The 72,089-nt window shown below is 40.7% G+C and overlaps 1 protein-coding gene across 1 annotated transcript; it reads right to left on the bottom strand.

The window, feature by feature from the left end:
- Positions 1-18,435: 18,435 nt before the first annotated feature.
- On the bottom strand, positions 18,436-57,378 carry LOC138353605 (processed variable antigen-like). The gene is made up of 2 exons (XM_069306803.1): positions 57,272-57,378; positions 18,436-19,036 (listed from the first exon to the last, which is right to left on the bottom strand). Exons 1-2 carry the CDS (start codon positions 57,376-57,378, stop codon positions 18,436-18,438), a joined length of 708 nt encoding a protein of 235 aa, XP_069162904.1.
- Positions 57,379-72,089: the final 14,711 nt, after the last annotated feature.

Here is a 72,089-nt window from a genome sequence, read left to right as displayed (position 1 = left end):
TACCACCATCTACTCGGACCACAATCCCCTATGCTTCCTGCAGCAAGCCCAATTCAACAATCAACGGCTTCTACGATGGGCTTTATATCTGCAGAATTTCAACCTGGAGATCTTTTACATCAAAGGTTCTGACAACATCATAGCAGACGCACTCTCCAGAGTTTATGAAGTAGAGACAATTCCACCTACTACTCTACCACCTGAAGACGTAACTTCACCCGTAAGTGCAGGCCTCAGGGAAGAGTTGTGACGATAATTTCTTTCAAGAGAGATTGAGCCTGCTCTTCTCTACATGAAGTTACGTATTTTACACAAGATTAAGATGCTACCTTCAAGATACGTCTCCCAGTAGCACAAAACGTTTTGACCAGGAGGCAAAACGTACCCAAAACTCACCCCCTACTCCACTCCCTCCATGCCGGCTCGTCATCAACCAGCCAACTACCCTTCCCAGCCTGCCTGCTCCTGATTGGTGACTCGCCGACTGCACACCTGCGCACTACACCTCAGCGCCCTCTACCTGAGTCGATGTCTGGCCTTGATCCAGCCATTGAGGTCAGAATATCCTTGTGCTCTCAAGCAGTGAACAACTAACTGATATATTCTGTATCAGCTAGATGTTTCTCAGCTAGCGCTAATATTCTCAGCACCTAATTATTTTTCACCTTTAACTTTATTACTATTGTAGAGTAACCTCATCCCTATTATTCATTTATGTTATATTGTTTTTGACTTGTTCTTTTGCACTGTACATTGCCAAGGGATTGTCTTTGTTTATAATTTATTTATTAAAGTTTCATTGTTCATATTTTGTGTTTTGCGTGTCTTCCCTTACTTTACCACAGACAGACAGATAAACAGTCAAGCAGTCTATCTTTTTTTTTGTAAGTGTGACAAGGCATTGACACCTGCCATTGGAGGACTGCCGAACATCTACACTCCAACACTTTCCCGTCACAATATATATATATATTTTGTGACGGGAAAGTTTACATATATTAGTATGTAGGGAGCCAGTCGGCCGAGCGGACAGCACACAGGACTTGTGATCCTGTGGTCCCGGGTTCAATCCCGGGCGCCGGCGAGAAACTATGGGCAGAGTTTCTTTCACCCTATGCCCCTGTTACCTAGCAGTAAATAGGTACCTGGGTGTTAGTCAGCTGTCACGGGCTGCTTCCTGGGGGTGGAGGCCTGGTCGAGGACCGGGCCGCGGGGACACTAAAGCCCCGAAATCATCTCAAGATAACCTCAAGAAGTATATATATAAATTATATATATATATATATATATATATATATATATAATATATATATATATATATATATATATATATTATTAAATATGACCGAAAAAGTAAGATTAATAATTCTAACACGAATTTTCTCAATCTTTCGTACATTTCTTTTCACTGTTGGAGGTAATTCAAAAATCAATTCTCCAAAATTCATTTATATTTCAAGTCTGACGCGACACTTGAGCGCGTTTCGTAAAACTTATTACATTTTCAAAGACTTTACACATACACAACTGAATAGAACTCGCATATCTCCGATTTGTTTATATCTACATTTGAGTGAGGTGGATGGGGTGAGGTGGTATTTAATAGGGTATTAATTTCATCAACACAAGACAGAACACGAAACAATGGGTATTGAATAGAAGTGATTGTAGAAAGCCTATTGGTCCATATTTCTTGATGCTTCTATATTGGAGCGGAGTCTTGAGGTGGGTAGAATATAGTTGTGCATTAATTGACTGTTGATTGCTGGTGTTGACTTCTTGATGTGTAATGCCTCGCAAACGTCAAGCCGCCTGCTATCGCTGTATCTATCGATGATTTCTGTGTTGTTTACTAGGATTTCTCTGGCGATGGTCTGGTTGTGGGAAGAGATTATATGTTCCTTAATGGAGCCCTGTTGCTTATGCATCGTTAAACGCCTAGAAAGAGATGTTGTTGTCTTGCCTATATACTGGGTTTTATGGAGCTTACAGTCCCCAATGTATAATGATTATATGTTCCATTAAGGAACATATAATCTCTTCCCACAACCAGACCATCGCCAGAGAAATGCGTTCTGGCTATATATGCGTTCATATATATATATATATATATATATATATATATATATATATATATATATATATATATATATATATATATATATATATATATATATATATATATATATATATATATATATATATATATATATATATATATAATATTAGTATATTTTGGTAGCAGTCTTTCCTGTAGACATATATTATTAAATATGACCGAAAAAGTAAGATTAATAATTCTAACACGAATTTTCTCAATCTTTCGTACATTACGCTTCACTGTTGGAGGTAAATCAAAAATCACTTCTCCAAAATTCATTTTTATTTCTAGTCTGACGCGACACGGGCGCGTTTCGTAAAACTTATTACATTTTCAAAGACTTCACAAATACACAACTGATTAGAACTTACGTCTCTCTGATATTATATCTACATTTGAGTGAGGTGGGAAGGGTGATGTGGCATTAACACAAGACAGAACAGGAGGGGATATTAATAGGGTATTAAAAGTATCAACACAAGACAGAACAGAAACAATGGGTATTGAATAGAAGTGTTTGTAGAAAGCCTATTGGTCCATATTTCTTGATGCTTCTATATTGGAGCGGAGTCTTGAGGTGGGTAGAATATAGTTGTGCAATAATTGGCTGTTGATTGCTGGTGTTGACTTCTTGATGTGTAGTGCCTCGCAAACGTCAAGCCGCCTGCTATCGCTGTATCTATCGATGATTTCTGTGTTGTTTACGAGGATTTCTCTGGCGATGGTTTGGTTATGGGAAGAGATTATATGTTCCTTAATGGAGCCCTGTTGCTTATGCATCGTTAAACGCCTAGAAAGAGATGTTGTTGTCTTGCCTATATACTGGGTTTTTTGGAGCTTACAGTCCCCAAGTGGGCATTTGAAGGCATAGACGACGTTAGTCTCTTTTAAAGCGTTCTGTTTTGTGTCTGGAGAGTTTCTCATGAGTAGGCTGGCCGTTTTTCTGGTTTTATAGTAAATCGTCAGTTGTATCCTCTGATTTTTGTCTGTAGGGATAACGTTTCTATTAACAATATCTTTCAGGACCCTTTCCTCCGTTTTATGAGCTGTGGAAAAGAAGTTCCTGTAAAATAGTCTAATAGGGGGTATAGGTGTTGTGTTAGTTGTCTCTTCAGAGGTTGCATGGCTTTTCACTTTCCTTCTTATGATGTCTTCGATGAAACCATTGGAGACGCCGTTATTGACTAGGACCTGCCTTACCCTACAGAGTTCTTCGTCGACTTGCTTCCATTCTGAGCTGTGACTGAGAGCACGGTCGACGTATGCGTTAACAACACTCCTCTTGTACCTGTCGGGGCAGTCGCTGTTGGCATTTAGGCACATTCCTATGTTTGTTTCCTTAGTGTAGACTGCAGTGTGGAAACCTCCGCCCTTTTCCATGACTGTTACATCTAGAAAAGGCAGCTTCCCATCCTTTTCCGTCTCGTAAGTGAAACGCAGCACGGAACTCTGCTCAAATGCCTCCTTCAGCTCCTGCAGATGTCTGACATCAGGTACCTGTGTAAAAATGTCGTCAACATACCTGCAGTATATGGCCGGTTTCAAGTTCATGTCGACTAAGACTTTTTGCTCGATGGTACCCATGTTGAAGTTTGCAAACAGGACACCTAGGGGAGAACCCATGGCGACCCCATCTACTTGCTTATACATGTGCCCATCCGGGCTCAAGAAGGGTGCCTCTTTAGTACAAGCTTGAAGTAGTTTCCTGAGAATACTTTCTGGCATGTCAAGAGGTCGACATATTCGACCTCGAGACACAAAAGAAGGTCACTACCAAAGATACCTTACAAGCAGAACTTATTGCAGAAGGAGGAAAGAATCGAGGCAACTACAGAAGCACCATACTGTCCCCCGAGCTTAAAGCGGCAGCTAAAAGCCTTCGTGAGAACAAGGAGATAGTTGTCAGGAGAGGTGACAAGTCGCCAATATATGTCATTCTTAAAAAAGACGAATATCTGGCGAAAATGAACATCATACTCTCTGACCAAACTAAGTTCCAAAGGGTAACGAAGGACACTACAGCCGAATTAAAAGCAAAGGTCAACAAACTGATCGAAACTGTGAACGCCAAGAAATCCGGACTCCACCTGCCAAAGATCATTGGGGAATATAAACCTGGATATGCGTATGGAAATGTCAAGACGCACAAGCCTGGAAACCCACTTCGGCCAATCATTAGCCAGATACCCACACCCACGTACAGACTGGCGAAGCGACTCAACGGCCTGCTGACTCCTTATGTTCCTTGCTCCTTCAGCCTGAAGTCTCCAAAGGAATTTGTGGACTTACTGCGGGGCACACGGGCCACAGGGATAAGAGCCTCGTTGGACGTAGAATCGCTGTTTACCAACGTACCTGTGGACGAGACAATCGGAATGATAGCCGACAGAGTGTATCGTGATCCAGCCTGTACTCCTCTTGACATGCCAGAAAGTATTCTGAGGAAACTACTCCAAGCTTGTACTAAAGAGGCACCCTTCTTGAGCCCGGATGGGCACATGTATAAGCAAGTAGATGGGGTCGCCATGGGTTCTCCCCTAGGTGTCCTGTTTGCAAACTTCTACATGGGTACCATCGAGCAAAAAGTCTTAGTCGACATGAACTTGAAACCGGCCATATACTGCAGGTATGTTGACGACATTTTTACACAGGTACCTGATGTCAGACATCTGCAGGAGCTGAAGGAGGCATTTGAGCAGAGTTCCGTGCTGCGTTTCACTTACGAGACGGAAAAGGATGGGAAGCTGCCTTTTCTAGATGTAACAGTCATGGAAAAGGGCGGAGGTTTCCACACTGCAGTCTACACTAAGGAAACAAACATAGGAATGTGCCTAAATGCCAACAGCGACTGCCCCGACAGGTACAAGAGGAGTGTTGTTAACGCATACGTCGACCGTGCTCTCAGCCACAGCTCAGAATGGAAGCAAGTCGACGAAGAACTCTGTAGGGTAAGGCAGGTCCTAGTCAATAACGGCTTCTCCAATGGTTTCATCGAAGACATCATAAGAAGGAAAGTGAAAAGCCATGCAACCTCTGAAGAGACAACTAACACAACACCTATACCCCCTATTAGACTATTTTACAGGAACTTCTTTTCCACAGCTCATAAAACGGAGGAAAGGGTCCTGAAAGATATTGTTAATAGAAACGTTATCCCTACAGACAAAAATCAGAGGATACAACTGACGATTTACTATAAAACCAGAAAAACGGCCAGCCTACTCATGAGAAACTCTCCAGACACAAAACAGAACGCTTTAAAAGAGACTAACGTCGTCTATGCCTTCAAATGCCCACTTGGGGACTGTAAGCTCCAAAAAACCCAGTATATAGGCAAGACAACAACATCTCTTTCTAGGCGTTTAACGATGCATAAGCAACAGGGCTCCATTAAGGAACATATAATCTCTTCCCATAACCAAACCATCGCCAGAGAAATCCTCGTAAACAACACAGAAATCATCGATAGATACAGCGATAGCAGGCGGCTTGACGTTTGCGAGGCACTACACATCAAGAAGTCAACACCAGCAATCAACAGCCAATTATTGCACAACTATATTCTACCCACCTCAAGACTCCGCTCCAATATAGAAGCATCAAGAAATATGGACCAATAGGCTTTCTACAAACACTTCTATTCAATACCCATTGTTTCTGTTCTGTCTTGTGTTGATACTTTTAATACCCTATTAATATCCCCTCCTGTTCTGTCTTGTGTTAATGCCACATCACCCTTCCCACCTCACTCAAATGTAGATATAATATCAGAGAGACGTAAGTTCTAATCAGTTGTGTATTTGTGAAGTCTTTGAAAATGTAATAAGTTTTACGAAACGCGCCCGTGTCGCGTCAGACTAGAAATAAAAATGAATTTTGGAGAAGTGATTTTTGATTTACCTCCAACAGTGAAGCGTAATGTACGAAAGATTGAGAAAATTCGTGTTAGAATTATTAATCTTACTTTTTCGGTCATATTTAATAATATATATATATATATATATATATATATATATATATATATATATATATATATATATATATATATATATATATATAATATATATGTATATATATATATATATATATATATATGTATATATATATATATATATATATATATATATATATATATATGTATATATATATATATATATATATATATATATATGTCGTACCTAATAGCCAGAACGCACTTCTCAGCCTACTATTCAAGGCCCGATTTGCCTAATAAGCCAAGTTTTCATGAATTAATGTTTTTTCGTCTACCTAACCCACCTAACCTAACCTAACCTAGCTTTTTTTGGCTACCTAACCTAACCTTACCTATAAATATAGGTTAGGTTAGGTTAGGTAGGGTTGGTTAGGTTCGGTCATATATCTACGTTAATTTTAACTCCAATAAAAAAAAATTGACCTCATACATAGAGAAAAGGGTTGCTTTATCATTTCATAAGAAAAAAATTATAGTAAATATATTAATTCAGGAAAACTTGGCTTATTAGGCAAATCGGGCCTTGAATAGTAGGCTGAGAAGTGAGTTCTGGCTACTAGGTACGACATATATATATATATATATATATATATATATATATATATATATGTCGTACTTAATAGCCAGAACGCACTTCTCGGCCTACTATGCAAGGCCCGATTTGCCTAATAAGCCAAGTTTTCTTGAATTAATATATTTTCTCAAATTTTTTTCTTATGAAATGATAAAGCTACCCATTTCATTATGTACGAGGTCATTTTTTTTTTATTGGAGTTAAAATTAACGTAGATATATGCCCGAACCTAACCAACCCTACCTAACCTAACCTAACCTATCTTTATAGGTTAGGTTAGGTTAGGTAGCCGAAAAAGTTAGGTTAGGTTAGGTTAGGTAGGTTAGGTAGTCGAAAAATAAATAATTCATGAAAACTTGGCTTATTAGGCAAATCGGGCCTTGCATATTACGCTGAGAAGTGCGTTCTGGCTACTAGGTACGACATATATATATATATATATATATATATATATATATATATATATATATATATATATATATATATATATATATATATATATATATATATATATATATATATTACACATGAGAGGATGTGCAGCGATTTAATATTTTTTTTATTTATTTATATACAAGAAGGTACATTGGGTTTGAGAGAATTCATAGCATAGTATTTACAAACTTGTAAAGCCACTAGTATGCGCAGCGTTTCGGGCAGGTCCTTAATCTAACAGATAATTTTCAGTTCGTAAATTCTAGCAGAATTAATAAAATGATAACAGATACATTGCAAGAAAAAAATAAGATGAGAGAGATTAGTAAGTATAGTAAAGCACATTGGTATATTAAAGCTCTGATTGACAACTTGATTGGTAATTTAAACAAGATTAATAGACACCATGCAGCAGATTGATAGCACATATAAGAAGACAGCTATAATCACAATGGTAAAGATGTTCAGATTGGGTACATAAGGATTGGGAGATTGAGTAGCAATAGATAGAGTGTAATTTTAAAGCAAAAAGTAAAAAACTATGAAGATGAAATTAGGTACTTTTTAGTTTTGTTTTATCAATGACGCAAAAGTTGGAAAGTTTTTCAATTCATTAGGGAGTGAGTTCCATAGGCGGGGTCCCTTTATTTGCATAGAGTGTTTACACAGATTAAGTTTGACTCTGGGGAAATCAAAGATATATTTATTTCTGGTGTGGTGATAATGGGTCCTATTGCATCTGCCGTGGGAGAGTTTCAGAGCAGGATTTGCATTTAAGAACAGGGTTTTGTAAATGTAATTGACACAAGAAAATTTGTGGAGTGAGATTATGTTTAGCATGTTTAGGGAGTTAAACAAGGGGGCTGAGTGTTGTCTGAAAGCAGAATTTGCTATTATTCTGATAGCAGATTTTTGCTGGGTGATGATGGACTTGAGGTGGTTTGCACTGGTTGAATCCCATGCACAGATACCATAATTAAGATAAGAATAGATTAGTGCATAATATAGAGATGAGAGCAGAGTTAGGTACATAATATCTGATTTTGGAGAGTATCCCAACTGTTTTAGAGACTTTCTTAGTTATGTGTTGTATGTGGGTGCTGAAGTTGAGTCTCTTGTCTAGGAATAGACCAAAAAACTTTCCATAATTTTTATTGCTAATATTTGCATTATCTATCTGAAGCTGAATTGCATTTGTAGATTTGCTTCCAAATAAGATGTAGCAGGTCTTTTTTATGTTAAGTGTTAGTTTGTTTTTTGACATCCATAAGTGGACTATTTTTATTTCATTATTAACAACATTATTTAGTGTATGTGGGTTGGGGTTAGAGTAGATGAGGGTAGTATCATCAGCAAACAAAATAGGTTTCAGAATGTTAGAGACATTAGGCAGATCTTTGATGTATACATCAAAGATGGAGATATAGGAGAGGTCCCAAGATGCTGCCCTGTGGCAATCCAACGGTTATTGGTAGAGAGGGAGAGGTTATATTATTGATGGTTACACATTGGTGTCTATCACTAAGATAGGATTGGATATAGTCCAGTGCATGGCCTCGTTTCCATAATGATGGAGTTTACGTAAGAGGTAATTGTGATTAACAGTATCAAAGGCCTTTCTCAGGTCAATGAAGAGTCCAATCGGAAACTCATTTTTGTCAAGGGCTGAGTAAATTATATCAAGGAGACCAATAATTGCATCGTTGGTACTCTTTTGGGAGCGGAAGCCAAATTGACGGGGGCTAAGAATGTCGAATTTTACGTGATAGTAGTAGAGCTGTTTGTAGATAATTTTTTCAAATATTTTTGATAGTATGGGTAGGTTCGATATTGGTCTAATTTTTTTAAGTCTGTCGGATTACCTCCTTTATGAACTGGCATTACTCTTGCTTTTTTAAGGATATCAGGGAAGGTATGACACTCAAGGGATTTGTTGAACAGCAGAGCTATAGGTGGCGCAAGGGCATGGAAGGCGCTCGTGTATACATGGATGGGATTTCACTGATGTTCCCAGCTTTGGTTTTTAGTGAGTGTATGATGGATACAACATCTGTCGGGCTGACTGGTGACAGAAGAAGAAAGTCTGGAAAGCAGCCTGAGAGATATGTGTTGATATGTGTCTAAGTCTGTGGGATTTTACTGGCAAGGTTAGCACCAACCGATGAAAAGAAGCTATTAATTTTATTTGCCATTTCTAAGTCAGATGACAGTGTAAGGCCATCCTTAGAGAGTGTTGTTTAGTTCCTAGGATATTAGAGATGGTATTCCATGTGCTTTTCATGTTGCCTTTTGCTTCTTTGAATCTAGTCTCATAATATGAAAGTTTAGCTTTTCTTATGATACTGGTAAGCACTGATGAGTACCTTTTAACTACTTCCTTTGTAACTAGGCCAATCCTAAATTTCTTTTCATATTCATGTTTTTTGTTGATTGCTTTGATTATGCCACTTGTGAGCTACGAATTGGTTTTTCATTTGTCAGTTACTTGTTTGGTAAGGAGGGGACAGTGAGTGTTGTAGACGCTTAGAGTTTTGGAGAGAAAGAGGTTAGTTAATGCGTTTATATCCTGTGTATTATTGAATTCAGATTCCCAGTTAATATTGTGAAGTGCATTAGAGAGAGATTGCCTAAAGCTGATTCACTGTGTAGCCTGAATGAGAGTTTCTTGCTTTCTGGTGGTGTTATGTCCATGTTTGCTATGAGGAAGGTAGGATACTGCTCAGTTGTTCTATCATAGATTATCCCAGATGTAAGGGGAGCTGTTATATTAGTCCATAAGTGATCCAAGGTAGTGGCAGATGTTTGAGTGACTCGGGTGGGCTTGGTGATTGTGGGGATTAGCATACAGGAATGCATGCTGTTACGGAAATAGTCAACTTGAGGGTTATTTTGAAGACCCAGGTCAATATTCAAATCACCTCCTAGAATGATGTGATTTGTGTTGAGATTGTTATTTATGATAAGATTCCTAACGTTGTCTGAGAATGAAGCTATGTTGGTATTAGAAAATCTATAGATGGCACCGATAGTCAGGGAGGATTTACGGGATTTACTGGAGAACTTGGCAAAGGTATATTCACAATAGTCGTCTCTATCACTAATGACACAATTGCAGATAAAGGAATCTTTGTAATATATTGCTGTGCCACCTCCTTTTTTATTAGGCCTGCAGTTATGAATGGCTTTATAACCAGCTAAGTTGTAGAGTTGGGTATAGTCTTTACTTAGCCAAGTTTCTGTTAAATGATGAATGATAATTTAGTACCTAGTGCTTGAGTAGTGCATTTATATCATCAAAATGTTTACCAAGTGACCTAACATTTTGGTTATAAACTGATAAGCAGGTGCTATTTAGGAGTTTGTTTTTTGCAATATATGCTGTGTAATACCTGCAATAATGACGATCAATGTGCTGATTTGTGTGGATATGGGACAGAAGATTTCGATTAGGATCAATATCAGTAAGCATAAAGATGCAATAATGTCACGATATAATAAGATAAGCAATTATAGGAACAGTTAAATAATAAATCTGCTGTATATATAAAGTAATTTTAGCAAAACACAGCAATAAATATAAGTACACGAAAAATAGAAACAATTTGAAGTAGAGTAAAGATCACCGCAGATAGCCAGGAAGGATACAGAAGTTAGGTCAAGAGAGAAGAAAAAATCAGTAGACTGACAGGAATAATATACAGCAAAAATAATGAGACAAATAATAATCGTAGAGTAAAAACAATCTTAAAAATAAATTACTTAATATAGCTTAGTTGTGAACCTATAATTAGCATGAACTTAAGAAAACAAAATGAGCTCAATAATTAATTACAATAAATGATGTATAAATCAAATTACAATTACATTTAAAAATAAAAAAAATAAAAATAACAGGGTAAGATTATATTTATGAGCAAGATTTTACTAAGACACTGAGGTAGATGCTTACATAAATACTAAGTCTGCTATAATTAAAGAATTATTATAGCAAAACTCAACAATAAATGCAAGTATACCAAAGAAATTAAACAATTAGAAGTAGAATAAAGAACACTAGATAGCCATGAAGGATACACAAGTTTGGTGGAGAAAACAAAAAATCAGTAGAGACTGTCAAGACGAATATATAACAAAAAAAATTAGACAAATGATAATTGTAAAGTAAAATAATTTTAAAGATAATTAATTTTATTTAGCTTAGTTTTTAACCTATAATTAATATGAACTTAATTAAGAAAACAAAATGAGATCAATAATTAATTTCAATAAATTACATAAATCAGTACAATTAAATTTAAAATTCAAAAAGAATAGGGTAAGATTAGATTTAAGAGTAAAATTTTACAATGATACTGAGGTAGATGCTTGCATAAGTGCATGGAGACTTGACTGATTACTTAGGAACTTATATGAATGAGAGAATATTAAGTAAATGGTAAAGCAGAGACAGCACCTTGGACAAGGTTAGATTAAGTTAGGTTAGCCTCAGACACTCATAGAGTTATTTTAAGTATTGGCATTGGTCGGGTTCAGGTTTTCAGATATACCACAATCACTAAAGAAGGCCAGTAGTTGTTGGTTACACTTTACTTCATATCTTTTTCCTGCACTTTCCTTCTTTACAATGATCGTTCCATTCCTAGTGTAGCATTGCTTGATAAGACCAGGGTTTTGTTTGCGAATTTTACGCAGCCTGAAGAGGAAGGATCCACGCTGCTTTGTAAGGCACTCATTTATATAGAGGTTGGTTTTTTACTTAGCAGCTGATTGTATGAGGTCAAACTTGACAGAGGGATTTGCAAGTTTGATGAGCATTCTCCTACTGCTACGGGAACTGTTTTTATCTATCCTGACAGCTAATTTGATATCAACATTGACTTTGATCTTTGAATTAATTAGGGTGTGGGCTATGTTACAGCAGTTCTCACCTTGTTGTTCATCAGGTAGATCAGTAGAGTATCGCTGATGCTATCGAGTATCTAACATATTCATATATCTAACATAATCAGAAATTTGAGTAGGTGTACCGAGTGATGTCTGTTCCCAGAGTTGGATATTGTCCTAATAGCAGCTTTATGTTGAGTAAGTAGAGGACGTAAATGATTTTGGGTAGTAGAACCCCAAACACAAATACCATAGTTGAAATAAGGATAGATGAGGGAGTAATATTGCGTCACCAGGGCAGGACGAGGTACATAATATCTGATCTTAGAAAGATCTAATTGTAATATCATAACATTCTAAGAAGGTTAGGTTAGGTTGTGGTTTTCTAGTCAGCTTTTCAAGGTAAACTCAAATATTCACAATAAATTAGTATGTCACATATGCACTTAGTCATAAGCAAGATATTGGCTATAAGAAGGTGCGAGAACGGGTTGCAACTAACTACCACTCACATGAGAAGCATGGGGTGCACAATAAACTACCTCTCACAGAAGGAGTATGGGGTGCACAATAAACTACCTCTCACAGGAGTATGGGGTGCACAATAAACTACCTCACACTAGAGTAGTAAGTGGAGCACAATAAACTACCTTTCACATGAGGAGTATTGGGTGCACAATAATCCTCGCCACTGTAGCATACATTTCACATCAGCAGTATGGGGTGCACAATAAACTACCTCACACTAGAAGATTATGGGGTGCATAATAAACTACCTCACACTAGAAGATTATGGGGTGCATAATAAACTAACTCTCACAGGAGTATTAGTTGTACAATAAACTACCTTTCACAGGAGGAGTATAGGTGCACAATAAACTGCTTCTCACAGGAGGAGTATGGGGTGCACAATAAACTACCTCTCACAGGAGGAGTATGGGGTGCACAATAAACTACCTCTCACAGGAGGAGTATGGGGTGGACAATAAACTACCTCTCACAGGAGGAGTATGGGGTGCACAATGAACTACATCATACTAGGGGTGTATAGGGTGCACAATAAACTACCTCAAACTAGAGTATGGGGTGCACCATAAACAACGTCACACTAGAGGAGTATGCGGTTATCTTGTGGTAATTTCAGGGCTTAGCGTCCTCGAGGCCCGGTCCTTGACCAAGCCTCCTTTTTGTTACCCCCTTCCCTCCCCCCCAGCAAACAGCTCGTAGCAGCTGTCTAACTACTATGTACCTATTTACTGCTAGGTAACAGGGGCATCAGGGTGAAATTCTGACTATTATTTCCACCTACACCATGGATCGAACCCGGTCCCTCAGGACTACGAATCTGAAGCGCTGTCCACTTAGCTGTTAAGGCACAATAAACTACCTCTCACATGAGGAGTATAGGGTGCACAATAAACTAGCCACTGTTAGCGGCAACAATTAATCATAAATATATCGATTTCGTGTTTGCCTTAATGCCTATTGACTTTCGATGGATTTGTTTAGGCCGCCACAGTAGCGTACTGACCAACTAGTAAAATTATTGTTTACACCGCAAATAAGGTTACATATAGCTGTTTCATAAAATTTAATGAAATAATGTGAAATTTGTTTAATTAACTAACGACTTATAATATTATTAGCCTAATGGCTTACAAAATTTGTGTGCTTACAAGCACAATGTCAACGCCTAGCATATGTAGAGTTAGAATCTAGATTAAAAATTTTATTCGATTTAAAAAGTTTAAAAATTTGTATATAATGTTTTTAAATTCTATTATTTTAAAAAGTAATTTGAAAATTATTTTTAAGTATCTTTAAAATATACAAAAAATGGCATACAAATGTCAATAATTTATAAAAAATAAATAATACTTTGTTATTAGTGTCAGGGTATTCTTGAGTACAGGAAGAACGAAAAAAAAAATTGTACTTCAACAATGGGGTAACTAAAATACCATCCAAAAAAATGTAAAATATTATTGATGACTTTGATTTTTTATATCACTCCGAATTAACTTTAACACACAAAAACAAATTACAAACAAAGTACTTAATATTTTGAGAACATTATTAATTACTGAATAATTAGTCTTTTCGAAGTATTGTTTATCGCTGATATAGAAAATGGGTTTTAAAAAGAGGATTGACTAATTTTTTTTTTTATTTTAACACGTTCAGGTTTCTGTGATTCAAAGTTAGCTCTTCAGGCCTTTTAAACCCCAACATGCAAAATAGACACTAGCAATGTTGTAACATCCATTACAAACAACATTATTAATGTAAAGTGTAGGAGTTTCAGAGTCTCATTTATATGGATACCATCTCACATAGGTGTTGTCCAGCAGGACGACACAGACAGGTCAGCTAAAACTGCATGTGATAAGTCTGAAATTGAGTTGGATATAGGCATTCCATTCTCTGCTGTAATAAACACAATATTTCAGGAAATTAGGGAAAATAGAAGAGCAGTCATTGACACACAAAGGCCAGACAGCACGAGTATAAGGAGCTATGACACACTATGACTTGTCACATTATACAGTGTGGCATTGCAATTGCCAGAATTAGGCTGGGATATCGATATCTATTGCAGGTAATGACTCCCTGTTACGACCCTGGGTTCTCCAGTGGAAACCAGAGGTCAAAATTGAGCTATTTAACTTCCTAGTAGTACAGTTGGCGCATTTCGAATGGCAATTGTTTGTATCTTCCCTGCCAGACGTAAGACTATTATTGTTTCTCAAAGGCATTTAAAGACTGAGCTGGGGGTTGATTATTAAATAATAACATAGGCACCAACTTTGCTTACTAATACTTTCTAATCATTCATAAAGTAACAATACGTTGCATAGGGGAAGATCTTTAATGTGCTTAGCTGCACGATCAATTAGGCTCCTTCCGGCACCACGACATGAGGGAGGCAGCTGGTGGCTAGCTCGCTCTTCTCTCTGGCTGTGTCGTGCGGATAAGACCTACTCTGTGGCTGCACCCCTACTCTCCTCCCTTCTCCTCTTACTTATTTCCCTTACCTGAAGTTCCTGTATCCTTAAGCTAAGTACGGGGCAGTAGTGAGTGTACCTACTCTGGTAGTAACTATTGGTGAGACCTGGGGTTAGTATTTGCCAGTGTTTTGTTTACCCTAAGTGTTGTGTTTTGTATTAGGGTACCACATGGTCTCACTACCCTAAGCTGCATCCAGCTTCAGTGCTTATCCAGTAGTACTTTACCCTAGCTTGTTATTAGTGTAAACCTTGTATCCTGTCTATGTGAACCAAGGCTTTTAACGTAAGATAGTGTGGTAAAGTTATTATTATTATTGTTATTGGTGTGAGTGTATATGGGGGGTTGTTAAGGGGTTAATAAATAAGTACATGAATTACAGAGTATCTCTTCTTCCAAGGTGGGAGCGCAGTGATCAACCCTTAGACTAACATATATGGTCTTGTAGCAAGTTATTACTACTGTGGATAGTTTATTTTGGGAGCCGGGCGTTTTAGCTCTCCCATATTTGATACTCTTGTCTTCTAACTACCTATACCCCTTAATAGTACCAGTACCCCATAGAAGCCCCACTTCCATTGTTGTAACACTCCCGTAATGGTGAACATTCCAACAGTAAGCTATGTGAACAAGAGCTAGGACATATTTTTGAACACCATATCTGTAATTGCCCTGGTATAAGTGACTTCTATTATCAATATAATAGAAGACGGCTCAAGAAGACGGCTCAAACGATTCTTCGCGGCAGGGGATCGTATTCCAGGGACCATAGGATTAAGGACTTGCCCGAAACGCTACGCTTACTAGTGGCTGTACAAGAATGTAACAACTCTTGTATATATCTCAAAAAAAAAAAAAATATGAGCTGTAATAAAGCTGCTAGGATTCAACAATGTATTGTCTGTTATTTAATGAATTACGAGAGTATGATGTATTATTGAATGTAAGGGTTTGTATCTTGTTAGTATATGTAGTTATGTGCAAGCGAGCATAAGTTTCTGTGTTTTGTTAAAGGTAACTAGTCTGTGTTGCCAGATCATTAGTGATCTGGTAGAAATCTTGAAATGGGTAGTATTCATTTGAGTGATTATACTGTGGAGTGTTTAACCTTTTACCTGCCTTGGCCCTAAATTTTGGACCGGTCACGTGCTTGATATTAAGTTTCTGTATGCTTGAGCATTAATTGCATGCCGTGTCTATCCTAATTATATTGATGAAAAATAGGATGACGCTGCATCATTCCACTTGTGCATTTGCTCCTCAGCTTTACCCTTGGGGGTCTTCGTGAACTGCAGACCGGGTTCAGCTCTTTTTAGCTATATGAATCTTTGCCCACACTTGTCATGCAGACGTTTCTCTTAAAATGGAGCTAGTGAAGTCAAGCCATTCTTTCCCGCTCTTTAATCTTCTCTTTCCTGCCTACTTGACACAGTTTTGATTCGCTTCGCCCAGTCGTGCGGCGCGGAACTCTGGGACAGCTCTCAATTTGGTTATTAAGGTCATCAACAAATTTAACAACGTCTTCAGGGATTTGGTAGTCAATTTTGAGCTTACAGAGTTGTATGTTCTTGTGTTACTGTGTGTATTAGTGCCAATGGTGTTGTATGCTCTGGTGTAACTGTGTATTCACCAAGTTGTTTCACCTAATTTTGCTTGAGGGGGTTGAGCTTTGCTCTTTCGGCCCGCCTCTCAACTAAATACTAGCTAAAAACAAAAATCACACACACGTCCGGACGTTAGAAAGAACTTTTTCAGTGTCAGAGTAGTTAACAGGAGGAATTATACAATACAATACAATTTTATTTAGGTAAGGTACATACATACAATAAATATTTACAAGGATTGTTTAACTTATAGGTATAGCTAGTACATACAATGCCTAAAGCCACTATTACGCAAAGCGTTTCGGGCATGATAAACTTAAATGACTAGCTTAATACTAATTGAACATAATGAGTAGAATGAAAACAAGAAATGAAAACATAGATGAAAAAGCAGCACAAATACAATTTTGTCGACAAACAGCGCTCTTTAAAGAAAAAAACAGACATTGGTTGACAATAGAAGGGTAAGGTAGGTTACAGGGAATTTTTAGGTATAGCTTCGCTTTTAACTTAAACTGGTTGAGAGAGGTACAGTCTTTAACATGGTTGGGAAGGTCATTCCACATTCTGGGCCCCTTGATTTGTAGAGCATTTCTAGTTTGATTAAGTCGTACTCTAGGAATATCAAAACTGTATTTATTTCTGGTGTGATGCTCATGGGTTCTGATACAACCTTCTATGAAGCTTTTGAGATCAGGATTGGCATTATAGTTTAGCGTTTTATATATGTATAATACACATGAGAGAATGTGCAGTGACTTAATGTCTAACATATTCAGAGATTTAAGTAGGGGTACCGAGTGATGTCTGGGGCCAGAATTGGATATTGTCCTAATAGCAGCTTTGTGTTGAGTAATTAGAGGACGTAAGTGATTTTGGGTAGTAGAGCCCCAAGCACAAATACCATAGTTGAGATATGGATAGATAAGGGAGTAATAGAGAGTCACCAGGGCAGGGCGTGGTACATAATATCTGATCTTAGAAAGAATGCCCACAGTTTTTGAAACTTTTTTTGATATGTTTAGAATGTGTCCCTGGAAATTAAGCTTGTGGTCAATGAGAATGCCAAGGAATTTGCCATCTAATTTGTTACAAATTTGGGTATTGTTTATTTTGAGATTTATTTGATTAGAGGATTTATTGCCAAACAGAATATAAAAGGTTTTGTCAATGTTAAGGGTGAGTTTGTTGGCAGTTAGCCACAGATGGACTTTATTTAGCTCAGTATTTACTGTGGCATTTAGAGCAAGGGGATCAGGACTGGAGTAAATGAAGGTTGTGTCGTCAGCAAATAGAATTGGTTTGAGGTGTTGGGAGGCATTTAGGTAGTGATGTGGTGGAGGCTGACTTCATACACAGTTTTAAATGTAGATATGATAGAACCCAGTAGGCTCAGGAATCTGTACACCAGTTGTTTGACGGTTGAGAGGCGGGACCAAAGAACCAAAGCTCAACCTCCGCAAACACAAATAGGTGAGAACAAATAGTTGAGAGCATACACACACACACACACCCTCAGGTGGGCAGCTCCGTAACAGCTGCCTAACTCCCAGGTACCTATTTACTGCTAAGAAACAAATTAAAGGCAACAGGGTGAAACAAACATTGCCCATTTGTTTCTGCCTGGTCCAGGAATCGAACCCGGGTCACAGAATTACGAGTCATGTGCGCTGTCCACTCAGCTACCTGACACCCTTGTATTGTATTGGTGCGAATAGTGTGGATTGGTGCCAGTGGTCAATGGTGGTGTATGCTCTTGTGTACTTTGTGTGTATTGGTGCCAGTCACTGCTGTTGGTGTGTTCAATGTTGTTTGAGTGTTCACTGTTGTTGGTGTGTTAACTGTTGTTGGTGTGTTCACTGTTGTCGGTGTGTTCACTGTTGTCGGTGTGTTCACTGTTGTCGGTGTGTTCACTGTTGTCGGTGTGTTCACTGTTGTTGGTGTGTTCAATGTTGTTGGTGTGTTCACTGTTGTTGGTGTGTTCACTGCTGTTGGTGTGTTCAATGTTGTTTGAGTGTTCACTGCTGTTGGTGTGTTCACTGCTGTTGGTGTGTTCAATGTTGTTTGAATGTTCACTGTTGTCGGTGTGTTCACTGTTGTTGGTGTGTTCAATGTTGTTGGTGTGTTCAATGTTGTTTGAATGTTCACTGTTGTTGGTGTGTTCACTGTTGTCGGTGTGTTCACTGTTGTTGGTGTGTTCACTGTTGTTGCTGTGTTCACTGCTGTTGGTGTGTTCACTGCTGTTGGTGTGTTCACTGCTGTTGGTGTGTTCACTGCTGTTTGAGTGTTCACTGCTGTTGGTGTGTTCACTGCTGTTGGTGTGTTCACTGCTGTTGGTGTGTTCACTGCTGTTGGTGTGTTCACTGTTGTTGGTGTGTTCACTGTTGTTGGTGTGTTCACTGCTGTTGGTGTGTTTACTGTTGTTGGTGTGTTCACTGCTGTTGGTGTGTTCAATGTTGTTTCAGTGTTCACTGCTGTTGGTGTGTTCACTGTTGTTGGTGTGTTCACTGCTGTTGGTGTGTTCACTGTTGTTGGTGTGTTCACTGCTGTTGGTGTGTTCACTGCTGTTGGTGTGTTCACTGTTGTTGGTGTGTTCACTGCTGTTGGTGTGTTCACTGTTGTTGGTGTGTTCACTGCTGTTGGTGTGTTCACTGCTGTTGGTGTGTTCACTGCTGTTGGTGTGTTCACTGCTGTTGGTGTGTTCACTGCTGTTGGTGTGTTCACTGTTGTTGGTGTGTTCACTGCTGTTGGTGTGTTCACTGCTGTTGGTGTGTTCAATGTTGTTTGAGTGTTCAGTGTTCACTGCTGTTGTCAGTGTGGTCACTGGTGATGGTGTGTTGCTGGTAGCAGCTGTCTAACTACTATGTACCTATTTACTGCTAGGTAACAGCTGGGCATCAGGGTGAAACTCTCCCCATTGTTTCCACCTACACCATGGATCGAACCCGGAACCTCAGGACCTCAAATCTGAAGCGCTGTCCACTCAGATTTTATGGCACACTAAACTACGTATCACATGAGGAGTATAGGGTGCACAATAAACTAGCTACTGCTAGCGGCAACAATTAATCATGAATATTTCGATTTGGTGTTTGCCTTAATGCCTATTGACTTTGGATGGATTTGTTTAGGCCACCTCTGTAGTGTTCTGAGCAACCAGCAAATAAGGTTACATATAGCTGTTTCATAAATTTTAATAAAATAATGTGGAATTTATGTTTAATTAACAAATGACTTATAATATTAGTAGCCTAATGGCTTACAAAATTTGTGTGCTTACAAGCACAATGTCAACGTCTACCGAATGTAGAGTTAGAATCTAAATTAAAAAAACTATTCGATTTAAATAGTATAAAAATTTGTATATAAATTTTTAAAATCTTTATATTTATATAAATAATTTGAAAATTATTTTAAGTATCTTTAAAACATACAAGAGATGACATACGACCATCAATAATTATGAGAAAATAATTATTACTTTGTTATTAGTGTCCTCAGGGTATTATTGAGTATAGAAAGAAAGAAAAAAATGTACTTCAACAATGGGGTAACTAAAATACCCTCCAAAAAAATGTAAAATATTATTCATGACTTTGAATTTTTATATCACTCCGAATTAACTTTAACACACAAAAAAGATGACAAATAAAGTACTTACTATTTTGAGAACATAATTAATTACTGAATAATTAGTCTTTTTAAGGTATTGTTTATCGCTAATATAGAAAATGGGTTTTAAAAAAGGATTTACTATTTTTTTTTTTTAGCAAATTAAGGTTTCGGTGATTCAACAGTCGTGTCATAGGCAGCGTAGGGGACGGACGTTTGAGGGTCCTCCCCTGCGTTTGCACTCGTTATCGTGGGTGTAATTGTACCTCCGACAGTTACGAAGCCTAATAACCAATCTGGGACACACACATATACACCAGATGTGTCTGAAACTTGGTTATCACCTGCACTGGTGAATTACAAGTGGCATTTGTAGCTGTGTTGCTGACGAGCGAGGGGAAGGTTGTTGATCAGGCCTCAGGCGTCCCCTCCTCACTCGCCTGTTGGGCCTAAACCACACGTGTATCAGGTACACGACAATAGCTCTTGCGTCATACTACCGCTGAGCCGTGTTTGCCTTGTTCTTCGATCGAAGACGTTAGTGACCACGAAACAATGCAGCCTCTGTTCAGTGAAGATACTTTGAGTCATGCCTTAACTCTCCCACTTCTACATTAGTTGATGTGAAATAGTGCTGTGACGATTGAGTGTGGTTAGAAACTTTAATTACAAAACTGTGTGAATATACAAAGTGTAAGGGCACTGCATGGTGTGGCACGCTCTGTTAGGCCTAGCATCTCGCCCGGCCACGGAATCTCAGTGGTGTAGTGGTAAGACACTCGCCTGGCGTTCCGTGAGCGCTATGTCATGGGTTCGTATCCTGGCCAGGGAGGATTTACTGGGCGCAATTCCTTAACTGTAGCCTCTGTTTAACGCAACAGTAAAATGTGTACTTGGATGAAAAAACGATTCTTCGCGGCAGGGGATCGTATTCCAGGGACCTGCCTGAAACGCTACGCGTACTAGTGGCTGTACAAGAATGTAACACCTCTTGTATATATCTCAAAAAAAAAAAAAAAAAAAAAAAAGAATGAGGATATTATGCCAGGAACGCCATCATGATCAACATGCTTCTTGCACATCTCTCTGCCAGCTCTTAAGTACTACGGTTTGTTGCCTGTGTATGTCAAGTTTTTGTCAAGTGTTAAGTATCTGTTAAGCAGATACTTATGCATGTACCACCAACTTCAAATTTTTCGGCGCCAACCTACAAGGTGCGCTGTGACCTTGAAAATAGTGGAGCCTCATATATGCAGGCTGGCCGATTTATTTCTGCTATTGTTGTTTGATGGTTGGCGGCCCCTTCCACCCTGTGAATAGGCCATTTGCTGATGTGCTGCTTTGTGGTTCACTGTGGAGCGAGTACGTGTACCATAATACTCTGCATATAGGTGTTGTGTCTTAACGCCATGGCAACTGCCCTGGATAAGGTGCCAGGCAGCACATCGCCGTTGCCAGATAGTGACTTTGTGGACCCATCGCACGCTCGTCAATTGTTTTCTAATGATGGTGCCACCTCCTCAGTGGTACCCCACGACACATCAGAAGGCGGTGCAGATGATGAGGGATTCACGGTGCAAATGAATAAAAGTCAGTGCCGTAAGCAGTTGAGAAGGGCACGATCAAACCCACCAAATTCGGCTGCTGCCAGACATGTGCGGCTAGATTTTCCTCTGGGAACCACAGTAGAGAGAAAAGTGAAGTGGTTTTATGAAGCCTCTGGTGCACATTACGATAAGGTCATTAAGTTACCTAGAGATGAAAGTGACTATGTCTTCGTTACAAACGACAGTGCGTAAATGTGTTGCTAAACACAGAGTATGCAGGCATTGAGATGAAAAATGCACCTAGGCGTCCAAAAGTAAGCATTGTCATATTCAATGTTAATAAACTCATTAAGCCTGAATATCTTTGTGATGAAAATATTGTAAACTCTAAACGTCTGAGAAATGGACTCATAGCTGCCACATGGAAAGGTGCCACGCCTATACTGGACAAAATTTACTCTAGAGCAGCTTTAGGTCGGCACTATAACATTGCCCTCTACAACCCTCCCCCTCGTAGGTGTTATAAGTGTCAACGATGCGGACGTCACGTAGCCAGGTACTGCACAAGCAAAAACTTTTTTTGTGCCGTGTGTGGTGAACCTCATAAATCTGAGGTGTGTTTTAAACTCATAAAGGAACTGCAGTCAGTAAGTGAAAAATGCATAAACTGTGGCAGGAGCGGTGTTCAAGTCTGGCACCTTGACTGTGTCAAGCGACCAGCTGCTTACGGCCAGGTGCCCGGCCCCGCCCACCCGGGAGGACAGCTGCCGGCTCTAATTCCTGTGCAGAGCCACCTGGACGTAGTGTTCGTAGCAGCTGGATACCAAATACTTCACCATCTGCCAAGCACCAAGTGCATCACGGGACCAGACGACAGGTGTCTGTTCAACCTGCGCCTGCCCGTCAGGTGCCAGGAACCTGCCTCCCGGAGGTGTTGACACAACACTCGCCATACCCTTCACACCACCATGAAGAGCAGTTGCCAAATGCTGCAATCAGTCCCACTCGCTGTTCAGAGCCATCTGGAGGTGATGTTCGCTCCAGCTGGCTGCCAAACTCACCACCTTTAAATTACGAAGTGCACAAGGGGACCGGTACCAGACCCAAGACTCGTGCCATCATCCCAGCTCCCCCACAAGAACGAGATGCTGCATCTTCTGCCAGTGGTGGGCCTTCCCCTGATGTAGAGTGGCCACTTCCTGGTTCTGGGTTAATGTCACCTACTGTGAGACCACCATCCACAGCTGGACCCCACAGTCAACTGGAAGTGGGGAATAAGGAACTGGATCAAAATGAGACAGATCGCAACCTCATCCTCCCTACCACCTCGCCCTTGGGTCGCTCCACTGTTCAAGCAGTGGTTGCCCTTCGTGACCGGTTGCAGGAACACCAGCAGCAGTCACAGCAGCAAACGGAGCGGCTGCGAGAGCAACTACAACATGAGAAAAAATCCACCAGCGATATTTCGATGATGCTCACGCGTATGAGGGGACTTGTAAGCAATGACTGCCAAACTTCCCCTTCCACCCCTGAACCCTCCAAACATGTGTTCGCTTGCCCATCAGGGGAAACTTCTAGTGATCTTGAAACCTTGTGTAGTGGAGCCCTTCCACGCAGGTTAACTGCCAAAGTTGTATGTTCAAAACGACTCTATAGCTGGAAATGACCGACAAATTGTACTAGACCATTGGAGACTAATGTGTGACATTGGTAATAAACTAAGAAATGTTCCTGGACTTATATCGTAGTACAATAGATAATATGTATATAGATAATAAATATTAAGTGAACTAATAATATCAATATATAATGCTGACTTTAAATGCACAATTAACTAAGTTATCCGTCCTAAGCTGGAACATTGCGTCCCTCAAAAAAAGGTTCTCAGATTTACATCACAAAGTAACAACTGAACACATCGATATTGTATGTCTCCAGGAGTGCAGAGTTCCCGCAAGATCCTCACCCCCGAAATTGCCCTCATTTGTTTCTTACAACCTCAGACCCAGTAACTCTTGCATTCTATACATCAAACAATCCCTACCCCATCAACTTCTGCCAGAAAAACAAACTGCCGGTCAACAGTATCATGGAGTGAGGATCTATGTGGGCAACTCTGTTCTCAATGTATTTAATCTATATGCTCCAGCAGGAAAGTTAAATTATATTGATCTTCCGGCCTGCGCTCAAGCAGAGCCAACCATCATTCTTGGTGACTACAATGCTAGACACAAGGACATTGGTGGCTCTCGCTTCAGTAACGGTAACGGGAATCAACTGCTGTCGCTACTAAATAGTCACCAAGATGTGCAGATTGTGGGTGACCTTGAACCCACGCATATTTGTGGAGGCATTCTAGACCTCTGTGTTGGTTTCAACGTCTCTCACGTCTGGTGCACATCATCTATTGTAACAGATTTGTTGTCAGATCATCACCCTAGATTGACTACTCTATGTATAGGAAATACCATCCTGCCCAGTGGGACTTTCAAACGCAAACGGCTCAGTGTTCCTCCTGCTCGACGTGAAGACTTTGTTGCTCATGTGTCAGAGTGGTACAGCACTTATGATCCCTCCACAGTCCAGACATTTAACGACGGTCTAGTACAGAGCATTCAGATGTTTGCTGACCCTTTAGGTCGGCCCCCTGCACCATCCAATAGTCGGAGCGATATGAAAGGTAATAAACGCCATGCTTATTACAATGACCCCAAACTGCGTACTTTGAAACGCACTGCCAGACGAGTTGGGCTTGCATATAGGGAAACACGTACACCAGCAATGCTCAAGCTCTTTCAGAAAGCCCTAGCCAAGGCGAGGGAGCGCATGACAGAGCTCAGGCAAGATAACTGGGAAACTTTTGTTAACAGTCTCAACTCTCACACCCCCCTCAGTCAGGCATGGACGGATATTAAAAGAATTAAAGGCGATAAGATCGGCCAAGTAGCACACCCTCACCCTCTACACAGAGCAAACGAGTTAGTCGATGCTTGGGCAACCACCTCTAGCTTCAATAATCTTCCCCCCAGACATACAGTTCAGATTAAATGCTGGTTATGGAGATCGAGAAAGGCTCGTTGACTTCATGCTCCACAAGGAAGATGAATGCAACGTGCCATTTACTGAGTCTGAATTACTCGCGGCCCTAAACAAAGGCAAAGCCACATCCCCCGGTGAAGATGGTATCACTTATGACATATTGCGTCTGCTCCCTTTAGTACCAGGGAATCCGCTGCTTGAGCTGTATAATATGAGCTATGTTACTGGGGAGCTTCCTAACTCTTGGACCAACAGTATAATCATTCCAATTCCCAAGCCAAATCAAGAGAATGCTTTCCGCCCAATTTCCCTTACTAGCTGCATTTGCAAAACATTCGAGAGAATGGTCCTAAACCGTCTCCTCCATAGAATAAGAACTATGCTATCCCCCCAGATATATTGCTTCATGCATGGAAAGAGTGTGCATCATTGCATCACCACCTTTCTTACCCTGCACACTGAAAAGTCATATACCACCTTCCAAGATCTTAAGTCTGCCTTTGATATTGCAAATAGACATGTTATCTTGAGTGAGCTTGCAAGAATAAATATTGGTGGTCGGCTTCTTTGTTGGATCAGGGTTACTTATCCAACAGTAAGTCATCTGTATTTTTCCAGGGTTATAGGAGTGTATCAAGAGACTTTGAACTAGGTACCCCGCAGGGTGGTGTCCTCAGTCCTACCTTATTTAATATCTTAATAAACACGCTGTTAAACTCTATACCGAGCAAACCCAACGTCCACATCATTAGCTATGCTGATGATATAATGATACACACCACTGGGTATGCTAACACGCAGAACACTCTTAACTCTGTATTAGACTCATGTCAGGACCTAGGTTTAATTATCTCAGCAGAGAAAACAAAGATACTAAATCAGCGCCCACCCAGGCAGGGAGGAGCTGTTCGCAAGATGCAACTGTCTGATGGCTCCCAGCTTGACTATGTAAACAGATTCAAATACCTTGGTCTTGAGGTGCCACTGTATGGTCCTGTTGTATTCAGACTCTGTCGTCAGTATAAAGAGAGGCTCCGAGCTCTCAAGGCTGTTGCAGGTTATCACTCAGGCTATGGTGCCAATGTCAGAATTGTCAAAATGATATACTTTGCATACATCAGATCTTTAGTGGATTATGCTGCACCTCTGCTTGTTTTGATGCCTGAAAGAAAGCTTGGAGGGCTTGAAAAATTGCAGAACGAAGCCTTGAGGATAATCCTTGGGTGCCCTCGTACCACAATGATACTTAATATGAGAAAGGAACTTAATATTCTGAGCGTTGTTGATCATGTTACTGAAATTAACTGTCAAATTGGTATAAAAATGCTTAGGCTAACTCATCCTAATCCTTGCACAGAAGCCCTCCAGAATTTCTTTATTGAAGATCAGCATTGTTCCAAATGGATAACAAAAACTGGAAGTAAACTCAGAATGTATGGGGTTCATGATTTGTACCAAGAGAAACAACAACGGCACTTTCCTGCACCGTGGGAGGTTACACCCTTTCCAGTTTTAATCCCTCCCTTTCCACCCAAGAAGCAAATTAGAGATCAGCCCAAGCTTCGTCTTGAGGCAAAGCTCAACGCCTTAAGCCATATTGATGCTCTGTTCACAGAGCATTCTCTCTCTCAAATTATATACACTGATGGTTCCCTACACCGCACCACGGGTGCAGCTGGAAGTGCAGTTGTCCTGACAATGGGCGATGGCCTATACTTTGAGTCGGGAGTCCGTATAAACAACTGGGCCTCTACCCTTCAGACTGAACTATTTGCCTTGATCCTTGCACTTAAATGTGTACAAGTCTCCAAACTTGATACATTAATTGTAAGTGACTCCTTATCATCCTTAAATGCTCTCAACTCTTTAAGACATAACTGTAACATGCTCGTGTCCGAAGCTAGACACAAATACAACAAAATTATTAAGGATGGTAACAGAGTCCATTTCATGTGGTCTCCATCTCATGTTGGCCTCCGAATGCATGATAGAGCTGATAAGTTAGCCAAAGAATCTGCCTTTAAAGGAGCCGTTGAGTGTAACCTTGGATTGTCAATGAGCAATCTGAGAGCAGCAGTACACCGAGAACTTCAACAAGATCTTGTAGATCTGAGGCAAAGTGAAATTGACACCAGTAATTCCATCTATCATCATACTATCATGCAAGAGGAGCCACACATCTATGGATCATCCAATAAAATCAGCAGATTTCTAGATGTTACTGCTGCTCGGCTTAGACTCGGTTACAAGTATCTCTGGGAATTCTCATTATTTGCTGATGTAGACCTGACCAAATGTAAACTGTGTCAACAAAATTATTCGCACACCCTCCGTCACTATGTGATGGAGTGCGAAAAGATACGTGAATTTAGAGACAATTCTATAACCAATGTTCCAGCGATGTGTCAATATTTCATTCAAAATGATCTGCTACCAGAAATTTTAGCCAAATATCCCCAGTTTGCTAACTGTAGGTAGTAACTAAGTGATTGTAACCTATCCACCGCTGCCCACTGGATGGGGGGCGGTGTGCAGGACAAACATAAATTTTGACACTAGCTCTCCACATATGTCAGTTGCTTAATTTAGAACCTGTACTTGAGGTCGATCTCGAACCCATTGTTGATGTTGTGGGACATTTGGGGCTTAACTCTAAATATTCATATATTAATATAGTAAAATCAATTACGAAGGACCACCCGCTTTTAAAGTAAAGAGGGAAACTAAGAAAATATGATCATTAGAAAATTCCTAGATGAACCAGTAACTATGGATAAAATACTAGAGAATATGATCATTGAAATAATTAATGGGCTGTATAATTAAATGAATCAAAGCCTCAAACACCTACATTGGGGGGGTATTACTGGAACTCAATACGTCCAGGAACTAGTGTGGTTCGTTCACCAGTCCAATGTATAATAATCTAATCCTATGAATATTTATAGAATCATTATCTTTATCTTCAAAGAGAACATAGACTACGAACATGAAATAATAAATATAATAAACACATGTTAATCCAATGAACAGAGTTCTGCATGTAAAGGAGTACAGATAATAATTAAGGAATACAAAAGGAATCTTAGCTTAATGACGATTCCCCAGAAGTTAGTTACGACTCATCTTCTGATTCTCCTGGACTCGTCATAGAACACTGGGAGTTGATTAACATGGGAAATGACAGCTCGGAGAATTCTTCACACACGCTGTAAATCAAATTGGTTTCAGTAGTAACAAATTAAACTACTAGAAATCTATATTCAAGAAAACGAGATTAAACATAAGAGAAAATAATGACCTGTAGTTTTTTATTGTCGCACAGCGTCACGACAAGCTACCCAGCTATAAACCCACCCCCTATATGATGCATCAAATAAGGATCAAGGTACTTAGCTAATATGGGCACTGTGTAAGTTAAGGCTTGCCGAAGGTCGCGTCCTAGGTTCCAGTCTAGCCTATCCTAGATACTGACGCGCTTCACTGGCCGGTCACGTGGTGTTACATAGAACCAAATTTAACAGGTTCTGGCCGAATATCAAATTAATCGCTTGACCATTCGACTTGTTATGTAAATGACACTGACACCAGTGAAGGTATTGTCTGCAAAGGTTCTTCACACCTCACAGTGGCGACTTTCTTCTAGAGATTTGATGGCGTCTACCCTGATGGTTGGGTAATGGCGTCTCCTTGTGAGCGCTTCACCACGTGAACACGTCTGCTCGTGAACGCTTCTACACGTGGACTGGCGTCTCTTCCGCCCCGCTCCGCGTCCCGCGTTTGTTACCCAAATTATTTATTATGGATATTATCATTTCTCGCAGTTGTGCTTGAAATGCTCGGGTTAGGACGGGTTTATTATTTGGAGGAGTTAAATATTATTATTTGCCCGTTTTATGATAGTAAACGAACAATGGAGAAGAATTAAAGTCTCTCCAGGGCATTCACGCGTGACGTCAATTTTATTACTAGATAACAGCTATAACTATAAACGCTCTATTTGGCTTTAGTTGGAAATCAGTTTATCTGTAATTAATTATCACACAGAACACCGTTGTTTATAGAGAATCAAATTCAATTCTCAGACACATTGGATATAAATGTGTTTATTACAATGGAATCTGACGCAATACTGGCGTCGGGTGACGTAAGAATTCTAGCCTTATTGTACAGATGTAATTATTAGTACATGTGAACTCTACGTTGGGTTAATTTTATCAATGCAATGATTAGTAGAATTAGTAATAATTAATGAGAATACAACAGTGTTGTATTCAGTGTTGGAAATTTCCAACATAACTCCGGGGGGAGGATTCTAGGGTCGTAGTGTAATGTGGAGTACTGACACCTATCCCGAAGTTGGTATTAACATTAGTATATTAGTATGTTAGTACACACATAACGAATGTCCCGTATTTGTCAAGGACATACAAGAAACTTAAGTCTTGCTAATTTCATGTCAAATGAAACATGTTATTATGAATTACCTAAAGCTAATAATTAAGAAAGCTTACAATAAATTTGAGATTGGTGTCGCTATGACATGTAATGTGTATGTTACAAATCTCTAAGTCTGCAAACTCTCAGGTACTCTAGATAAATAATGTTATTTATAGCCTACACAATAATTAAAGATTTTAAATCACACAATTTAAACAACAGAATCTACTGTGATGGGAATGTCCTGGGTCATAGTGACTTGTAATGGTTTGTTACTTGACATCACACCGCGGTATCATCATAGTTATCTAAATTGGGTGTAAAAGGAATTACTCTTGTTCAGAGTTGTAATAGGCTTGCAGATTCCGCCTACATTGTTGAGCAGCAGCTCTAGTGGGGCGGTTGCTCTGAGGATCAGAATTACTGTCCTCAGAAATTACTGGGGAAGCTGGACCTGGCTGATGCTCTCGCTCAGCCAATTCAAGAGGAACCAGCTTCTCTAAAGTTTTTAGAGTAGTGTTGCCTCGGCATAAAACTTTCACTACCCTCAGGACACCTTGATGATCTGGATGAATGGCAACAATATTGCCTATGGGCCACTCTGACCTTGGTCCATCACTGTCGACTAGTACTAGGTCCCCTGGTTTTAATTGCACTTTATTGTAAGGACTCGAAGCTCCGTAGTGGTACTCTCGTAGAGCTGTGAGGTACTCTCGAGTCCACACCTCATTCCACCTGTTAATAACTCTGGAGAGATGCTGGTAGCTTTCCACCAAGTCACCTCTGGTCACATGTGACGGGTCTACGGGGTCCTCTTCGGCTAAAGGGATGAGAGGGCTCAGTAGACCTCCATGGATCAAGTGTGAGGGACTCAGAGGTTCTCTCTGGGTGAAATCATCAGACAGGTAGGTTATTGGGCGGTTATTGACTCGCGCCTCGATTTCCACAACAATAGTTTGAAGTTCGGAGTAACTGACCTTTTGTCTGTGTAAAGTTTTCCTTAGACACTTCTTGACTGTGCCTACCATTCGCTCATAGAACCCACCTTGCCAAGGGGCTCTCGGTGTATGAATTTCCAGTGACATTGTCGTCTCTGTAGGACCGACTGTACTTCTGGATGGTTCCAGACTTCTCGCAAACAAGCTTCTCCTGCCACAAAATTGGAACCATTGTCCGATATCATTAATTTGGGACAAGATCTGCGAGCAGCAAATCTGCGGAAGGCTTGGATGAAGGCTTCAGCACTCATGTCTGAAGTGACTTCTAAATGTACGCCTCTGGTTGTAGCACACGTAAAGAGACAAATGTATGCTTTCACTGGAATCTTATCTGGGTTGCCAGTGAGAAGTAAGGCTCCAGTGTAATCAACACCAGTGGTTTCAAAGGGACGAAGATGAACCACTCTTTCTTCAGGGAGTGGTGGAGGTCCTGGGTAAGGACATACTCTAGCATCGTATCTTTTACAGATTACACAAGATTTAATAATTGACTTAACTGTCTGACGACCTTGAGGAAGCCAGTACTTTTGTCTAAGGTCGGTAAGAGTATCTAACACTCCACCATGTAAAGTACCATATTGATGGTGATGTAAAACAAGAAGTTTAGTGATGATGTGGTGGCGAGGTAGAAGAATTGGATTCTTTGTGTCCAAATCAATTTTTGCATGAAGCAAACGTCCTCCACATCTTAGTATATTATGAGTGTTGGCATCATACCAGATACCTAGAGACTTAGTTAATTTATCTGGAAGATTTTCATATTCACTTCCATATGTCTCTTGTTGCGCACGTTTGATCCAGTAGAGGATAGGATTGGGAAACTTATGTCGAATTCCTATCTTAGCAAGAAAATCAAACACAAGTGCAGTCACTCTTAATAGCTTGCTTAAGTTAGAATAATTGTAAGGATCAATGGCTAAGATTCGTTGAGGTTCTGGTTGAGTGGTGATATTGGTTACTATGACTTGTGGCTTTTGTTTGGGCCACTGACCACCAACAAGCCATGAAGGTCCATTGAACCACAGCGAAGACTTGATAAGTTGTTTTATCGTTAACCCTCGAGATAAATAATCTGCAGGATTGTCCTTAGTAGGAACATGTCTGAATTTATATCCAACAGATAACTCATGAATCTCCCTGACACGATTACTGACGTAGGGAGTCTTGTTGTTGTTGTTTCTTACCCATTGTAAGACTGCCTCGTTGTCTGACCACACTACAATCTCACCAAAGTGGATATTATTGAGTGTCTTTGCCAGGCAATGAGCCAATCTTACTCCCACCAGCAATGCAGTCAGCTCCATTTGAGGTAAAGATCTCTTCTTAATGGGAGCAACTCTTGCTTTAGATGTGAGCAAAATTGATTGTGCACTATTAACTAAGTAGGCTACTGCGCCGTATGCTTTGCCAGAAGCATCGCAGAAAACGTGCAAATTGGTGGGTAAGTTTGGTCCTGAAGCATTACGAGGAAATTTCAAAACACCTAACTGATTAAAATCCGTTGAGAGTATCTGCCATTTAGCTTGTAACTCACTTGGTAACGGATCATCCCATCCCATATGTTTCTGCCAGCACTCCTGCATTAGGAGTTTGCCCCATATTAATATAGGACTAAGTAGGCCTAAAGGGTCAAATGGTTGACTGACAAACGAGAGCAGTGTTCTCATGGTAAGGGTTGAGTTATCAGTTTGTACTGACTTGACATTCATCTCGTCAGTACTGGTGTTCCATTCCACACCTAGAACCTTTAATTGATTGGGTACCTGATAACCTGGAAATTCTTTCTCGATTACCTGGTTGAGTAATTCATTATTTGAGGCCCATGATTGTAGTGGCATATTGGCTCCTAATAGTTCACGGTTAGCCTCATGGTAGATTTCTACCAGATCAGTTTGATCATTAGTGGTTCCCTGGAAATTGTCGACATACAAGTTGTCGCTAATGTCTGCTTTATAGGGGCTGTTCGATTTCCTCAAATGTGTGTCTAATGTTGCTTGCAAAAGAAACGGTGAGGACGTAGCTCCAAATAATACTGAGGCAAAACGATATGTGATGACTTCACTGTTAGGATCCAGTGGATCCTTAATCCAGAGGAATTTTGTGTAGTTACGATCTTCCTCCTGCAAACCTACTCGGAGGAAAGCTTTGCTGATATCAGCAGTATAGGCGAAAATACCAGTGCGAAATCGTAACAGCACATCATGTAGCCTTTGTGTTAGGCTAGGTCCCGTTTGGAGACATTCATTTAAAGACACACTGCTTGGCTTTACTTTAGCACTACAGTTAAAGACAATACGAATAGGTGTTGTCAATGAGTCTTTCACCACAGCGTGATGAGGTAAATAATGACCTATCTTTCGGTCATCGTTATCAACAACTTCAATAAATTTACTGTTAAGTTGTTGTTGGATGAGTTGATACAGGTTCAGTTTGTCTGGCTGCTTCTGTAGTCGTGTTAATTGAGACTGCAATTGTGAGGCTGCCATAAAATAATTTACTGGAAGTTGTGGATGATCCAACTTCCATGGGAGTCTTACCCAGTATTGTTTATTTTCGTAGACAACTGTATCCAGGTATTGCTGGTAAGTCCACGTACCATCAGGACTTGGTTGTTCAGGGATAATACCTAAAGTGTCTAAATCCTACAAACGATGTATTGGTGGGTCAGACTCAATATCCTCAGATATTTCTCTGAAACGTAGGGGTGACTGTTCCAAGCCTAGTCACGCCACTATTATGTTATTAGATTGTTGGTTTGTGGACGCTGGATTTTGTCTGAAAAGCACCGGTCCCGTAAGCAATTTGCCTCCTGCAGACGACAACAAATTCATTCCGTGTTGTCTAGTGCATCCAGTTATAAACTTGTAATAATGATCCGCGCCTATAAGTATTCCAACATCGGTGAGGCAGTCAGAATTTATTTTATAATCTGCTAGCCTCATGCGGTTTCGTCTAAGATGTCTCGCAGTGCGAGCTAACCCAGTGACCTGCAGGTCTGTAGGAGGCTTATCTACTACTACCGCTTGTATTGGACTAGTAGAAGATCCGAGTCTCACTAATACCTTAACTACCTTGTAGTCACGAGTTCCACTATTCGACAAGAAACCAGAAATATTTAACCTCACACTTTTGGCAGGTTTTAAATTTAACTCATCTACCAACTGTTGTGTAATGAAGGTTTTCTGTGAACCTTGGTCAAAAAGACCTCTAGTGTTAATTCTAGATCTTCGGTTTATTAGTCTAAGTTGAGCTGTAGGCAGAGTAGTATTATTGCCTGACTCAGTAGCAAGTACATTTACTTCTTGATGCACTTTGCAATATTGCACTGCGGTAGAATTCGTGGAATTCTCCCCGGTGGTCATGGTTGGTGTAGAAGATTTTCTACATAAGGCGTAGTGGTGTACACCTTGGTTACATCTGTTGCAGGAACGTAGCTGCACTACACATTTTTTGGGATCATGAGAGCCCATGCACTTGGTGCACTTGTGTATTTCTTGCAACCTTTTAACCCTAACATTATAAGTAGGATAAACAGAGCATTGGTAGGTGGCATGTCCTTGATTGCAGAACAGACACCTTCTCTGGTTAATAGACTTGATCTCTTTAGTAGACAAGTCATTGGTTATCTCAGAAGGAGACACCGAATATGTACCTACATTTCCACTCCTTTTCCCAGTGGATGGAGTAGTTTGGGATTTATATTTATTAGACTTATTCAAAGTCTGTTTAGGTTTGACTGAAGTGTCAGTATTAGTTGGTTTAGACTCAGGTTTAATTTTATCATGAGTCTTCAATCTGTTAACCGTTATCCTCAATCTTTCGAATATTTGGTCAAGAGTGAGAAACTCGGTATTATAATGTGAGCAGAGCTCTGTTAAGATATTTCGAGGTAATTTCCTCTGCAATAGTAACTTGATAGACCATTCTGAAGCAGGTATATTAACTTTAGTACCTAAGGCCTTTACTAGAGACTCTACTTCTAGTCTGAAGCTTTGAAGTGACTCTGGTCTACTATTTGGTGCATTCAGATCTAGCAATTGATAATAGAGGGTAGCTATACTTAACTCTTTGTTGCAATAGTTCAACTTCAAGAGTTTTATAGCTTCCTCATAATTACTCTCATCAAGAGTGAGGTTATGTATGACCTTTTTAGCCTCTCCTTTGAGAAGACTAAGTAGGTATGAAAATTTAGAAACCTTGTCCAGAGACGGTTTCTTATGTATGTGAACTTCAAAGGAAGTCCAAAAATTGTCCCAATTTTCTGTATCTGATCCTGAAAATGTAGGTAAGTCTAAAGTAGGTAAACGAACCTCTGGTAGTTGGTTATTGAATTGAGACCCTGTGTTACTGGTATTAGATCCAGATTGTTTTGCTAGTTTAGATAGCCTGTAAATTATATCTTGAGTCTCATCTTCATACTGGGAGATGTCGTCTACAATTTGACTTACTTCCTCAGGATCAGTCTCTGTGGTATTCAGTAGATCAAGATAAGATCGACTGGTAGATTTGGCTTGATCAAATTTCAGATCAGCCACTCTAAGTGATCAGAGTCAATGGGAGTATCTTTAGATAAGCCCTCAGCCTTGTTAAATAATCTGGTCAAATGACCTTGAAGGCCAATGTAGGTTCTCCTTAATTGCTCAGGAGTAGCCATGTTGGGCTTGGGTCCAAACTTCATGGGATTAGTATATGTATTACTAATGAAGCTTGGGTACTTGTTCATTAGTGGACAAGTAACATTAAATATAGCCTAATTTAAGGTGGCTAATTTATACTCTACCTCACTTGAGGTTAAATGTACCTACCTAACAACAAGTAGCTAGATATTTTGTGCACTGTCCGAACTTCACCATTAGTTCTCGTCCGGTTAGCTCTTCTATATCACCATCAGAGTTAATGGGGATTATCCAGCAATACACAAAATAGATACACAAAATAATGAATACAAGAGAAATATTATGGAGACACTCCAATCAGAGTTGTCTCAAAGTTTAATCCCACCCTGTTTAGGGTCAGCACAAATAGTATAATACATACACTACCGACTAGCTTAATTCTAGTCGTGATAATTCCTAACTAAGAATTATAAATTTATTTAGTCTGGGCTTGTACCAAATTCAGCACAATCTCAGCCTAAATTCTACCTAATAAGATTGGTAAAGATTATTGTGGTGCAGTAAGGTGAATATAATTGTGCTGTATTTTTGGGTTTTTTGTTTTTATAAGAGTGTACTTGCACACACAGGTGAAAACAATTATGTACAGTTAAGTTTGGCTTGCTAGCCACAGCCGTTTGTGATAGTTGATGGTGTTGATTAACTTGTCAACCACATGCAACCTAGACTCACCTGACTAGTGTACACCGTCTCTGGTCAGGTTTTGTCTATAAGGTCTGGCTGTAAATTGGATATAAGTGGCATCCACTCTCACTCGTTTTTTCAGCCTGAAATTTATGTACTTAGCAGCTCTCTGGTAGTATTCTGGGGTTACTCCCCAACGATTATCTTGACTTGGTTGGCGAGGTTCCACTAATGTGAATACTACCGAATTACTGAAGAGCTTGAAAGAAGAAATTATCGCTTTAAGGTGTTTGATCACCTCAGCTGGATGACGAGTGGGATGGATGTCATTACCACCTAAGTATATAATGGTTAGATGGTGAGGCCACTCTAACGCAGGTGTTAGTGTGGAGTTGTTATAAAAGTTATGAGCTGTTGCTCCTGGTGACCTAAAGATTCTCACTTCTGTGTGAGGTATAGGTCTAAGTGTTGTGGGTAATTGGCTATGACCCACTAAAGCTACCTTATACATGAGGTGAAAGTAGCAATATGTTGGTGTGACTTAGACTAACTGATGTGTTACACTGTTGGTTGACACAATTAATTAAATAGTTAGTCTAGCTTACATCACACAAGGATTAGTTATTAATAATTAGTATTTGTAGTTATAAATTTAATGCCTATCCGGTTCGATAAGGACCATAATGTGGGACATTTGGGGCTTGACTCTAAATATTCATATATTAATATAGTAAAATCAATTACGAAGGACCACCCGCTTTTAAAGTAAAGAGGGAAACTAAGAAAATATGATCATTAGAAAATTCCTAGATGAACCAGTAACTATGGATAAAATACTAGAGAATATGATCATTGAAATAATTAATGGGCTGTATAATTAAATGAATCAAAGCCTCAAACACCTACATTGGGGGGGTATTACTGGAACTCAATACGTCCAGGAACTAGTGTGGTTCGTTCACCAGTCCAATGTATAATAATCTAATCCTATGAATATTTATAGAATCATTATCTTTATCTTCAAAGAGAACATATACTACGAACATGAAATAATAAATTTAATAAACACATGTTAATCCAATGAACAGAGTTCTGCATGTAAAGGAGTACAGATAATAATTAAGGAATACAAAAGGAATCTTAGCTTAATGACGATTCCCCAGAAGTTAGTTACGACTCATCTTCTGATTCTCCTGGACTCGTCATAGAACACTGGGAGTTGATTAAAATGGGAAATGACAGCTCGGAGAATTCTTCACACACGCTGTAAATCAAATTGGTTTCAGTAGTAACAAATTAAACTACTAGAAATCTATATTCAAGAAAACGAGATTAAACATAAGAGAAAATAATGACCTGTAGTTTTTTATTGTCGCACAGCGTCACGACAAGCTACCCAGCTATAAACCCACCCCCTATATGATGCATCAAATAAGGATCAAGGTACTTAGCTAATATGGGCACTGTGTAAGTTAAGGCTTGCCGAAGGTCGCGTCCTAGGTTCCAGTCTAGCCTATCCTAGATACTGACGCGCTTCACTGGCCGGTCACGTGGTGTTACATAGAACCAAATTTAACAGGTTCTGGCCGAATATCAAATTAATCTCTTGACCATTCGACTTGTTATGTAAATGACACTGACACCAGTGAAGGTATTGTCTGCAAAGGTTCTTCACACCTCACAGTGGCGACTTTCTTCTAGAGATTTGATGGCGTCTACCCTGATGGTTGGGTAATGGCGTCTCCTCGTGAGCGCTTCACCACGTGAACACGTCTGCTCGTGAACGCTTCTACACGTGGACTGGCGTCTCTTCCGCCCCGCTCCGCGTCCCGCGTTTGTTACCCAAATTATTTATTATGGATATTATCATTTCTCGCAGTTGTGCTTGAAATGCTCGGGTTAGGACGGGTTTATTATTTGGAGGAGTTAAATATTATTATTTGCCTGTTTTATGATAGTAAACGAACAATGGAGAAGAATTAAAGTCTCTCCAGGGCATTCACGCGTGACGTCAATTTTATTACTAGATAACAGCTATAACTATAAACGCTCTATTTGGCTTTAGTTGGAGATCAGTTTATCTGTAATTAATTATCACACAGAACACCGTTGTTTATAGAGAATCAAATTCAATTCTCAGACACATTGGATATAAATGTGTTTATTACAATGGAATCTGACGCAATACTGGCGTCGGGTGACGTAAGAATTCTAGCCTTATTGTACAGATGTAATTATTAGTACATGTGAACTCTACGTTGGGTTAATTTTATCACTACAATGATTAGTAGAATTAGTAATAATTAATGAGAATACAACAGTGTTGTATTCAGTGTTGGAAATTTCCAACAGATGTGACGACTTATATTGAATTTTCTAACTAGCTCATCAAGATTGTAACTTGCTTAGCTAAATGAATTGTGGGGTTCAGTCCCTGAGCCCATTATGTGCCTCTGTTACCCTTTCCACTACCGCCCACAAGATGGGTATGGGGTACATAATAAATGAACTAAACTAACGGTGATTCAATGTCAGCTCTTCAGGCCTTTTGAACCCCAACATGCAAAATAGACACTAGCAATGTTGTAACATCCATTACAAATAACATTAATAATGTAAAGTGCAAGAGTTTAAGAGTTTCATTTATATGGATACCATCTCACATAGGTGTTGTCCAGCAGGAAGACAGACAGGTCAGCTAAAACTGCATGTGACAAAGCTGAAATAGAGTTGGATATGGGCATTCTATTCTCTGCTGTAAAAAACACAATATTTCAGAAATTAGGGAAAAATTTGGTGACAGTGTGTTCACTATTGTTGTTGGTGTGTTCACTGTTGTTGGTGTGTTCACTGTTGTTGGTTGGTTCACTGCTGTTGGTGTGTTCTCTAGTGATAGTGTGTTCACTGTTGTTGGTGTGTTCACTGTTATTGGTGTGTTCAATTGTAATGGTGTGTTCACTAGTGTTGGTATGTTCACTGTTGTTGGTGTATTCACGATTGTTGGTGTATTTGTTCCGAACCATAATTCATAAAAAGTCTTAGTCGACATGAACTTGAAACCGGCCATATACTGCAGGTATGTTGACGACATTTTTACACAGGTACCTGATGTCAGACATCTGCAGGAGCTGAAGGAGGCATTTGAGCAGAATTCTGTGTTGCGTTTCACTTACGAGATGGAGAAGGATGGGAAGCTGCCCTTTCTAGATGTAACAGTCATGGAAAGGAGCAGAGGTTTCCACACTGCAGGCTACACTAAGGAAGCCAACATAGGAATGTGCCTAAATGCCAACAGTGACTGCCCAGACAGGTACAAGAGGAGTGTTGTTAACGCTTATGTTGACCGTGCTCTCAGCCACAGCTCAGGATGGAAGCAAGTCGACGAAGAACTCTGTAGGGTAAGGCAGGTCCTAATCAACAACGGCTTCTCCAATGGTTTCATTGAAGACATCATAAGAAGGAAAGTGAAACGCCATGCAACCTCTGAAGAGACAACTAACACAACACCTATACCCCCTATTAGACTATTTTACAGGAACTTCTTTTCCACAGCTCATAAAAAAGAGGAAAGGGTCCTGAAAGATATTGTTAATAGAAACGTTATCCCTACAGACAAAAATCAGAGGATACAACTGACGATTTACTATAAAACCAGAAAAACGGCCAGCCTACTCATGAGAAACTCTCCAGACACAAAACAGAACGCTTTAAAAGAGACCAACGTCGTCTAGTGAGGTAGTTTATTGTGCACACCATATTCCTCTAATGAGAGATAGTTTATTGTGCACCCCTTACTCCTCTTGTGAGGTAGTTTAATGAACACCCCAAACTCCTCTAATGAAAGGTAGTTTATTGTGCAACCCATACTCCCCTAATGAAAAGTAGTTTATTGTGCAACCCATACATCTCCTATGTGAGGTAGTTTATTGTGCACCTCATACTCCTCTACTATCAGGTAGTTTATTGTGCACCCCATACTCCTTCAGTGCGAGATAGTTTACTGTGCACCCCATACTCCTCCTGTGAAAAGTAGTTTATTGTACTTCCCATACTCATCCTGAGAGAGGTAGTTCATTGTGCACTCCATACTCATCCTGTGAGAAGTAGTTTATTTTGTACCACATACTCCACCTATGAGAGGTAGTTTATTGTGCACCACATACTCCACCTGTGAGAGGTAGTTTATTGAACACACTATACTCAACTTGTGATGGGTAGCTTATACTCCTCCTGTGAGAGGTAGTTTATTGTGAACCCCATACTCCTCTAGTGTGACGTAGTTTATTGTGCATACCATACACCTTTAGTGTGCGGTAGTTTATTGTGCACCCCTTACTCCTCCTGTGAGAGGTAGTTTATGAATGCACCCCATACTCTTCCTGTGAGAGGTAGTTTATTGTGCAAACTATACGCTTCCTGTGTGAGGTAGTTTATTGTGCACCCCATACTCACCCTGTGAGAAGTTGTTTATTGTGCACCCCCCATACTCATCCTGTGAGAGGTAGTTTATTGTGCACCCCATGCTCCTCTAGTGGGAGGTAGTTTATTGTGCACCCCCATACTCCTCTAGTGCGAGGTAGTTTATTTTGCACCCGATACTCCTCTAGTGTGAGGTAGTTTATTGTGCACCCCATACTCCTCAAGTGCGAGATAGTTTATTGTGCACTCCATACTCCTCTAGTGCGAGGTAGTTTATTGTGCACCCCATTCCCCTCTAGTGCGAGGTAGTTTATTGTGCACCCCATACTCCTCTAGTGTGAGATAGTTTATTGTACACCACATACTCTTTCTGTGTGAAGTAGATTATTGTGCACACCATACTCCTCTTGTGCGAGGTAGTTTATTGTAAACCTTATACTCCTCTACTGTCAGGTAGTTTATTGTGCACCCCATACTCCTTCAGTGCGAGATAGTTTATTGTGCACACCATACTCCTCCTGTGAAAAGTAGTTTATTGTACTTCCCATTCTCACCCTGAGAGTGGTAGTTTATTGTGCACTCCATACTCATCCTGTGAGAGGTAGTTTATTTTGCACCACATACTCCACCTATGAGAGGTAGTTTATTGTGTACCACATACTCCACCTATGAGAGGTAGTTTATTGTGCACCACATACTCCACTTGTGATGGGTAGCTTATTGTGCAACTCATACTACTCCTGTGAGAGGTAGTTTACTGTGCACCCCAAGCTCCTCTAGTGCGACGTAGTTTATTGTGCACCCTTACTCCTCCTGTGAGAGGTAGTTTATTGTGCACCCCATACTCCTCCTGTGAGAGGTAGTTTATTAACGCACCCCATACTCTTCCTGTGAGAGTTAGTTCATTGTGCACCCCCCATACTTATCCTGTGAGAGGTAGTTTTTTATGAACCCCATACTCATCCTTTGAGAAGTAGTTTATTGTGCACCCCATACCCCTCTAATATGAGGTAATTTATTGTGCACCCCATACCCCTCTAGTGTGAGGTAGTTTATTGTGCACCCCATACTCCTCTAGTGCGAGGTAGTTTATTGTGCACCCGATACTCCTCTAGTGTGAGGGAGTTTATTGTGCACCCCATACTCCTCTAGTGCGAGATAATTTATTGTGCATCCCATACTCCTCTAGTGCGAGATAGTTTATTGTGCACCCCATACTCCTCTAGTGCGAGGTAGTTTATTGTGCACCCCATACTCCTCTAGTGCGAGGTAGTTTATTGTGCACCCCATACTCCTCTAGTGTGAGGTAGTTTATTGTGCATCCCATACTCCTCTAGTGCGAGGTAGTTTATTGTGTACCCCATACTCCTCTAGTGCGAGGTAGTTTATTGTGCACCCCATACTCCTCTAGTGTGAGGTAGTTTATTGTGTACCCCATACTCCTCTAGTGCGAGGTAGTTTATTGTGCACCCCATACTCCTCTAGTGTGAGGTAGTTTATTGTGCACCCCATACTCCTCTAGTGCGAGGTCGTTTATTGTGCACCCCATACTCCTCTAGTGCGAGGTAGTTTATTGTGCACCCCATACTCCTCTAGTGTGAGGTAGTTTATTGTGCATCCCATACTCCTCTAGTGCGAGGTAGTTTCTTGTGCACCCCATACTCCTCTAGTGTGAGGTGGTTTATTGTGCACCCCATACTCCTCTAGTGCGAGGTCGTTTATTGTGCACCCCATACTCCTCTAGTGCGAGGTAGTTTATTGTGCACCCCATTCTCCTCTAGTGTGAGGTACTTTATTGTGCACCCCATACTCCTCTAGTGTGAGGTAGTTTATTGTGCACCACATACTCCTCTAGTGCGAGGTAGTTTATTGTGTACCCCATACTCCTCTAGTGTGAGGTACTTTATTGTGCACCCCATACTCCTCTAGTGTGAGGTAGTTTATTGTGCACCACATACTCCTCTAGTGCGAGGTAGTTTATTGTGTACCCCATACTCCTCTAGTGTGAGGTAGTTTATTGTGCACCCCATACTCCTCTAGTGCGAGGTACTTTATTGTGCACCCCATACTCCTCTAGTGCGAGGTCGTTTATTGTGCACCCCATACTCCTCTAGTGCGAGATAGTTTATTGTGCACCCCATACTCCTCTAGTGTGAGGTAGTTTATTGTGCACCACATACTCCTCTAGTGTGAGGTAGTTTATTGTGCACCCCATACTCCTCTAGTGCGAGGTCGTTTATTGTGCACCCCATACTCCTCTAGTGCGAGGTAGTTTATTGTGCACCCCATACTCCTCTAGTGCGAGGTACTTTATTGTGCACCCCATACTCCTTTAGTGCGAGGTCGTTTATTGTGCACCCCATACTCCTCTAGTGCGAGGTAGTTTATTGTGCACCCCATACTCCTCTAGTGCGAGGTACTATATTGTGCACCCCGTGGGCTGAAATTGTTTGTGGGAAGTCAAGGTACACTGTATTCACCTAGTTGTCCTTGTAGGGGTTGAGTTCTGCTCTTTCGACCTGCCTCTTAACTGTCAATCAATCAACTGTTACTAACTACTATTTTTTTCCACACACACACACACACATACCCACACACTCCCAGGAAGCAGCCCCTAACAGCTGTCTAACTCCCAGGCACCTAACTCCCAGGTACCTTTTTATTGCTAGGTGAACAGTGGCACCAGGGTGAAAGAAACTCTGCCCATTTGGTTTCTGCCATCACTGGGGATCGGGCCCGGACCCTATGATTACGAGATTAGAGCGCTGTCCACTCTGCTATTAGACCCCCACCTGATAGCTGTACCACAAACACTGTAACGTGTTTGTGGGGAGTCTAGGTACACCGTACCGTATTGGGAGTGCTTGTGGGGAGTCTAGGTACACCGTACCGTATTGGGAGTGCTTGTGGGGAGTCTAGGTACACCGTACCGTATTGGGAGTGCTTGTGGGGAGTCTAGGTACACCGTACCGTATTGGGAGTGCTTGTGGGGAGTCTAGGTACACTTTACAGTGTTTGTGGGGAGTCAAGGTACATAATGTACCGTGTTGGGTGATTTTGTGGAGAGTCTAGGTGTAATGTACCGTGTTGGGTGTGTTTGTGCCGAGTCTATGTACACTGTACCAAGTTGGGTACGTTTGTGGGGAGTCTAGGTACACTGACCGTTTCATTCCTCATTTCATTTCCCGTTTCACTTCCATCTTCACCCCATCTACACGCCATGGTAAAGTCATTACAATACAGCAGATTGATTAAGAAAGGTACCTTGGAGTCAAGATCCACCACTCATTAAAAGTTGCACAACAGGTGGGTGCAGCCATTAGAAAAGCTAACCAAACTCTTGGGATAATCAAGCATACATTTGACTACACGGAAAATAAAATAATGTTTCAACTGTATAAATCCCTGGTGTGCCCCTACTTGGATTACTGTATCCAGGCATGGAGACCTCATTTTCAGAAGGATTTAGCTGCTCTGGAGAAGGTGTAATACCGGGTAACAAAAGTTATTCCAGAGCTAAGTCATCTCTCATATCAGGAACGCTTGAAGGCCACAGGGCTAACAACGCCGCAAACCAGGCATGAAAGGACGGATCTCTGGACAGGACGGAAATACTGAACAAGTTTTGAGTGCAGCCATTTATTATTTCACCTTCCTAGGTACAAGGTTGCGAAGGGTAGCCCAAGAGCTAGTTCAGCTTTCAAAGGTTTACATCCTACGTGGACTGGACATCTAACTGGATTCGTCTTCTCAGTTGAGGTAGAAGTGGCATCCTTGCACAGCAGAGGGGGAGGGCAGTGTTTTCGTAATTAATATTATTGATTAAATTAGTCATCATGGAGGCCAGAGTGCAAGAACTGGCAAGTCCCCCTTTAAAACTTTAAAGCAAAAAAAAAAAAAATAATGGCAACTAGTCAACGAAATTTTACAGTTCACAGCTGGAACTCTTACCAAGTGATACAGAGGTATTAACACCCAGTCAAGCAGAGTGTACAGTTATGAGGGAGTTAGAACTGCAAGTGAGGTTAGCAGAATTAAGACTAGAGGAGCAAAATCTCAGGTATTAACTAGGAAATAACAGAATAATGATGGGGATTCAAACCCTATGCATAATAAGGAAAAAATACTTTGCCAGAATTTTCAGTCAGACCCTGAAAGGTTTTTTAACCACTTTCAAAGACTGGCCAGGTCCATGAACTAGCTAGAGGAGAGTTGGGTAAATACTTGCAGGGGCAGCCTAACGGTAAAGCCTGGGGAAACTTTTATTTATTTTGTATTTATTTATTTATTTATTTATTTATTTATTTGTTTATTTATCTATTTATTTATTTATTTATATACAAGAAGGTTCATTGGGAGGTTAAGGGAGAACATAGGAATGATGTTGATTGTACAATCTTGTAAAGTCACTAGTACGCATAGCGTTCCGGGCAAGTCCTAAAACTAAAAAGTACCTCTTACAGTACTTACAGATAACTTTATGTACATAATTTACAGTAGAATTGACAACAAATGATTATAGGTACTTTACAGCTTTACTTTACTGGTAGAGGTAAATTTAAGCAGAAAAGTTACAGTAAAATTGACAAAAAATGTTTACAGGTCAACAAAAGAGATAAAGATTAGAACAATACACAATAATAACAAACCACTATAATGAACAAGGATTTCAAGGTACATTATGATAAAATATCAGGGTTATACATTGGTTCACTGCAGCACAATATGAGGATCATTTCAAAGAATAATGCAGTAGAATATGCACTCAATATAAAAACCATGATATCAGATGATTTCAAATATTACAATGGTAGAGCAATATGGCTTAGGTACATATATTGAGGGATTCGGTACCACTAGATACAATGCGAGTTAAAGCACTAGGTAGGACACTATGAAGATGAAATTAGGTACTTTTTTTTAATAAAGCAAAAGTTGGGTAGTTTTTCAGTTCATTAGGGAGTGAGTTCCATAGACTAGGTCCCTTTATTTGCATTGAGTCTTTACACAGATTAAGTTTGACTCTGGGGATATCAAAGAGACATTTATGTCTGGCATGGTGAGAATGTGTTCTATTACAACTGTCCAGGAAGAGTTTCAGAACAGGGTTTGCACTTAGGAAAAGGATTTTATAAATGTAATTGACACAAGAGAATGTATGAGTGAATTTATGTTTAGCATGTTTGGGGATTTAAACAGGGGAGCTGTGTGTAGTATGAAAGCAGAGTTTGTTATTGTTCTGATAGCAGATTTTTGCTGGGTGATGATGGGCTTGAGGTAGTTTGCAGAGGTTCAACCCCAAGCACAGATACCATAAGTAAGATAGGGATAGATAAGTGCATAATAGAGTGAGAGGAGAGCAGAGTAGGGTACATAATATCTGATCTTAGAGAGTATACCAACTGTTTTAGAATTTTTTTTAGTTATGTGTTGTAGGTGGGTGCTGAAATTGAGTCTCTTGTCTAAGTATAGGCCAAGGAACTTTCCATCATTTGTATTGCTAATGATAACATTGTCTATCTGAAGCTGAATTGCATTTGCTGATTTGCTTCCAAATAAGATGTAGTAGGTCTTTTTTATGTTTAGTGTGAGTTTGTTGATTGACATCCACAAGTGGATTTTTTTTAATTCGTCGTTTACTACATTATTTAATACTAGCAGTACCCGGCCACGCGTTGCTGTGGCTCAGCAACGCGCGCGAGGCCGGATTGTCAACAATCCGCAACAACAACTTTCCCTGTCCCCCAGTCCTCCCTACCATTCCTCCCTCACCCGTCTCCTCGGTCTACCAACCATTCCACACTCCACTGTCCCTTCGTCCTCCCGACCATTCCCTCTTCCTTCCCACCATGCCTCACTTCCCTGTTACTTTGTCCTCCCCACCATTCTCCATTCCCCTCATCGCCTCGTCCCCACCATCCCAAACTCTTCCGTCCCCTCGTCCTTCCCCACCATTACCTCCTCCCTCGTCCCCTCGTCCTCCCCACCATCTCTCACTTACGTCCCCTCGTCATCTCCACCATTCCCCACTTCCTCGTCCGATGCCTTCCCAAATGGTCTGATGGGAACGTTCCCATAAAAAAATTGGGAACATCAAGTGATCTGATGTTCCCATCACTAAAATATAAGAAAAACAGTTAAAAAATGAAATGAAAATATGAAAAAAAATAAAAAATAAACTATACTCACGAAATGAACGGAATGGTAAACAACACAGCTCAATTCCAGCTCAATTCACAAAACATAATTAAATCAAAATGAAAAAAATAAAAATCTATGAAAATTCAATTTATCAATGCAATCAGAAACATTGAAATGGAATTGTAAAATATTTAATAAATATGTTACAAATATGTAACATATTTAGTATAGCATGTGTGTTGCTCTTACATACAACAGATGGTGCTATTTTTCAAGAAAAGCATAGTATTACCTGTCACAGGTGTGGCATCTATACTTATACTTACGAAATGAACGGTATGGTAAACAACACGGCTCAATTCCAACACAATGTCACACAAAATATTCCAATAAAAATAAAATAAATTGAAATCTATGAAAATAAAACTTATCAATGCAATTTTAAACACTGAAATGGAATTCGTGACAAATTTAGTAAAGCGTGCATGTTTCTATTATGTGCAACAGATAACGCTGTTCTTCAAAAACGCATGTTTTTACCTGTCAGAGGGGTGGCATCTATATAGTAGATATATAAAAAGACGCGCCTATTCGAATGCAACGTTGTGTCAAAATTTCAAAGCAATCAGTAAAGAACTTTCGGAGATTACAGCTTGTGTTGCTCTTACGTTCAACAGATGGTGTTGTTTAAAAAAAAACGTGTTTTTTTCCTGTCACAGGTGAGGCATGTATATAGTAGATATATAAAAAGACGCGCCTATTCGAATGCAACGTTGTGTCAAAATTTCAAAGAAATCGGTAATGAGATTTGGAAGATTTCCCTCACATGACAAATACATGAAAAACACAGTTTTTCCGGGAAAAAACATGTTTTTTTTACTGTCACAGACGTGACATCTATATATTATGTATATAAAAACCTACTTGGATGTGAATGGAACATTGTGCGAAAATGTCAAAGTAATCGGTGAAGAACTTTCGGAGATTAGCGGTTATGCACAAACGAACATTTCCATTTTTATTTATGTAGATGAGTGGGTTAGGGTCAGAGAAAATGAGGGTAGTATCATCAGCAAACAATATCGGCTTAAGCATGCTAGAGACATTAGGCAGATCATTGATGTATATCAGAAATAGGAGAGGTCCTAGGATGCTGCCCTGTGGCACCCCTACAGTTAATGGTAGAGTGGGAGAGGTTATATCATTGATGGCTACATATTGGTGTCTGTCACTAAGATAGGATCGGATATAGTTCAGCGCAAGGCTGCGGATTCCATAATGATGGAGTTTAAGTAAGAGGTAAGAGGTAGTTATAGTTAACAGTATCAAAAGCCTTACTCAGGTCAATGAAGAGCCCAATCGGAAACTCACTTATGTCAAGGGCTGAGTAAATTAAGTCAAGCAGCTAACAATTGCATCATTGGTACTCTTTTGGGAGCGGAACCCAAACTGGCAGGGACTTAGTGTATTGAATTTTACGAGATAGGAGTAGCGCTGTTTGTAAATAATTTTTTCAAATATTTTTGATAATATAGGTAGATTTCATATGGGTTTGTAATTATTTGTCTGCCGTGTTACCACCTTTATGAACTGGCGTTACTCTTGCTTTTTTTAATGATATCAGGGAAGGTATGACACTCTAGAGATTTATTGAACAGCAAAGCTATGGGTAATGCAAGGGCATGGGAGGCACTCTTGTATACCATCGATGGTATTTCACTAATGTCCCCAGCTTTGGTTTTTAGTGACTGAATGATGGACACAACATCTGTAGGGCTGATCGGTGAGAGGAGAAGAGAGTTTGGATAGCTGCCTGAAAGATATGCGGTAACATGTGTCTGGGTCTATGGGATTTTTCGGGCAAGGTTAGCACCAATCGATGAAAAGAAGCTATTAAATTCAGTGTGAAATTTTTTTCTATGCCTTCCTCCCTTAGGAGGTGGACCTCAAGTTTAAAGAACTGCACACAGTAGATAAGCATGAGTCCAATAAAAAAAGGAAAAGCGGGAGCAAACCGCCCAACTTCCACCACTAGGGTGAAAACCTGTCCACATAGACCGCTGGTTCCTTCTACTTAAACAAGACGTTAAAACTAATAAAGGGTAACCAACGGGTTCTCACAATCAAATATTTATATTTGTTGTGGTGCTATGAATTGGAATTCGAATTCCCAAGAACAGCCATCATTACAAAAGATCACATCAACATTCAGTCGTATAAAGCAGAACATGGGTGGAAAAGAATGGTTGAAGGGTTGACATCAAAGACCGTTTTCTATAAAATAAATCATTTATTTATAACAAGAGACTATAACTACTACAACATCGAGTTTACGTTACGTTAATGTCCATCCAGTGGCACTATAACAAACAGCTAAATAGCAACCCTTGCTGTGCGGCTGCACACTGATCTAACCTGAACACAGGTGTGCCTACTGACGACGCAATATTGCAAATCAAAAAAATTCACAGACTAAGTTACACCACAGCGAGTGATTCGTTACGTTATTGCCTATCAAGTGGCACTTGCAACACAGCTATTCAACAGCTCCTCGCACTGCGGGCTGATTACACGAATTAATTGAACAATGATGGATGCCCACTGATGATACAAGCTTGCAATCAATATTGTCACGGCTTCACGGTGACCAGATACTATAATCACAATCTTATGGGTCCTCCAACCTTACAGGAGAGACCCACGTAACTAGGCGGGTAGTCCAACAGTGAACAGTGACCCTCCCCCTATCACAACCTAATGTGAACACTCTTTGCAACTCCCTGCAAGAAGTTGCACTGTAAACAGTAAACAAAGCCAGCCAAGGTGGGGTTCTGAGACACAACTCCAGTAATCCCTAAGTTACTTTACTCTCGTCACCAGACGATAAACAAAAGAAATTGTCTTAATCAATTACAAAATTGATTATGTGATTAATTACGTTAATTGACTGATCACAGCAGTCAGCAACAAAGTATTACATTAATCACAAACACTTGTCTCTCTTAGACAACAACATGATGGTACGCTACGTTAATCATCAACACTTGTCTCCCTTAACACAAGTCATCTTGTTAACAATAACTCAAGTCTCTCTTACATTACATCACACTTGACTCCTTGCAAGTATTCAGTGAGTAATTCCTAATTAATGTCAAACGGACCATTAATTAAATCCCCATCGAATTACGTTAACTAAGCCTATCACAAACTTGGTAGCTTCTCAACAGTCTATGTCAAAATTTACTTTAATAAGTGTTAATTACCCTAATTAACCCCGAGCAATTAATTAACTGTCACCAGGACCGATAATTAATCATACATAAATACGTCTCACTCCGCACTGCCAAAGCAGGTCTCATCAAACACTGTGAATTCACGGGCGAGGAGTTAATTACTCCACTACTTAACATGAGTGCATCTTAATCCACTGTCATCAGACAGGATATGATTAATATAACGAGTTATGCTAGCTCCATGACCTCGCTTTACCGAGTCATCTGAGTCATCAAGACCCCCGACGTTAATTACTCCACTAATTAACATGAGCCACTAATTGCTATACCGCAGAAAGGTAATTAGTCTCGAGCAAATTACGTTAACACAAATACTGACAGACTCTGACAGTTCCTCTCCCACTATGTGAATTCATGATGAGAATGCTAATTACAAAATTAGCTAGAGTGGTCAATTAGTTGTCACACGGACAATTAATTGCACCGGAAACGTATCTCAACAAGCTCAACACTGTTCTCTAACAGCTCTCTCACTCATCAATAAATGTGCACCCATTATAAAGTTAATTCCCATTAATTAACTTACTGAATCCTTAAGTCCTCACCACAACTTAAAGAATACAAAGTAACCCCAGGTTACATAGGTCACCTTTACAGTGGCATGCATAACAACATAAATGCACAGCCCACATACGGTTGCAGCTTCTGCAACACGTTAATGACTGTACCCACACAGTAATGACACACGGTTAGGCAATAACAAAAGTATACCTACATTACTGCCCCCTCTAATCTTGCAACAGTTGCAAGGGACTACTGTGAGCAATCACTACTACTTCAGCAAGACAATTTACGTAAATATAAAACACCGTCGCTACATGGACAGCTGGCACTAATTCTTGTAATTAGGCAATTAACTAATCAATTCCTTGCTCTCATTAAGAACTGTGAATTCCCTTGAATAATCAAAGGGACCCCTTAAATCCTCAACACAGCTCCTAGGGGGCATTAATATTACATGCTATCTTCCTTATCTTGAGGTTATCTTGAGATGATTTCGGGGCTTTAGTGTCCCCGCGGCCCGGTCCTCGACCAGGCCTCCACCCCCAGGAAGCAGCCCGTGACAGCTGACTAACACCCAGGTACCTATTTTACTGCTAGGTAACAGGGGCATAGGGTGAAAGAAACTCTGCCCATTGTTTCTCGCCGGCGCCTGGGATCGAACCCAGGACCACAGAATCACAAGTCCAGCGTGCTGTCCGCTCGACCGACCGGCTCCCTGCTAATGACATCATTAGGCAATCAGTCATCAATCACATCTGCTGACTCACCACACAACACCGTACATCTACATACATGCAAATTAAACACATGGGAATGGCATTCATTTAATCAATGTAAATTATATCACTAGATCAATTATACATAGTTATACAGACCTCAGGGTATCCACTGACTACCCTGCAACACTGACCTGCCTACCTCTGCAATGATATAATTACCATGCGGCAATATGACATTAATCTAGACTGAACGATTATATAGAATCAACAGAACTGGATTACTTACATGGTAAATCTCTACACTGACCGGTTACATACTCGAGTCAGTCTACACACAACATATATCTATAAACATCTACATATGTGGTACAGTGTACAACATCCATCTCCAGGTACATCACAACCAGTCACCTGGACGTCAGTACAGGCAATGGTCTCTCAGCTGCTTCCCTCACCTGGCAGGCGCTATGGGACAACACAGCTGTTACCGGAACTAACAACAGTCCTGAGACACTGTAACAATTATTTTTGTATTCACGATTTCCACTCTCATTTCATTCATTTTCCCGGTCACTACCTCACTTGCTGAAAAACACCTAGCTCGCTCCACATGCGTCGACTAGGTGTGGCCCTAGGGTGTCCAAGGCATGTGGCCGCGGGGTGGCGTGGCGCGGGGCAGCGCGGGGTGGCCAGGGTGGCGCGGGGTGGCCAGGGTGGAGCGGGGTGGCCAGGGTGGCGCAGGGTGGCCAGGGTGGCCTGGGGGGCACGGCATGGCGTGCACATGGGGCTTACCTCAGGCTGGCTGGCTGGCGCCCACAGGCATACACAACGTGGATGGGAGAGCACCCTCACCCACAACATACCAGAGCATGCCTTGCTCGTACACCGGGGGTGATAATGCCCGGCGTCACCACATGGTGGACCCAGCAAGGTGGAATTCAAAGTTCAACAGGAGCCTGTAATATCACCATAATTACACTTGGAGGCCCTGCCCTTATTCCACCAATTGTCCATTAACATAGACAGGATACTCGAACCCAATGTGAGGAACCAACTGATACACCATGAGGCCTGCCAGCTGCCTCATGGGTGAACACTGTCTTTTATATTTTCACTTGTTCCTTCCATACTCCTTGGCCCCATTTCACGCAAATTGGGCCTTGACACAACCCATAATAGCAGGAGTGCCATGCACGATGAGTAATAAGGATTACACAGCGATTAACGGGGGTGGAGGTGGCAGCCGCCACCCCCACCCAGAGTCACCTCCTCCTCAGCTTGCCGCCCAGCTCAGACTGAAGATTTTGGAGGCATAGGGGAACTTAAATACCCATCTTCTCCCCTACCTTGTCTTGACCAATCAGCACAAAGCCGGCACAGCCCTATGGTGCCGCTTCCAATCACAGCCGTTCGCGCCTAAAACTCACCTCGAGGCTGAGGTGCCTAGACCAATCACAGACGCCCTCACCATGAGGCGTCCCGTGCCGTCACAAGGATGGGGGCGGCCTAGGACAGTGTCGCCATATCACATATGGTGGAGGAGGCAACGTTCACCAGTCTGTCCCCCCACCTCGAAAACTGTTAGCGACTCAAGTACCCTCTCATACCACACTCACTCTCTCTATAATCCCATTTCACAGAAACAGGATAAATTCTGTAACTCTCTCTACAGAGCAGTCACAAACCTCTGGCTAGTCTTAAACGATGGTCCTTAGCATAAGCTTTCATCCAACACCACACAAGTGCATGTAGATTGAAAACTTCTTGTCTAGAGTCCCTAGAGCGACTCTAGCCTAATCTAAAAAACTAGAAAAACTAGCCGAGGGAATTTTCATTTCCTCACATTCAGTTTGTTGTTTCAAGATCTGTTGCAGGTGTATAACCATCCTTGGAGATTTTTATCTGATTCTGTGAATAATGTTTATCTGCTAGGATGTTAGAGATGGCTCTCCATGTTGTCCTTTGCTTGTTTTAAATCTATTCTCGTAATAGGAACACTTTGCTCTCCTTATTATACTGGTAAGCTCTGACGAGTACCTCTTAACTACTTCCTTTGCAACTAGGCCAATCCTAAGTTTTTTTCATATTCATGTTTCTTGTCGATTGCTTTGAGTATGCCATTAGTGAGCCAGGGATTATTTAACCTTTTGCCAGTTATTTGTTTGGTGAGGAGAGGACAATAAGTATTATTACAATAAGATAATAATACAATTAAGACAATTAAAACAGTTAAGACAATAAGATAATTAGGTATTCAGATCACCATACAATCCTAGCTCCTTCAGGCAACAATAGGGGCCAGGTCGTAACACACCTTCCCAAGCAGGAGGAAAAATGTGGTTAATAGAATAGTAGTTAAATTGTTAATGAGAGTACAATAAACAGCCAACAAAAATAGCACATAGAAAAGAAAAGAATCACAAATAACAAATTGTAATCAATATAACAGGAGAACCTAAGTACTATAACTAAACCTTTGACAATGTGTCTGTGGTGTCCCGTGGCCCAGATGTAACAGGGATAGTGCATCAGCACACTTAGTCGGCCCATTAAGTGGTGCATGCTAAGGTTAAAATCTTGCAGAAATAAAGCCCACCTCAAGATCGTTTGTTTTTCAGCTTCATTTTATGGATGAACACTAGGGGGTTATGGTCCGTATACACTTCCACTACATTAGCCATGAGGCACGTCTCAATTCTTTCCTGGATGACTGTGGGATAACATCTGAATAACCAGAAAATAAATTATAGTCTCATCTAACTACCAAAGTGTACTATAGCTCTGCCTTTCCTTTCAAAAGTTTTTTTTTTTTTTTTAAATTGTCATCTTTGATATTCTCCTTTTTCTTGTTTTTTAACTCAATTTTATATATACTTTATACTCCCTTGCTCCATTGTACACTGGTTTTGCCTGTGTCCTCTAGTATAAACTTATCATTCTAGTATAAACTTTATCATTCAGTGTGCCTGAGTGTATCTCTAAGTAATCTACCTCATTTTCGTTTTAGTGTAACTTTAGTAATTAACTATAGTGTAATTATATTATTAAAGTAAGCTATTGTTTTATAGAATTATCAACTGTTATTTGCTATTACTGTCTCATTTCAGTGATCTTCATTTTATATTATTTGTTTCTATTATATATATATTTGTATACTTTTTCTTTTATTCTCTGTTTACCATAATTATTTTATATTTTTAGCAGATATAGTATTTTACTGTACTGTACTTGCTTTCCTTATTGTACCTTGACTCCATTGCATCCACATGCAAGCTGGTATTGATCTAGAACAAAATCTATTATCTCAAATATACAATAACCAACACACTGAGCATCACCACTGAAGGCACTACACAGCACACCAGGCAAAAAATAAGCTCCGAAATAACCTTTGCTTATCAGTTTTCAACCAAAATGTCAGATCACTTGAGAAACATTTTGATGATATAAATGCACTACTCTCAGCGCTAGATACTGAACTATCGTTCATTATATTAACAGAAACCTTGCTAAGTAAAGACCATACCCAACTTTTCAACTTAGCTGGTTATAGAGCCATTCACAACTGTAGGCCTAACAAAAAAGGAGGTGGCACAGCTATATACTACCAACATACCTTCATCTGCAACAGTGTCACTAGTGATAGAGATGACTACTGTGAATATACTTTGCTCAATTTTCAATTAAATCCCTTAAATCCTCCTTGACTATTGGAGCCATCTATAGATTACCCAATACTAACATTGCTGCATTCTCAGATAACTTGATGAATCTTATCATAAACAACAACCTCAACAAATATCACATAGTTCTGGGAGGTGACTTCAATATTGACCTAGGGCAACAAAATAGCCCTCAAGTCGACTATTTCCTTAACAGCATGAATTCCGGTATGCTCAGCCCCACAGTCACCAGGCTAACCCGATTCACTCAAACATCCGCTTCTACCCTGGATCACTTAGGGACCAACATAACAGCTCCCCTTACATTAGGTATAATCACAGATAGAACAACTGACCATTATCCTTGTAGCAAACATGGCCATAACACCACCTACTAACAAGAAAATTACCTTTAGGTTACACAGTGAAGCAGCAATAGGCAATCTCACAAATGCCCTCCACAATATAAACTGGGAATCTGAATTTAATAATACTCAGGATATAAATTTGTTAATTAGCCGCTTCCTTTCCAAAATTCTAAGCCTTTATAATACTTATTGTCCTCTCCTCACCAAGCAAGTAACTAGCAAAAAATTAAATAATCCATGGATCACTAATGTCATACTCAAAGCAATCGTCAAGAAACATGAATATGAAAAACTTAGGATTGCCCTAGTTGCAAAGGAAGTAGTTAAGAGGTACTCGGCAGTGCTTACCAGTATAATAAGGAGAGCAAAGCGTTGCTATTACGAGAATAGATTCAAAGAAGTAAAAGGTATTGTGAAAAGCACATGGAGAGCCATCTCTAACATCCTAGGAGCTAAACAACATTCACATAACTAGATAAAAATCTCCAAGGATGGTTATACACCTACAACAGATCTTGAAACAGCAACTGAATTTAATAGCTTCTCTTCATCGATTGGTGCTAACCTTGCCCGAAAAATCCCACAGACCCAGACACATGTTACCACATATCTTTCAGGCAGCTATCCAAACTCTCTTCTCCTCTCACCGATCAGCCCTACAGAGGTTGTGTCCATCATTCAGTCACTAAAATCCAAAGCTGGGGACATTAGTGAAATACCATCGATAGTATACAAGAGTGCCTCCCATGCCCTTGCACCACCTTGAGGTTGCCTTGAGGTACTTCTGAGGTTTAGTGTCCCCGCGGCCCGGTCGTCGACCTTCCATAGCTTTGCTGTTCAATAAATCTCTAATGTCATACCTTCCATGACATCCTTAAAAAAGCAAGAGTAATGCCAGGTAATAAAGAAGATAACACGGCAGATATAAATAATTACAGACCCATATCAAATCTACCTATATTATCAAAAATATTTTACAAAATTATTTACAAACAGCTCTATGCCTCTCTCATAAAATTCAATATACTAAGTCCCTGGCAGTTTGACTTCCGCTCCCAAAAGAGTACCAATGATGCAATTGTTAGTCTGCTTGATATAATCTACTCAGCCCTTGACAAAAGTGAGTTTCCGATTGGATTCTTCATTGACCTGAGAAAGGCTTTTGATACTGTTAACCATAACTACCTCTTACTTAAAATCCAACATTATGGAATCCGTTACCTTGCCCTGAACTATATCCGATCCTATCTTAGTGACAGACACCAATATGTAGCCATCAATGATCTAACCTCTCCTACACTACCACAAACCGTAGGGGTGCCACAGGGCAGCATCCTAGGACCCCTCCTATTTCTTATATACATCAATGATCTCCCTAATGTTTCTAACATGCTTAAACCTATATTGTTTGCTGATGATACTACTCTCATCTTCTCTGTACCCATCCCTCTCATATTAAATAATGTTGTAAACAATGAATTAAAAAAAGTCCATTTGTGGATGTCAACCAACAAACTCACACTAAACATAAAAAAGACCTACTACATCTTATTTGCAAGCAAATCACAAATGCAATTCAGCTTCAGATAGATAACGAGAACATTAGCAATAAAAATAATGGAAAGTTCCTTGGCCTATAATTAGACAAGTGACTCAACTTCAGCACCCACATACAACACATAACTAAAAAGGTTTCTAAAATAGTTGGTATACTCTCTAAGATCAAATATTACGTACCCTACTCTGCTCTCCTCTCACTCTATTATGCACTTGTCTATCCCTATCTTACTTGTGGTATCTATGCTTGGGGTTGAACCTCTGCAAACTACCTCAAGCCCATCATCACCCAGCAAAAATCTGCTATCAGGACAATAACAAACTCTGCTTTCAGACAACACACAGCTCCCCTGTTTAAATCCCTAAACATGCTAAACATAAATATACTCCAAACATTCTTTTGTGTCAATTACATTTATAGAACCCTTTTCTTAAGTTCAAACCCTGTTCTGAAACTCTCCCTCTGGACAGATGTAATAGAACACATATCACACCAGTCTCTTTGATATCCCAGAGTCAAACTTAATCTCTTTGATATCCCCAGAGTCAAACTTAATCTCTTTGATATCCCCAGAGTCAAACTTAATCTGTGTAAACACTCTATGCAAATAAAGGGACCTAGTCTATGGAACTCACTCCCTAATGAATTGAAAAGCTGGCCAACTTTTGTCTTATTCAAAATAAAACCAAAAAGTACCTAATTTCATATTCATAGTTTTCTTCCTAGTGCTTTATCTTTGCACTGTATCTAGTGCTACCCAATCCCCCAATATTTGTTTCTAAGTCATATTATTTTACGATTGTAATCTTAGAAAGATTTCCTGTAAAGTAATGCTGTAAAGTACTCGTAAAATTTTTTTGTAAATTTTACTGTTAATTATCTACAAATTATCTGTTAGCTTAAGGACTTGCCCGAAACGCTATGCGTGCTAGTGGCTTTACAAGAATGTAAATTCAACTTAATTTCTATGTTCTGTGTTAACACCCAATGTATCTTCTTGCATATAAATAATAAATAAATAAATAAATAAATAAATGAGATACAACTTAAACTTTTGACATGCCAACACTAACGCCAACGCTTCTTTTTCTACTACCGAATAGTTATGCTGTGTCTTGTCAAACTTAGCAGAGTAGTAGTATTCTGGATGGTCCACCTGAGCATCCTCAGTTTGCAACATCGGTGCACGAGCACCCAAGTCAGACACATTGATATGTATTTTAAATGGTATGTCGAACCGTGGCTAGCAAGCACTGAAGCAGAAGTCAAGATTGATTTCAAGCTTTAAAATGCTTCTGGACACTGTTGATCATTTGAATTTCACCGTTTATCGTATCAAGTTGATTAACGGTGTTGCCACACTGAAGAAATTCTTACAGAACCGGTGATAGTAAGCACACACATCTACAAAGCGCTGCACATCTTTTTGCACCTAAGTGCACCTAATCATTGGGGATTCTAGAATGGCACTGATTTTATTCTTAAGTGTTAGCACTTTTCCTTAGCCTATTTCATACTCTAGATATGTAACTGTTCCCAGGTCAAAACCACATATCATTAAATTTAGAGTTAAATTATCAGATTTCAATACAGTAAACAACTGGCTATGTTCTGACCAACTCTCATTATATAGCACAATGTCATCAATGTATGTCCAACAATTTGTGACATTCGCCTACATGTTTACACTGGCTTACTATCTCTCCGGGACCGCCGTGATCGCTACTGTCTTCGCTATCTGGTGCGGTCCTTGCAACATCCTTCCTCTCGCCTCTGTCGTGCTTGGACTTTTACCCCTCCTGTCGTTTCTGTTCCTCTTCACCACCTCCCTCCTTCTGTCCGGTTATCTCGCTTACAAGATTCTCTTTTGGTTAGTATTTCTAATATTTCACCTCCTATTGTTCCTTCCTTGCTTTCGTGGCGAGTCTCCCTTCCAAAATTTTGTTCTTCCTTGACCCGCATCACTAAAGCTTTTACGCCTCCTACGGTTCTGAAGCGCCTTTTCCTTGAGCACTTTTCTTCACACTCCTGCTTCGTTTCCATTTTCACCGATGGATCTATGTCTGCGGACCGTGTAGGCTACTTTGTTGTTTTTCCTGACTGCTCTTATATGTGTCGCCTACCTCCGGAGACTAGCATCTTCATAGCAGAACTTTATGCTATTCTCTATGCTCTTCGTCTCCTGCTTTCTCGTTGTCAAACTTCCATTGTGGTTGCCGTTGACTCTCGTACTGCCCTCTTGGCTCTCAGGTCCTTCAATCCGGTCCATCCAGTGGTTGTTGAGATTCAACATTGGCTGTTTCTTATTTTCAGCAAATTTAAGTCAGTTGAGTTTTGCTGTGTTCTCAGCCATATTGGTGTTTCTTTAAATGAGCATGCGGACGTTGCTGCTAAGGAAGCTGTCCACTCTTGTTCCATCTCACGTAAAGGTATTCCTTATTCCGGCTTTTACCCAGTTATTCATTCCTCCATCCTTACCCGTTGGCAGGGTTGTTGGTCTTCGGTTACTGGTAACAAATTGCGTACTCCTAAGGGTAGTGCGTCCTCATGACCTTCCTCCTACCACCGTAACTGGCGATGGGAAACGGCTCCTGCGTGGTTCTGTATTGGCCATACATGCTTAATTCATGGCCATTTAATGGAGCGCCACACTGCTTCTTATTGTCCAAATTATATTGTCCCTCTTACAATCGTGCATATCCTTGTCGAATGTCCTGACTTCCAGGACGAGCGTGTGTCTTGCTTTCCGACCGTCCCTCGTGGTCGCTTGTCCCTCGACAGAATTCTTGGTGAATCAGATACTTTTAATATTGTTCGCCTTATACGTTTCTGTTCTCGTATTGGCATCCTTGGTGATATTTAGCGCCTTCTGATTCTCCCGCATATTCGAAGGTGCTACATAGCCTTCCCGGTTTGGTGCCTTCTTTTGATAATTACTTACTTACTTGTGACATTCGCCAACATGAATTCCTTAGTAATGAACCGTTCCAGGGTTCCAGTAGACCCTGCTACAGTGCTCAAAGACACCATCGGGTGTTACAAACGCCGTTAGTTCCTTGTCATGTTCAGTGAAAGGGATTTGGTAGTACCCCCTCGAAAGGTCGAAATTTGACACACATGTGGCACTTCCGATCTCATCAATATATAGTCCTTGAAGCGGCAACGGGTTGGCATCCACTCTAGTCACCTTGTTTAGACGGCGGTAATCAGTGCATAGCATTCAGAAGCAGTCTGTTTTAGGAACCAAAAGATGGAGAGAATCAAGAGCCATAACTTGGCCGGATAAGGACATGCTGGAGCATGAAGTCGATCTCCTGTCTGACGATGATCCCCTTCTCCAGACTCATCCGGTAGGGTTGATGGGTGGATGAGGGTGTAATCAGCAAACTTGACATCATGGTAGATGGCATCATACTGTGTTGGGATCTCCCCAAACAAACTGGAGAACTCAACAAGCTGCTGCTGCACCGCCTCATGCTGGAACATCTGCAAATAGAACAGCCTCTCCTCCACAGCACCCTCAGAGCTAGAATGGTTCAAAGTAGGATTAGCTGTGTCCCATGAACAATTATCCCCTCTCTCACTGGAAAAATAAAAACAAGTTAGAGCAACGTACTGGCATGGGGCTCTGGAACCTATTCTGACGGTTCTGGTGCACAAGCATCATCTGTTTCGGCTTGTTCTTGTGCCTGACTTTGTACATGAGATCACAACCTTTCCTGTCACTATAAAATGACAGTACTTGTGGAACATATTGTTTCCCAATCGAGGATTTAACATGAGGACATAATCATCAATTAAAAACCTTCAGCTTGGCTTAAAAAATCGTGTCACTCCTTCGCGCTAGCTTGGACTTTTCTAAATGTTTTAAAGTGGCAGACTTACTGTCATGGAGCCTCTGGTGGTGTTGGACAAAATAATCTGAGCCTTCGAACACCTAACAATTTTTCCCTGCAACATTTTCAACGGTCCACGGACCTTATGACCATAGACTATATATCAAAAGATGAACAGCCTAGTGAACCCTGTACCCCCACCTGATCTGCAAACAAGACATACAGAAAGTTTTCATCCCAAATCCAGTTAGAACTTTCACTGAAAGTCTTTAGCATCTGATTTAAGGTCTGATGGAAACGTTCAGATACCTCTTGACTTTGAGGATGATATGGGCTTGAGAGTTATTCCCCTTACAAAATTCCTCAAAGGTATCAGACTTAAAATTACTGCCAATGACAGTTTGAACAACAGAAGGTAATCTAAAAATGGAAAAGAACCAACATACAAGCAATTACAGTTTTTGTTGACCAGACCACACACTAGAAAGTGAAGAGACGACGACGTTCCGGTCCGTCCTGGATCATTACCAAGTCGATAATAGTCCAGGACGGACCGAAACGTCATCGACTCTTCACTTTCTAGTATGTGGTTTGGTCAACATTTTTCAGTCACGTTAATGTAACTCCTCATCTGCAATAGTTTTTGTTCAGATGTTCCTTACAGCAAATGCCATTGAAAAATGCACGGGTTATGGTGAGCCCATAGTGGACTTAACAGGCAAGAATTAAGGGGCTCAAAAAGAGAGGCCTCCCAAAAAACATCTCAAACATTCTCGCAACCCCGCTTCACTCTAGCGAACAGGGCCAGCTAAAACTGCACCAGGACTCAAGAAAAAACAAGAGATTGTCTGCTAGCAAGGAAAACTCCAGACCTCATAATGCGCCCAATAGGGGAAAGAGGACTCGAACTCAAAAGAGACCGTGTCCATATGCAAAGCATAAGCATGCTCTACTTTCGCAATACTATGCGCTAATCTATCCATATCTTACATATGGTATTTGTGCTTAGGGTTCACGCTAATCTAGATCTATCCCTGTCTTACATATGGTATGTGAGCATGGGGTTCAACCACTGCAAACTACCTCAAGCCCATCATCACCCAGCAAAAATCTGCTATCAGAACAATAACAAACTCTGCTTTCAGACAACACTCAGCCCTCTTGTTTAAATCCCTCAACATGCTAAACATAAACTCACTCAACACATTCTCTTGTACCATTTACATTTACGTTCTTAAATGCAAAGCAAGTTCTGAAACTCTTCCTGGACTATTATGGGCAATATATCCCATAATCCCCACACCAGAAATAAATATCTCTGAAATCCCCCAGAGTCAAACTTAATCTGAGTAAACACTATCCGAATAAAGGGACCTAGTCTATGGAACTCACTCCCTAGCGAATTGAAATGCTGTCCAACTTTTGCCTTATTCAAAAATAAAACCAAAAAGTACCTAATTTCATTTTCATAATTTCCTACCTAGTGCTTTAAACTCGCACTGTATATAGTGCTACCGAATCCCCTAATATATGTACCTAAGCCATATAACTTTATCATTGTAATCATTGATAGCTCCTTATATCATGGTTGTTATATTGAACGCAAATTTTACTGCATTATGCCTTGAAATAATCCCCAAATTATGCTACAATGTACCTGTTGATAACCTTTAAATTTTACTTTAATGTACCCACTAATCTTTGTCAAGTGTTCTTACAATGTACCTGCAATTTTTTTTGTAAATTTTGGTAGAAATTATTTACTTAAAAGATCTGTTAGATTACGGACCTGCCCGAAACGCTATGCGTACTAGTGGCTTTACAAGAATGTAAAAATATCAATGCTATGTACTCTCATAAACTCAATGTACCTTCTTGTATAAATAAATAAATAAATAAATAAATAAATAAACAAATAAATAAATAAGCCGGATCACACAGCAGGTATGTAAAAAGCGCCTCATAAGTCTCCGAGGAGAGAACCCAAGAGGTAGGAATCCTCCTGAAAGATGCTCCCAGTGAGCCCAAAGGCACCCACAATGGAACCTTGTGGGTGCCTTCGCAGACAGTTGTCTGCAATAGGCCGCAGACAACTCCATCTCAAACAAGGAGGGTGGGTAACCCTATACTCTGCAATTGAAGAAATTCTGCAGAAGGTGTTTAGAACCACAAAGTGGGTCAGAGGGGACTCACGACCCCATTTCCGACTTTCTACAAGACCCAGAAACTTCAGTGGATGGTCCCGGGGCAGAGAATGAATTGATTAATTAAATACAGGTCATGATACCCCTTGAGGTGAGCGGAGCAAGTGGGGATAGTGGGAAGAGTTAGTGGGGGTGACAGGAAGGGTTTTTAGGATGACTTAAAGTGCTAGGACTAGACCCAACTTTATGGCGTTCAAGCGTTATGCCCAGACTAAGCAATGGCAGCAAGGAATGGGATTTTGTGACAACAAAAACCGATTCCCACTACCAATAACCGTTGGAGTGCCACAGGGCAGCATCTTGGGACCTCTCCTATTTCTTATATACATCAATGATCTGCCTAATGTCTCTAACATTCTGAAACTTATATTGTTTTCTGATGATACTACCCTCATCTACTCTAACCCCAACCCACATACACTAAATAATGTTGTTAATAATGAACTAAAAAAAGTCCACTTATGGATGTCAACCAACAAACTAACACTTAACTCTCTCACAGTGATAGTGGCTTAAGGCATTGTATGTACTAGCTCTATCTATAAATCCATCAACGTTTGTATCTTACCTTGTATTTATGTACTTTACCTGAATAAATATTTGTATTTGTATTTGTTGTAATTATTTTACAGAATTCAGTAATTTAGAGAAATTAAAATCTTCATTCACATTGTATTCAATAGTATTCCTGTTTAAAGTATCAAGAGTTTCCTCAATTGTCGGAATACTGAGTAAGTCACCATCAGTTACGTTACTAACCAAGGATTAGCCTCGGACGCAGAGCAATTGTGACGACCCGGGGTCACAGGTCACCAAAGCCTTCCACATTTAGTAATTCTCCAAGGTCAAATAGCCATTTTGTAATTGGAAATAGCCTTGCCCTAAGATGCCTGTGCAATTACCTTCATTTTAAAAGAATTAAACCATCTGGGTTGTTCAGTACAACAGAGATTAGTTGTTCAACTTAAAATCCTGCTAGTAAAGTTAGTGAACCTGGCGTAGGAATACGCTCTAGTCTCGTGGTGAGGAGGGCTAGTCAGTCAGTGTGGGCCGGTCAACGACTTGGGGAGGTCATCCATTCTCACCCTCTCCCTAGATAGATCAGTAGAACAAAAACTGTTCGTAGTACAAAGTATAGTTTGCTACAGTTTTGTATAGGAAAATAGTTCATCTCATGCCTCGTAGGGAGTGTTAAGTATAGGGAGTGATTTTATTTAGTTTTTTGTTTAGATTTTGCAGTAATAAATATTTAGTTGTAATTTGCATTTTATTATTTCCATTTCATATTTCTTATGTCCTTGTCACGTGGTCTGCACGAGTCTGAGTTTAGTTGGGCCACAAACCTAACAAAAAGTAAGAGTTCAGTTATCCCTTTGTTTGCTATAATTTCCCACACTTAACGTAGATTCTTCCCTCCTTTTCCAAGTAATTGGGGGATCAAGCCCCAAGGTGTTAATGAGTGATTAATCAGTCCAGACCCCGGTTAATTAATGCTTCTAGTTAATAGTCTGGTGGTGGCAGCAGAAGGAGACTCTTGAGTTTGCTTGGAGTTTAGTACCACATCGTGAGGCTGTAGAATCATAGCCGGTCAAAACGGCTAAGACCACGTGGCGTGGGATTCGGCTAGAAGTAACTCTGGGGTCCCTTGGTATTAAGCGAAGTAAATAGAATACAGGTAGGAGTAAAAGGTGATTTAAGAGAAGATCAGAACCGATTCCCCCCCCCCCCCCCCCCCGTGTTACACTACCTCTCCTCGTCCTTCCCACCTTCCTCAACGAATGAACTATGAGAAAGAAGCACAAAACCATTGCGAATATATAGCACTTAGAAGGGGGTCAGGGTAAGGGTTTGGGATGAGTCAGGAGGAAAGGAATTGTTCCCAACGACTTGGATGGTCGGGGATTGAACGCCGACCTGCATGAAGCGAGACCGTCGCTCTACCGTCCAGCCTAAGTGGTTGGTCCCACCTTCCTCAGTCACACAACCGTTTCCAGGCCTTGGACCCGGACACGCCCACCGCCTCCTTCCCTGTTCCTTTACGTTCTGTCCTGAAGGGTCCCCCTCCTGGTTCTCCAGCAATCATCATGTTGTTCATTCCCGTTCTTCTTCTCTTGTTGAGATCATTGAGTCTGTCGCTTAGTACGTTGTTGCTGGAACGCCTGTCTCTTTGAGTCAGAATTGTAAGTCTGGCTCCTCTCCTTCCTCCTCTCCAGCGTGTAAGAAGGCATTACTTTCTTCCTCGCCCCCTCCATCTCAGACTCCATCGCTACGTTCCCTCCCATTTCGGTGGTCAGGGCCCCCTGTCCCAGCTATGGCGATTTCTTTCGCCCCTGATTTCCTCTTGGTTGCTGCCCTTGCTGAGCTGCGCTCCCTGGTTTCTGCCTCCCTCCTCCTACTGTCCTTGACAGCACCTTCTCGGTTGTCCCCCCCCCCCCTTCCTCCGGACCCTGTCCGTTCACCTCTGGTCTGTCCTCCCTCTCCCTTCCCTCCATCCTTACTAAGTTTACCAATGCTCCCTAACCCTGATTTTGCTGACCCTGATCCTAATCCTGATCCTGAGCTTATTTAATATCCTCTGTTCTTCTTTACCTTTGTTTCTTCATTGTTCTATGTTGCTGTCCTTTCTCTTTTTGATAATGTCTATTCTTCAATGGAATATTTTTGGATTTTATGCCAACTTCCATGAACTCCAACTTCTGATTACACAGTTTTCACCACTTTATGTTTGTCTCCAGGAACCGATGCTTGGTGCTTGTTCTGGTCACTTTTGTGGTTATTCCTTTCATTCTCTCCCCCCCCCCCCTCCCCCAGCTCTTGCTGGGGCCCATAACTCTACTGCTCTCTTAATTCGTATTGATATTCCCTTCGTCCCCCTACCTTTTCCATCGCTATCCATTGCTCTGTTGCCCGTGTTTTTGTCAGTAAATGGTATACAGTCTGTTCCATTTATCTCCCCCAAATGTCCCACTTTCCCTTCCTGATCTTAAGCACCTTAAACAGGACTCAGCGAGTAACAATTAACCATATAAAATCCAAGCGCAGTCAAAAGCGCTGTGCTTCAGAGTACAGTCCTTGCACCGCTGCTTTTCCTTATTCTCATATCAGATATAGACAAAAATACAAGTCACAGCTTCGTATCATCCTTTGCAGATGACACAAAAATCAGTATGAAAATTACCTCGGCTGAAGACATTGAAAAACTTCAAGCTGATATTAATAAAGTTTTTGACTGGGCATCAGAAAATAACATAATGTTTAACATTGATAAATTCCAGGTACTCAGGTACAGTAAAAATGAGGACCTTAAACATAATACAGGGTACAAAACACAATCAAATGTGCTCATAGTAAGAAAACAGTATGTAAAGGACTTGGGAATAATGATGTCTGACGACCTAACGTTTAGGGAGCATAACCAAGCAAATATTGCGTCAGCTAGAAAACTTATCGGATGGATTACGAGAACTTTGAAATCCAGGGATCCCATCACAATGGTTGTACTCTTCAAGTCACTTGTATTGTCCCATCTTGAGTACTGCTCAGTACTCACTTCCCCCTTCAGAGCAGGAGAGATTGCTGAAATAGAGGGAATACAGAGAACATATACGGCACGCATAGACGCAATAAAGCACCTTAATTATTGGGATCGTCTCAAAGCCCTCCAAATGTACTCACTAGAAAGAAGACGAGAGAGATATCAAATAATATACACCTGGAAAATACTGGAGGGCCAAGTACCAAATCTACACAGTAAAATAACAACGTATTGGAGTGAACGATATGGAAGAAAATGTAGAATAGAACCAGTGAAGAGCAGAGGTGCCATAGGCACAATCAGAGAACACTGTATAAACATCAGAGGTCCACGGTTGTTCAACACCCTCCCAGCGAGCATAAGAAATATTGCCAGAACAACCGTGGACATCTTCAAGAGGAAACTAGATTGTTTCCTCCAAGAAGTGCCGGACCAACCGAGCTGTGGTGGGTATGTGGGCCTGCGGGCTGCTTCAAGCAATAGCCTAGTGGACCAAACTCTCACAAATCAAGCCTGGCCTTGGGCCGGGCTTGGGGAGTAGAACAACTCTCGTGTCGTGCGTGCAGGGAGTGCTCTCTTCACATTGCTGTTCTTACTAGTCCTGATGATGCTCAGGCTTATCAGGTAGTGTTCGTTCTTCGTGTTAGGTTTTTGTGCTGCAGCGGTCTATTTTGTGTGCCTGTTTTGAAGTTACCTCGGATGGTTTTAGGGTCCTGGAATTGGAGGTCTCACCTTCACACGATAAACAGATCACAAGAGTTCTCGCCTTCCACGATAACTACACCTTCCTCAGAAACACCCTTAGTAGACCTAAAACTACGCACAACCTATTTAACCAGATATACATCCCCTGCTCCAATATTCACATGGCACCCTCCTCCTATACCACTCTTCAGATACCTAGCTCCTAACTACCCAACCTCCTTAACTCATGTTACTCTCTTTAGAGGGAAGGGGGACCTGTTAGCTCCTGTTTACTATTGACTCTGGCCAGGGCACGATGCTGTCTAGCGAATCCAAAACCACAACTGGTATGAGTCTCCAGGGCTCACCAAGCCGAGGGCTGCTATTTCCGTGGGTGCGCTGAAAGACGGAATGTTTATTTATTTATTTATTTATTTATTTATTTATTTATTTATATACAAGAAGGTACATTGGGTTTGTGAGAACACAGCATAGTATTTACAATCTTGTAAAGCCAATAGTATGTGCAGCGTTTCGGGCAGGTCCTTAATCTAACAGATAATTTTAAGTAGGCAAGTTCTAGCAGAATTAATAAAATGATAACTGATACATTGCAAGAAAAAAATGAGATGAGAGAGATTAGTAAGTATATTAAAGCACATTTGTATATTAAAGCTCTGATTGATTACATTGACAGCTTGATTGGTAATTTAAACAAGATTAATAGGCATCATACAGCAGATTGATAGCACATATAAGAAGACAGCAATGATCACAATGGTAAAGATGTTCGGATTGGGTACATAAAGATTGGGAGATTGGGTAGCAATAGATACTGTGCAATTTTAAAGCAACAAGGTAAAAAACTATGAAGATGAAATTAGGTACTTTTTAGTTTTGTTTTTGAATGATGCAAAAGTTGGACAGCTTTTCAATTCATTAGGGAGTGAGTTCCATAGACTGGGTCCCTTTATTTGCATAGAGTGTTTACACAGATTAAGTTTGACTCTGGGGATATCAAAGAGATATTTATTTCTGGTGTGGTGATAATGGGTCCTATTACATCTGTCCAGGGAGAGTTTCAGAGCAGGATTTGCATTTTAGAACAGAGTTTTGTAAATGTAGTTGACAGAAGAGAATTTGTGGAGTGAGATTATGTTTAGCATGTTTAGGGAGTTAAACAAGGGGGCTGAGTGTTGTCTGAAAGCAGAATTTGTTATTATTCTTATAGCAGATTTTTGCTGGGTGATGATGGATGGAAGGTGGTTTGCAGTGGTTGAACCCCATGTACAGATACCATAATTAAGATAGGGATAGATTAGTGCATAATATAGAGATGTAACAAACTAGGCTGGTTGTAAGAATTATCCAGAGTGGTTTATCGACAAAAGAGAATGGGAAGCTGAGCCCGCATGGTGACCTGACCCCCAGGGGAATTCGCGGTGGAAATAACCGACGCTTTGTTCATAGCTGCGTATAATGAACCATCCTATAGTATTCAGTAATTTAGAGAAAATTAGCCTTTATTCATTTTGTAAAATTGTATTGTATAATAGTACTGGGTACAATATCAAGAGTATTCTAATTATTGAGTTTAAGTCACCATCAGTGACGTCACGAATCAGATCTAACTTGTAAGGCGGAGTGACCGGCGGTCATAGGTCAGCAGGGTTGACAGGTCTACTATTTCTCAAAGTTTTAATAACCATTTATGTGATCGGGAACAGCTTTGCCGTTAGATGTTTGTGTAATCTAATTTCAGTAAAATAATTCAACCAGTCTGGATCAATTCAGTACAAACAGAGGTTAATTGTTATAACTTAAACCTTGCTAGTAACTTGGTGAAACTTTGACTAGGCGGAAGGTTACAATGCTCTGTCTGGGGTAGACGAGACAAGGGAGAGATCAGTGTGAAGACGGGAGCAGCTGGGAGAGGTCAAACATCTTACCTCTCCCCAAGACCAGCCCAACATCTAGAGCTAGTCGCCCAAGGTATAGTTGCTATTGTTAATTATAGGGATAGTCTTCTCATTTGCCATTCAGGTCAAGTAGGGAGTGTTAAAGTGATAGGGAATGAACATATTTAGATTTTGTTTTAGTTTTCTTTTAATAAATTAAATTTGTTATTAATTTGCATTTTATTGTTTCCATTTGGTTATGTGTATACTTGTCCTGGTCACGTGGTCCACACGAGGCAGAGTTGGATTGGGCGCCGATTCTAACATCGAATCATTCCCGTGTAATTAATTCCACACTCAAGTTTCCGAGGTTATAAACTAGTGGGGATCAAGCCCCAAGGTTGATTAATTAGCGTGATCGATCCAGACCTCGATCATTGCTCTGTGTTGCTGGTCTGGTGGTGGCAGCGTAGAGGCGACTCTAGGGTTTTGCTCAGAGCCTAGGTCACGTCATACTGGGTGTAGAATCCTAAGTCGGTCAATCGTCTTAGGACCACGTGGCGTGGAGTTGGCTTTGGTAAAAGTTTTGGAGTCCCTTGGTAGAGAATAAAAAGTAAGAATACGGGTAGAGGGTAAAGAAGGAAAGTGAAGTAAAGAGAGAGGAACCCAAACCCGTGTTACAATGGTGCACAGCGGTGGTTTCAACAATTTTGTTTGAAATTGTTGAAAGGCTCACGCGTCTAGCCGTTCGAACACATGCGCGGATGCTAAGGAGACAGCCGCGGGCCAGGATTAGCAGTGCGCCCCACAACAGTGCGTTTGAGTGGGGATTGGCGAATCTTGGGTCATGCGGGCTGATATGATTAAGGTTTAGTTAGTAAGATTAGGCTGTTAAAATAGATTTATTGAAAAGGAGACCGCTCCGAGTTGATTGGACTGGGTACCATACTCGACCCATTGCAATTAATTCAGAGGTGTTGGGAGCCACCATACTCTCAACAGCAGTTCCTTGAGGGCTGTCGGGGGCGGATATATCTGTGGGACGCCAGTAGATAGTCCGAGGGCGTTATTAGACGACCCAAACCGCTAGGAAAAACGAAAATTCGTGAAGGGCGTTGCGGCCTCCGAGGGACGGACTAGTAACCTACCTAGCAGCGATTCAACAACTAAGTGATCGCACACTTAGTGGAGGTTGAGTCGTCCCTAGTCATAATTGTTGCTGAAAGCTGTGTGTCGCTCTGTTGGAACCTAGATGGTGTGGCCTCTAGGCTAGGTGTGGTACGGCGAGCCGGTAGGAACAATTATAAGATTAAGTCGAGTGCATTTTTGAATTAAGTATACTTAAATTTATAAAGTAATTTCAGTTTATTTGCGTTGTTCTAGATTAATTTTTTCCCCTAAATTCAATCCCCGGTTAAAAATTTTTCCAAGTGTTTAGCATTTTCTTGCATATTAGGCTAAGTGCGTACATTAAGTTTTGTTATTCCCTGTTGTATCAGTCTAAGTCAGAGGTGTTGTTGCTAGAGTGTAGTTAATCCTCTGGACTTAGGGCTATTGGTCGGTCACTATAGTAAGTGAAGGAGTTTAAGGGATAGTAAAGTTGCGTGTAAATGTTATTTGTCCGTGGAATATTTCTAAGTATTTTGGGATAAGTTTTCGGCTAAGTCGATGTCGGAAAGTCGTTAACTGTAATTAATTTGTATTCGTGGGTCACGTGTATGATCTGGGCGTCATTAGGATTCCCCAGTCGATGCGGATGATATTTTCTAGTTTTTACCAGTAAGACGGTAGAATTGTGTTTGTAGACTTAGAATTCTGTTTTCAGTAGAAACGTAGGTGGAAAATTTTCTAAGTCCAGCTTGGGCTAGAATCTGACTTTTTGGCGGAAATTCTAATTTTCATGTTTCGTGTATATTCTGGGGTCAGTATTACTCTCTAGTGCGCGCAAGGGACGTAATTCTGTTCGTAAAGCATTAAACAGTGATAATTACATTTTTGCCGAATTTAGTTATTTTTCGAGAAAATCGTGTCGTAATTTTGTCAGAGTCCATTTGAGGTGAAAATCTCGGATTTTGACGAAAATTCGAATTAGTGAGTGTTGAAACCGCCCGATGTGTCAGTATTGTTCTGCATACAACGTCAGTAGTAAATAATAACGTATTTATATCTGGAAACGAGAAACCCAAATTTTTGTGAATTAAAGGAGTTTTGTGATATTTGGGGTGATAGAAATTTTTTTTCACTCGGAGTCAGAAAAATTGGCAGAGTCCAGCAATGGAGTAAAAACGCAGTTTTTGATAAAAATTCAATTTTTGATAAGCATATATAGGTCCTGGGTGTCTATATTAATCGCTAGAGCGGTTTATTAACGTAAAACTAGTTATTTTCCTTCAGAACAAAAATTTTGATTTTTCAGCGTTTAAGCGAAAAAGCGCGGGACTTAGTTTTTTTCAGCGCAGCTGGTCCTGCTCCATCAGTCATCAGGGGCCACGCTGCTCACTTCAAGCGCGTTTAGCATTCAAGTACAGTAAATATTCTTTATTAATCCATCACGAGTGCTGCGCGTTAGTTGCGTTATCATTTAAATTGTTTTATATAAATTAATTCTTTAATTTTTTTTAACGTAAAGGACTTAGGTTTCAGCAATAGAACTGTGGGATATTTCACGGTCAGACACGAGTGCGGGGCAGACACTCATTGGATTCACTTCAGCGATTCTCTCGATAAATCGGTGTATTTCCTACTTTGGGGATTTAGTAGTTGTTTCTTGGAAAAGAGTTGCGATTTTTTTTTATTATTATTTGTGTAAGATCACGGTTGTAGTGAGTCCGGGTCGAGGGTGTACTATAGGGTAGTTTAGAAGAGACGTGGCACACCAGGAATCACAGAAAATGTTTAACCCGGATAATGACCAGTCAGTGGGGACAAGTGGAAGTGTAGAGGACAGCACCTCTTCCGACACCACTGGGGACCACCTAGGTACACCTCACCCGTCACTACAACAACCCCAACCCCATCCTCAATTCCCATACCAACCCCATCCTCAATTCCCATACCAACCCCATCCTCAGTTCCCATACCAACCCTTCCCCCAACCCCAGGCCACTCCATACCCATTCCAACCCCAGGCCACCCCATACCCATACCCATTCCAACCCCAGGCCACCCCATACCCATACCCATTCCAACCCCAGGCCACCCCATACCCATACCCATTCCAGCCCCAGGCCACCCCATACCCACCCCAACCTCAATCCACACCCCAGCCTGAGGTCACCCACACCATACCTCAACCCCAACCTCAATCCACACCCCAACCCGAGGCCACCCACACCATACCTCAACCCCAACCCCAGGCCGCCACAGCCTTAGACAGGCAGATGCGCACGGAGACGCCGGGCACTCAGTTGTCGCCATACGTAGAGGCGTTAAGTAAAGGCGAGGGAGCCAAGCCGAGGAACTGTGGCGCGGGTTCATCAGGCGGGAAGCAGCCCTCAGCTGCAAGTTCGAGCCACCCTGCGCGGGGTACCAACAGAGATCCGCGGAGGTGTTACTCCTGCTGGAAGCGCGGGCATATACAGAGGGATTGCGAAGTCACTCCTACGAAAGCATGAAAGCAGGCTCCTAGTGATGGCAGGCCTACTTTTGAGGTGAAAGTGGAAGGTGTGAGATTGACAGCTTTTGTTGATACAGGAAGCCAGGCAACGGTAATTAAAAAGTCAGCCTTCAGCAAT

Source organism: Procambarus clarkii, chromosome 58 (assembly GCF_040958095.1).
Source record: "Procambarus clarkii isolate CNS0578487 chromosome 58, FALCON_Pclarkii_2.0, whole genome shotgun sequence".
NCBI classification, from domain to species: Eukaryota; Metazoa; Arthropoda; class Malacostraca; order Decapoda; family Cambaridae; genus Procambarus; species Procambarus clarkii.
Note: the sequence above shows the minus strand (reverse complement) of the source record. Positions and strands in the feature narration are given on the sequence as shown.

Excerpts from the sequence above, each read along its gene's own strand:
- LOC138353605 (XM_069306803.1), bottom strand. The coding sequence starts at position 57,378 with ATGTTGCAAACTGAGGATGCTCAGGTGGACCATCCAGAATACTACTAC. Across the intron at positions 19,037-57,271 it reads GTAGAAAAAGAAGCGTTGGC|CAGTGAACACACCAACAACA; the intron begins GTTAGTGTTGGC and ends ACACACCAACAG.